Source organism: Miscanthus floridulus, chromosome 3, assembly GCF_019320115.1.
Source record: "Miscanthus floridulus cultivar M001 chromosome 3, ASM1932011v1, whole genome shotgun sequence".
NCBI classification, from domain to species: Eukaryota; Viridiplantae; Streptophyta; class Magnoliopsida; order Poales; family Poaceae; genus Miscanthus; species Miscanthus floridulus.
This window is the reverse complement of record NC_089582.1, coordinates 122,225,518-122,296,958: the sequence shown is the minus strand read 5'-3', so window position 1 is coordinate 122,296,958 and position 71,441 is coordinate 122,225,518. Positions and strand designations below refer to the sequence as shown.

General features: G+C 43.3%; 5 protein-coding genes and 1 non-coding gene across 7 annotated transcripts in view; 2 read left to right on the top strand and 4 right to left on the bottom strand.

Annotated features, from left to right (window-relative positions):
* The first annotated feature begins 26,487 nt into the window (after nucleotides 1–26,487).
* On the top strand, nucleotides 26,488–32,241 carry LOC136542274 (NADPH--cytochrome P450 reductase 3). The gene is made up of 18 exons (XM_066534625.1): nucleotides 26,488–27,131; nucleotides 27,264–27,323; nucleotides 27,423–27,499; nucleotides 27,607–27,664; nucleotides 27,757–27,840; nucleotides 27,932–27,968; nucleotides 28,435–28,504; nucleotides 28,719–28,913; nucleotides 29,000–29,092; nucleotides 29,208–29,436; nucleotides 29,521–29,604; nucleotides 29,702–29,853; nucleotides 29,933–30,029; nucleotides 30,232–30,381; nucleotides 30,483–30,560; nucleotides 30,837–30,959; nucleotides 31,048–31,161; nucleotides 31,766–32,241. The coding sequence occupies exons 1-18, from the start codon at nucleotides 26,787–26,789 to the stop codon at nucleotides 31,844–31,846; spliced, it is 2,127 nt and encodes a 708-aa protein (XP_066390722.1). The 5' UTR covers nucleotides 26,488–26,786; the 3' UTR covers nucleotides 31,847–32,241.
* A 13,306-nt stretch (nucleotides 32,242–45,547) lies between these two features.
* Nucleotides 45,548–48,142, bottom strand: LOC136542273 (BTB/POZ domain-containing protein At3g05675-like). 2 transcript variants are annotated; one of them, XM_066534623.1, is made up of 2 exons: nucleotides 48,047–48,142; nucleotides 45,548–47,893 (listed from the first exon to the last, which is right to left on the bottom strand). In XM_066534623.1, the coding sequence occupies exon 2, from the start codon at nucleotides 47,878–47,880 to the stop codon at nucleotides 46,570–46,572; it is 1,311 nt and encodes a 436-aa protein (XP_066390720.1). In that variant the 5' UTR covers nucleotides 47,881–47,893; nucleotides 48,047–48,142; the 3' UTR covers nucleotides 45,548–46,569. The 2 variants fall into 2 exon arrangements, with proteins under 2 accessions (XP_066390720.1, XP_066390721.1); XM_066534624.1 differs by having other exon boundaries at nucleotides 45,548–47,884.
* TRNAR-UCU (transfer RNA arginine (anticodon UCU)) lies at nucleotides 45,570–45,642 on the bottom strand. Its single transcript has one exon. It is a non-coding gene; the product is annotated as a tRNA-Arg (tRNA).
* Nucleotides 48,143–48,325: 183 nt separating the features above from the next.
* On the bottom strand, nucleotides 48,326–53,779 carry LOC136542272 (cyclic nucleotide-gated ion channel 17-like). The gene is made up of 7 exons (XM_066534622.1): nucleotides 53,434–53,779; nucleotides 51,956–52,460; nucleotides 50,960–51,172; nucleotides 50,259–50,563; nucleotides 50,047–50,158; nucleotides 49,414–49,650; nucleotides 48,326–49,215 (listed from the first exon to the last, which is right to left on the bottom strand). The coding sequence occupies exons 1-7, from the start codon at nucleotides 53,487–53,489 to the stop codon at nucleotides 48,505–48,507; spliced, it is 2,139 nt and encodes a 712-aa protein (XP_066390719.1). The 5' UTR covers nucleotides 53,490–53,779; the 3' UTR covers nucleotides 48,326–48,504.
* Nucleotides 53,780–53,822: 43 nt separating this feature from the next.
* On the top strand, nucleotides 53,823–63,489 carry LOC136544315 (uncharacterized). Its single transcript, XM_066536520.1, has 8 exons — nucleotides 53,823–54,261; nucleotides 60,928–61,000; nucleotides 61,072–61,238; nucleotides 61,328–62,012; nucleotides 62,090–62,298; nucleotides 62,397–62,691; nucleotides 62,894–62,977; nucleotides 63,055–63,489. Exons 1-3 carry the CDS (start codon nucleotides 53,823–53,825, stop codon nucleotides 61,220–61,222), a joined length of 663 nt encoding a protein of 220 aa, XP_066392617.1. The 3' UTR covers nucleotides 61,223–61,238; nucleotides 61,328–62,012; nucleotides 62,090–62,298; nucleotides 62,397–62,691; nucleotides 62,894–62,977; nucleotides 63,055–63,489.
* Nucleotides 63,490–71,344: 7,855 nt separating this feature from the next.
* LOC136542271 (trihelix transcription factor ENAP1-like) overlaps nucleotides 71,345–71,441 on the bottom strand; it is a 3,844-nt gene continuing 3,747 nt past the window's right edge. Inside the window, exon 2 of the mRNA XM_066534621.1 lies at nucleotides 71,345–71,441. This exon is cut by the window's right edge and continues 428 nt beyond it. The gene's annotated coding sequence lies outside the window, so the exon portion shown is untranslated.

The following is a 71,441-nucleotide window of genomic DNA, read 5'->3' as shown; positions in this document are numbered from 1 at the left end:
TCTGGCTGAGGTGACGACCATGATCCCAATGAACGGCGGCTGCCTTGGAATCCGACGAAGCGGAAGCGGATTTGCACCAGCGGAGGTCCTTAGTGTAAGTTGATTATGTTCTCCCTTCTAAAGTCAAATGTTTGTGTTCCCTTGTGTATGGTATTGAGGATGTTGGAGGTTAATTCGATGCAAATAATCAACTTAAATCCTAGAGTTGTTTGAGAAAGAAGAATAAGTTCTTTGAATATTTAAATAAAAAATATATTAGAGAGAAAATAATTTTCTTCAATAAAGACGACCTACATAAGTTTACCACGTTACAAAACTCTAAACGACAAAGATCTAGGAACTAAGCATCAAGGACACAACCTAGTGTGTGAAATAGCTAGCATAACCACCAGCAGGACTAAAGGTATACTTTTACTCTCGGTTGGTGGCTCCAACCGGGAGTAAAGGTCTACTCCCGAGCCGTGGCTGCGCCCGGGGTTGGAAAGTTACCTTTAGTCCTGGTTGGATCTATCAACCGGGACTAAATGTTCTCCCTTTATAAATCGGCCGTCTCCTCCTTCCTCCCCGAGCCCGAGCTCAGCACATTTTGAAGCTCACTGCAGTAGTGTTCTTGCTTCCTCCCTCCCTCCATTGTTCCTCCATCCATTCTTCGATTCCTCCGTCGATTCTTCAGTTGTAAAGGTTACCAATCTCATACTCTCATTTTTTATCATTTTCTTATGCCATTTTATTCACTATATTCTTTATTGTGGTTTTTTTTCATTTGTAAGCAATTTGAGCTCAAAATCACTTTAAGCTTGCATATTTACATGAAAGAAGGTTAAAGTATATATAAATATAAAGTTAGAAAATAGTTAGAAAATTATAGCAAGTCCTTACTAGTTGAACTTGCGGACCGTGTTCAGGTCGGCGAGGATGTTCTCTGCCGAGCGGTAACGGACGTCAAGGAGGAGCTTTGATTCTACGAGGGAGAGCGATAACGGTCGTGGAAGACCGTGTTCCCTTCCTCGTAGAATCGGAGCTCTTCCTTGACCAAGTACGGTGCCGTCCGGTGGAGAAATCCTCGCCGAGCTGATCACGTAAGCAAGGTCAACTAGTACGGATGGTTATTTATTCACATGTCCCGATATCGTCGTAGTAGTCTATCAATCACCGTACCTAAACGTAGTATATATAAATAAAAACTTAGAAAATAGTTAGAAAATTATAGAAAATCCGTACTAGTTGAACTTGCGGACCGTGTTCAGCTCGGCAAGCATGTTCTCTGTCGAGCGGTAACGGACATCAAGGAGGAGCTTTGATTCTACGAGGGAGAGCGACAACGGTCGTGGGAGACCGTGTTCCCTTCCTCATAGAATCGGAGCTCTTCCTTGACCAAGTACGGTGCTGTCCGGTGGAGAAATGCTCATATGTTGATTCTAGTTAATTAATGAGTGTTATGCGTTATATCCTATAAACATATGCAGCAATCACTGGATATTGATGGACATCGATCTGGTGAAAAGTCACTTGATAATCTATGACTCGATGAGAAAACCACAACAAGACTACCAAGATATGATAGATATTATCCAGAGGTAATTTCGGGATCTCTAGCAACTATATATACACACAAACATGATGATTAACTATATCTGATGACGTGGCAAATTTTTTATTGGGCAGTGTTTGGAAAACCTTTATTGAGAAGCAACACATGGAAAAATGCAAAGCGCCACTGAATGTAATTCCATTGAAAGTAAGTCCCCTGAATCGCATCATCTTTATTAATTAAACATATAGCTTTCACCGGATCACCAGATTGGATGACAAATCTTTTTCTCGTAAAGTGGTGTCTGAGGCAGGAACAGGGGAACAACTACTGTGGTTACTATGTTTGCAAGTTTATCAAGGTGCTCTCCCAAAGAACTCCTACAGAGAGACTCAAAGTACGTTAAAAATACACTATATATTCATTTAATTATTATTATTGATTGTGTTACTATGTCTTTATATATATATGTACATATATTAATTTATTTTCCTTTAATTCAAACCTGTAGACTCGATGGTTGGAGGAAAAGGTCATACGGCAAGACCAAATCAAAGCAATTCAAGAGTCTATAGCCGGATTTTTTAATGAGCAGGTCATCGATTCCAAGGGCGAGTTCTACTTCGACCCAACACTGCCATTGAAGAAGCTAGAGGATGAGAAGAAACTTGTTATGTCACAACAACTATAATGCAATCTTTTGTAATATATGCACATGAAATAATATAATGTAAAATACACATATGCATGCATGCATGTAAATATATATATGATGCATGCATATATATATATATATATATATATATATATATATATATATATATATATATATATATATATATATATATATATTTCTATGCTTGAATTGTGTGATTTAATACGTTCATTGTGCTTGAACCGAAACATACTATATGTGCGTATAAATGTATAATTAGCAGCGTACAATACGACTTCGAAAACCTATTTTGAAAAGAAAACAAAAAAATGAAAAGAAAAGAAAAAAGAAAAAAACCTTTAGTCCCGGTTCGTATTACCAACCGGGACTAAAGGTGCCGGCCATCGTGGCATGTCAGGAGGCACCTTTAGTCCCGGTTGGTGTTACCCACCGGGACTAAAGGTCCTCCTTTAGTCCCGGTTCCTGACCCGGGACTAAAGGACCCCCCCTTTAGTCCCGGATGCTTGCTCCCGGGTGGGGAACCGGGACTAGAGGGGGTTCCCCACCGGGAGTAAAGCTCGGTTCTCTACCAGTGGGTTGAACCTGGATGCACCCCAAAGTAGGAGTGAACACTTTTCCCAAAAAAATCAATCACTAAGGCCCCGTTTAGTTTCGATTTTTTTTGGCTTTTGGTTACTGTAGCACTTTCGTTTGTATTTGGCAAAAATTATCCAATTATGGACTATTTAGGCTTAAAAGATTCGTCCCACGATTTCTCGGCTAACTATGTAATTAGTTTTTTTTCGTCTACATTTAGTACTCCATGCATGTGTCGTAAGATTTGATGTAACGGGGAATCTTGAAAATTTTTGGTTTTTGGCTTGCATCTAAACGGGGCCTAAATCGGACCAAAGTGAGGGTTGACACTTTTTTGCAAGTCTGGTGCTCTATTTTAGGTCTGAACCGAACTGAACGACTGATACACCAATAGCTCGGAAGACTAAGGCACTAAGGCAGCCATCACACAGCCTAATTCGGCATCTCGGCTCAATTAGGCGTCTTGGTACACGTCAAGGCCACTTCATTTCCGTAAATCTACACCCCCCAGAACCTCACTTCATTCCACTAGTTGCCACGTGCCTTCCTCAAACCTTAACCCTATCCCAATGGTATGTCGGTGGCCACGTCGATGATCGGACAGTGCATATAGCGCATCCAACTGAGCCTCAACCTTTTTCTTTTTTTGGGGGGGGGGGGGGGGGGGGGGGGGGGGGGACTTATGATGACGCTTTTCAAGCACAGGGAGCACTGGCGGTGCAGCAGCAGGCACACCCGACCTCAAGATCGGCAAGTAGGCGGTGTGTTTGCACATCTAGCCGAGCCTCAAGCATTGGCATTGGGGATGACTCGACGACGATGATGTTCACTGCTGGAGCATCGGCGTAGTGGCAATATGGCACATCCGGCCTCAAGAGTCGGTGTCAACTAGGCGACGATACTTTACATGACGAGTGAGGGGACATTTGCCCTGTTTAGTATAGCTTATCTGATAAGCGCTTCCTAGATAAGCTGCACAAATAGAATAAAAGCAGCGGTCAAAATAAGCTGGTGTGATCCAGGAATAAGCGTGGCCATAATAAGCTGCTGAAAAGCGTGGCGTTTGGCTGTTGATTTCAGCTTATTTTGGCCATAAGCAGCTTATAAGCTGTACCAAACAGGCCCATTAGCAACGGTAGCAAGCACGTTCGGTGTAACCGAAAAACCGAACCGAGAAGCCAACACTGTATTGGTTGGTTTTTTGTTCTATCAAAAACCAATCGGCTTGTAAAAAGTGCAAAAACTGAAGAAATCAAATTGGTTTAACCGATTAATCGTCCAGCCCTACCAAAGTCCAAACGGACGCTTGCATCCCAGCTTGCGTCACCGATTGGAAGGAAGCATCGACCGACATCAGACGCCGAAGTGACGCACTCGGAGCCTTGGCTTGGTATGTTTCAAAAGTCACAGCTCGTAGCCCCTGCTCCCATGGCGTGGTGGAGACGGATACGCAGCTGCAGCTTGACGAGCACGAAAGCGTCTCTGGACGTCTTGCTCTTGCCCCCCATCCGTATCCGCTGGAATTGATTTGATGCAAGCTTAAGGCGTTCGTTTGTCAATTCCATTAATAATAAAATAAATAAAGGGAGGTGGCAAGGTCTAGCTCCGTGTCGATTTTGCCACACCATGCAAAATCCAAGTGGTAAGTACCTTATTCTCGAAAAGAAAAGAAAAGAAAAAGTGGCAAGTATTGTTTTCGTTTCAGAGAAAACGCAACATGTGCTGCGTCAAGTCAGACGCTGAGCGCCGGTTTTGCTATTTTTCGGCGAGTGTTCGAATCAAGAGCCTACTCTAGACCACTAGCTGCTCGTCGATCTTGGGAGGTCGACATCATGATTTGAGATTTGAGAGCGAGAGCTCGCGAGGGCGAAAGAAAACCGTGATCTTGAGAAACACCACTAGATGAAGTGGTGGGCCTCGAACCAATTTATAGGTTGTCAAATAAAAGAAAAACATAGAAATTTTTGGAGAATCTTAATCCTGTAGAAATTTTTTCTCTCTGTCACACCGGAATGATTATTAAATCTTACAAAAATTCTTTCACCGAGGATATGCTGGTCTTTTGCCAAGCTCTCCTTCGTCCTTGCCCCCTCTTTCTCCTCATTCCTAATAAAGTATAAGTGATACAAGGTCTTGTACCAAATTACAAGGTATTCTGGGTCCTCAACCCTCTGTCTCATATAGGCCTGTTCGGCTGATATTAAAGTCGGCTGATAAGTCGGTCTTAGCTGATTTATTGTGAGAGAAAAACACTGTAGATTCTAGCTGATAAGCCGGCTGATAAGTTTAAGCGAACAGATCCGTTTTTGGTAGAAAATATTGATAAATATTTTAAACTTGATATCATATACAAAGTCACCTGATAACTAAGAAAAGTAACAACTTAACTATTCTCTCCATCTTAATTAGGAGGGTGAGAGGTCCTAATATGGTTAGAGAGGGATGAATAGCCTATTTAAAAATCTACAAATCAACTAGAACAATTTGATTAGTATGACAAATAGCGAAATACAAATTTGCTCTAGCTCTATAATGATTGCAAGCCACCTATTCAATAATTCTAGTTGCAATAATTACTAGACACACAACTTGCAATGTTACTACCCACTAAGAACTCTCAATCTTGCTACTCTAAAGAGCTCCACTAGATGAACTTAAAATAACAAAGCAAACTCTCAATTCTAATTACACTAAAGAGCTTGTCACAACTAGTTTGCAAGAATATAAATGAGTGAGTAGGGTGATTATACCGCCGTGTAGAGAAGTGAACCAATCACAAGGTGAATATTAAACCAATCACCAGGAGAATACTAAAGGACAAGAGGCAGCAAATTTTTCTCCCGAGATTCACGTGCTTGCCGGCACGCTAGTCCCCGTTGTGTCGACCAACACTTGGTGGTTCGACGGCTAAGAGGTGTTGCACGAACCTCATCCATATAATTGGACACTGCAAGAACCTACCCATAAGTGAGGTAACTCAATGACACAAGCAATCCACTACAGTTACCTTTCGGCTCTCCGCCGGGGAAGGTACAAATCCCCTCACAATCACTGAAGATGACCACGAACAATTACCGACTCATGCCAATCCTCCTCCGCTGCACCAAGTCGTCTAGGTGGTGGCAACCATCAAGAGCAACAAGTGAATCCCGCAGCAAAACACGAACACCAAGTGCCTCTAGATGCAACCACTCAAGCAATGTACTTGGATTCTCTCCCAATCTCACAATGATGATGAAACAATGATGGAGATGAGTGGGAGGGCTTTGGCTAAGCTCACAAGGTTGCTATGTCAATGCAAATGGCCGAGAGAGTGAGCTTGAGCCGGCCATGGGGCTTAAATAGAAGCCCCCACGAAATAGAGCCGTTGTACCCCTTCGTTGGGCACAACACGGGGTGACCGGACGCTCCGGTCAATTCGACCGGACGCAGGACCCCAACGTCCGGTCGTCCGATGCTTGCCACGTGTCATCGGCTTCAAACGCCGATCGCCCGATCTCAACGGTCAAGTGATGACCGGACGCATCAGTTAGAAAGTGACCGGACGTAGGACCCCAGCGTCCGGTCGTTTCCAGTAAGGTTCCAAACGCGAAATTTCACGACCGGACGCGTCCGGTCATGCTCGACCAGACTCACCCGGCGTCCGATCACTCAACGTTTCCTCTGTGCGCCTCACGTCAGCGTACGTCAGTACTGACCGGACGCACCCTGTCAGTATCCGGTCACTCTTTGCGCCAGCGTCCGGTCACAAGACCAAGATGCGTGCTCACTGCTTCTACTGACCGGACTCTGAACCCAGCGTCCGGTCACTACACCACCAGCGTCCGGCCACTCTGTGAACCCCTGTCTTTTCTGTCTAGGACGTCGGTGGCATCGTCGGATTGTCCGCACTCTACGGGCAGACACTCCACCGGTGAAGTTTCTAACCCTTGCTCAAATGTGCCAACCACCAAGTGTATCACCTTGTGCACATGTGTTAGCATATTTTTAGAAGCATTTTCAAATGATGTTAGCACTCCACTAGATCCTAAATGCATATGCAATGAGTTAGAGCATCTAGTGATACTTTGATAACCGCATTTCAATATGAGTTTCACCCCTCTTAATAGTACGGCTATCTAACCTAAATATGATCACACTCGTTAAGTGTCTTGATCACCGAAACAAAATGGCTCATACTATTTATACCTTTGCCTTGAGCCTTTTATTTTTCTCTTTTTTTCTTTTCAAGTTCAAGCATTTGATCATCACCATGCCATTATCATTGTCACGATCTTCGCCATTGCTTCATCACTTGGAGTAGTGCTACCTATCCCATAATTACTTTAATAAACTAGGTTAGCACTTAGAGTTTTATCAATTAACCAAAACCAAACTAGAGCTTTCAATCTCCCCCTTTTTGGTAATTGATGACAACCCTTACACAAAGATATGAATTGAGATTTAATTGAATCCATGTTGCTTGCCCAAGCATATTTACCATGTGTAAAAGAATATGGACAAGTTTCATAAACTCCAAATGGTAGCAATTGCTCCCCCTACATATGTGCTAAGAGTTTGGATTATAACTTGCACATATGCTTAGATAGGAAATATAGGAGACAATTTCTACCGTATGATGCTAAGGTATAAGAGATGAACCTTTGAAGCATGATACCAATTGAAGTACACTAATATACCATCCTTAGCACCATTAGTAGCTATACATACACAAAAACTAGAATTCCCCATGAGATCAACATTACAAGCAAGGGGCTGGTTTCCATAAAATGAACATAAGTCTAGTTACTTTAGCCTATGCATGCTAGTTTTTTATTTCACAATTCAAGCATATAACTAGCATACACCACACAAGCATGGATATTGAAATTTAGAACTTGTGCCATGCAAGCAAATATATGAAATACGCATTTAAATGCAACATACAAGTTTATGAGCTTGCTCTCCCTACTTATGTGCATTTTTTATTTTTTCTCTTACAATGTCATTTCATTTGCAATGTTATTTTATTTGTTTGCTTCTCATATCTTACTATCTTTATGAATTTCTCTTCCCCTTTGTCAACAATTAGCACAAAAAGGTAAGGTCAAATTATAGATAGGTTAGGGTGAAACCATATGAAATGAGGATTATTTTTCCAATTTGGTTCAATCTAGATTACTTGCAAAAGATATTTAACTCGGTTTGATCCAAGGATAAGCTTCTTCACATCTCCAAATAAGGGTTATCTTGTACTATGTTGAGTTAAACACGTATAGCTTATTTTCTAGATCAAACACTAGGTTTACAAGTCCATAAACATGTCATATGTTATCACTAGATCATTTCAAGCATACAAGCAATAGTGGTACCATACAAGCATCAAATTCATTTGATTTTCATGAATGAGCCTATTCAAATGTGAAATATGTCTAGATGCACTAAACATGTCCTTAGCAAGGATGTATGCCATGCCAATCAATTTTTACCTTGGATTGCTCGAAAGAGAGGCATGTCATATAAGTGGGGGGGTGCATCAACACATATTAGAGAAGTCAAGTATGTTCAATTCATTCATTAGCTTGCAAAACCTCTTTTCATCAAGTGGCTTGGTGAAGATATCGGCAAGTTGATCTTCGGTGTCCACACTTTCAATGCAAATGTCCCCTTTTTGTTGTTAATCTCTTATGAAATGATGGCGGACATCAATATGCTTTGTTCTTGAATGTTGAACCGGGTTATTGGTGAGCTTTACGGCACTTTCATTGTCACATAGCAATGATACTTGCTTGAATTTGATTCCAAAGTCACTCAAAGTAGCCTTCACCAAAGTAATTAAGCACAACAACTACCGGCCGAAATGTACTCCGCTTCGGCGCTTGAAAGTGCTACACTATTTTGCTTCTTTGATGACCAAGACACAAGTGATCTTTCCAATAGTTGACATGTGCCCGATGTGCTCTTTCTCTCAACTTTGCATCCCGCATAATCAGAGTCCGAATATCCAATCAACTCAAATCTTGCTCCTTTAGAATACCACAATCCAACATTTTGTGTATGCTTCAAGTACCTCAATATTCTCTTTGTTACCTTCAAATGACTTTTCTCTTGGTGAAGCTTGAAATCTAGCACACATGCATACACTAAACATCACATCCGGCCTTGATGCGGTCACATAGAGTAGGCTTCCAATCATAGACCGATACATCTTTTGATCCACCATGTTGCCACTAGCATCACTATCCAAGCTTCCACTTGTTTCCATTGGTGTACTAATAGCTTTAGCATCATCCATTACAAACTTCTTTAACATGTCCTTGATATATTTGCCTTGACTCATAAATGTGCCATTCTTCATTTACTTGATTTGAAGACCAAGGAAGTAACTAAGCTCCCCAATCATGGATATTTCAAACTCACTAGCCATCATCTTACCAAACTCACAAAATTCTTGATTTGTTGACCCAAAGATGATATCATCAACATAGATTTGCATTACAAACAAGTTATTTCCAAGCTTCTTAGTAAAGAGAGTGGTGTCAACCTTTTCCAGCTTGAATCCCTTAGAGAGTAGGAAATCCCTCAATCTCTCATACCATGCTCTTGGTACTTGTTTCAATCCATACAAAGCCTTTCTTAACTTGTAAACATGGTTGGGTTTCTTTTCATCTTCAAAATCGAGAGGTTGCTCAACATACATAAGCTCATTGATGTACCCATTGAGAAATGCACTCTTCACATTCATTTGGTACAACTTGATGTTGTGGGCACAAGCATAGGCTAATAAGATCCTAATTGCTTCCAATCTTGCAACTAGGGTATATGTTTCTCCAAAGTCAAGACCTTCAACTTAAGTGTAACCTTGAGCCACTAATCTTGCTTTGTTCCTTATCACTATCCCATCTTGATCTTGCTTGTTTTGAAAGACCCACTTGGTTCCAATCACATTATGATCCTTAGGCCTCTCAACTAACTCCCATACTTAATTTCTTGTAAAGTTGTTTAGCTCTTCATGCATAGCATTGACCCAATCAACATCCTTCAAAGCTCCATCTATCTTCTTAGGTTCAATGGATTACACAAATGAGAAATGCTCACAAAATAAAGCTAATCTTGATCTAGTTTGCACACCTCTTAAAATATCACCAATGATAGTATCTAAGGGATGATCTCTTACAACATTTGTTGGTTGAAGCACTTGCACTTGATTGCTTGCATTTGATAGATCACTTGGTTGAGATGATGAACTAGTCATTTGTTGTTAATCTTGCACTTTGTCACCACTAGTTCTTGCTTGAACTTGATCATGAGAACCACTAGCTTGCATATTTAAGTTAGAGAGCATTTGATTCTTATCATCTTCCTCTTGAGAACCATTTGTTTTATCAAACTCCACATCATGAACCTCCTCAAGAGTACCACTAGCCAAATTCCAAACTCTATAAGCCTTGCTAGTAGTGGAGTAACCAAGCAAAAAACCTTCATCACATTTCTTTTTAAACTTGCTCAATCTAGTGCCTTTCTTCAATATGTAGCATTTACAACCAAAAACCCGAAAAGTATGCTATGTTGGGTTTTCTTCCATTCAAAAGCTCATAAGGTGTCTTCTCTATCATTGGGTGACAACAGAGTCGGTTGCTATAATAGCAAGCCGTGTTGATTGCTTCGGCCCAAAATGAATGACTCACATTGTACTCACTCAACATTGATCTTGCCATGTCAATCAAAGTTCTATTCTTTCTTCCAACTAAGTCATTTGATTGAGGAGTGTACTTGGCCAAGAATTGATGTCTAATTCCAAATTCATTACACAACTCATTAATTCTAGTGTTCTTAAATTTACTATCATTGTCATTTCTAACTTTCTTGATGGTTGTTTCAAACTCATTGTGAATGCCCTTGACAAATGATTTGAATATTGCAAACACATCACTCTTGTCAACAAGAAAGAATACCCATGTGTATCTAATGAAATTATCTACAATTACAAATCCATATTTGTTTCCACCAATGCTTGTGTATGTGGTTGGTCCAAACAAGTCTATGTGCATCAACTCAAATGCCTTAGATGTGCTTATCATGCTCTTCTTAGGATGTGTGTTACCAACTTATTTTCTGGCTTGACATGCACTACATAGCTTATCCTTCTCAAATGTGACATCTTTCAAGCCTCTAACTAAGTCATGCTTAATCAACTTGTTTAATTATTTTATTCTAATATGACCAAGCCTTCTATGCCATAACCAACCCATGCTAGACTTAGTGATCAAACATGTTGTCAATTGAGCTTCTCTAGCATTGAAATCAACCAAGTATAGATTTTCATATCTAAATCCTTTGAATATCAAGTTAGAGCCATCTACACTTATAATCTCTACATCATCCACACCAAATATGCACTTGAAACTAAGATCACACAATTGAGCTACTGATAAGAGGTTGAAGTTCAAGCTTTCTACTAGTAGCACATTGGAAATGCTCATATCATTAGATATTGCAATCTTACCAAGCCCTTTGACTTTGCCTTTGCCATTGTCACCAAATGTGATACTATCAATCCCATTGCTCTTGTTTTTATTGATTGAATTGAACATTCTTATATCACCGGTCATGTATTGTGTGCACCCACTATCAAGCACCCAACGCATTCCTCTGGCTTTGTAATTGACCTACAAAAGAAGATCAATTCTTTTTAGGTACCCAAACTTACTTGGGTCTTTAAAGGTTAGTTACCAAAGCCTTTGGTACCCAAATAGTCTTCTTCTTTGGGCCCACGATTGGTATACCAATAAACTTAGCCTTCACACTATTTGCACCCTTAAGAAGCATGTAACAAGAATCAAATTTAATTGAGGATACAATAGGTAGCTTGTTCATATTAATCTTGCAATATTGCTCTACATGCCCAACTTGCTTGTATCTATTGCAAAACCGACCATTGCCCTTCACAAAGTTGACTTTGGGAGTGACAAAGGTCGCCTTGCCTTTCTTGGGGGTATAGCCTAATCCCTCTTTATTGAGAGAAAACTTTTGGCTATCCAAGCACTTTAGCAAGCGAGCATCTCCACCATAGGCATTGCCTAAGGCACGAGTGAGCTCATTTACTTTCTTCTTGAGGGTCTCATTTTCCACCATAAATGAGACATCATAAGTGAGACCATCACTCAAAGGTGAAGCAGAAGTAGTAGTGCCACAAGAAGTGTTAGTGGGAGCAACTATAATGGGCTTATAAAAAGATTAATAAATAAGATCACATATTAGTCCCGCATCACATGATATAATCACTTGCTCCTTCTTGGCTTCCTCTTTGACTTGCTCGATGAGAGAGGAGTGAGCTTTCTCAAGCTTAGAGTGAGCTTTGCCAAGTTTCTCATGGGCTTCCATTAGCCTCTCATCAGTGGCATTAAGCTCATCAAGGGATTGCTCAAGAAATTTGACTTTTTTGTTTAATTCCTTGCACTCCTTTCTCTTCATCTCAAAGCAAGTATGCACTTGCTCACATATGTCCATGAGCTCCTCCTTAGAGTACTCATCATCATCACCATTACTCCTACAAGCATCACTTTCATATTCATCATCATCACTCACATCATATTTTACCTTGGTAGGTTTTGCCATGAGGCATGTCGAAGGAGTGTCGAAGATGGAGGGCTTGTTGTTGATGGCGATACTTGATAGTGCTTTCTTGATAGATTTCTTACCATCAACACTAGAGTCATCACTATCCAAAGAGCCATCACTATCCCAAGTGACCACATAGCCTCCACCCTTCTTCTTCTTTTGGAAGGTCATTCTCTTCTCCTTCTTTTCTTTCTTATCCTTCTTGTGCTTTTTCTTCTTATCCACATCATTGTTACTATTGTAGGGACAATTTGCTACAACGTGATCGGGACTCTTGCAATTGTAGCATCTTCTCATATATTCTTTGCTTTTGGTGTGATCACTTCTCTTTCTTGCACCATAGCCCTTCTTCTTCATGAATTTTCCCATCTTGCGTACAAAGAGGGCCATAGCTTCATCATCAATATCACTAAGATCATCATCATCACTTGATTCTTTCTTGGACTTGCCCTTGTTCTTGGATGATGATGAGCTAGCCTTGAATGGTATACTCTTCTTCTTCTTTTCTTCTTCTTCCTTCTTGTCATCCTTGTCATCCCCCTTTCTTTCCATACGGTATGTCTCTTGGGTCATGACATCACCTAGTACTTGGTTAGGGGTAATCTCCTTCAATCCTCCTCTTATGATAAGCAATCTCAATATCTCAAATCTTAGAGGTAAGCACATCAAGAACCGATGATAGACATCATCGTCCTTGATCTTCTCTCCCAAGGCCTTCAAGTCATTTACAATCACTTGCAACCGATGGAACATTTCCAGAATGCTCTCATCTTCCTTTATCTTGAAGCTTGTCAACTTATCCTTGAGAATATACAACTTAGCACTCTTCACCGCCGGTGTGCCCTCATATGTTTCCTTCAATCTCCTCCACACCTCATTTGCTCTTTTACAATCCTTGATTTGCTCAAACACCTTGAAATCAATGACATTGTATATGGTGTTGAGAGCCATTGTATTGCATTGCTTGTTGATCTTGTCTTGGTTGGTGAGGTCATCAGGATCAATGATAGCATAGTCATTCTCGGTCACCTCCCATACTTGATCATTGATTGAACCAAGATATATCATCATCTTTCTCTTCCAATAATCATAGCATGTGCCATCAAAGAACGGTGGTTTGCCTCCCATATGGTTGAACACAACTTGAGCCATAATTTGACACCGAGGTTGTTAAGCCTTCAATCAAACGGTGACCACGGCTCCAATACCACTTGAAAGGTCCTAATATGGCTAGAGGGGGGGGTGAATAGCCTATTTAAAAAATCAATAAATCAACTAGAGCAATTTGATTAGTATGACAAATAGCAAAATGCAAACTTGCTCTAACTCTACAAGGGTTGCAAGCCACCTATCAAATAATTCTAGTTGTAATGATTAATAGGAACACAACTTGCAATGTTACTACCCACTAAGAGCTCTCAATCTTGCTACTCTAAAGAGCTCCACTAGATGAACTTAAAATAACAAAGCAAGCTCTCAATTCTAATTACACTAAAGAGCTTGTCACAACTAGTTTGCAAGAATATAAATGAGTGAGTAGGGTGATTATACCGCCATGTAGAGGAGCGAACCAATCACAAGATGAATATTAAATCAATCATTGGGAGAATACTAAAGGGCAAGAGACAACCGATTTTTCTCCCGAGGTTCACGTGCTTGCCGGCACGCTAGTCCCCGTTGTATCGACCAACACTTGGTGGTTCGGCGGCTAAGAGGTGTTGCACGAACCTCGTCCACACAATTGGACACTACAGGAACCTACCCACAAGTGAGGTAACTCAATGACACGAGCAATCCACTAGAGTTACCTTTCGGCTCTCCGCCGGGGAAGATACAAATCCCCTCACAATCACCAGAGATAGCCATGAACAATCACCGACTCGTACCAATCCTCCTCCGCTGCACCAAGCCATCTAGGTGGTGACAACCACCAAGAGCAACAAGTGAATCCCGTAGCAAAACACGAACACCAAATGCCTCTACATGCAATCACTCAAGCAATGCACTTGGATTCTCTCCCAATCTCACAATAATGATGAAATAATGATGGAGATAGTGGGAGGGCTTTGGCTAAGCTCACAAGGTTGCTATGTCAATACAAATGGTCAAGAGAGTGAGCTTGAGTCGGCCATGAGGCTTAAATAGAAGCCCCCATGAAATAAAGCCATTGTACCCATTCACTGGGCACAACACGGGGTGACCGGACGCTCCGATCAGTTCGACTGGACGCAGGACCCCAGCGTTCGGTCGCCCGATGCTTGCCACGTGTCATCGGCTTCAAACGCCGATCGCCCGATCTCAACGGTCAAGTGATGACCGGACACGTCAGTTTGAAAGTGACCGGACGCAGGACCCCAGCGTCCGATCATTTCCAGTAAGGTTCCAAACACAAAAATTCACGATCGGACGCGTCCGGACATGCTCGACCGGACTCACCCGGCGTCCGGTCACTCAATGTTTCCTCTGTGCGCCTCACGTCAGCGTACGTCAGCACTGACCCGACGCACCCTACCAGCATCTGGTCACTCTTCGCGCCAGTGTCCGGTCACAAGACTAAGACGTGTGCTCACTGCTGCTACTGACCGAACTCTGAACCCAGCGTCCGGTCACTACACCACCAGCGTCCAGTCACTCTGTGAACCCCTGTCTTTTCTGTCTAGGGCGCTGGTGAAGTTTCTAACCCATGCTCAAATGTGCCAACCACCAAGTGTATCACCTTGTGCATATGTGTTAGCATATTTTTCATAAGCAATTTTTAAAGGTGTTAGCACTCTACTAGATCCTAAATACATATGCAATGAATTAGAGCATCTAGTGACACTTTGATAACCGTATTTCAATATGAGTTTTACCCCTCTTAATAGTACGGCTATCTAACCTAAATGTGATCACACTCGTGAAAGGGTCGAGATGGCGACTAGAGGGGGGGTGAATAGTCTTTTCTAAAACTTAATCGTGTCGGCTAACCGATACAAATGCGGAATTTAAACTAACGGTCTAGCCAAGACTACACCCCACTATATATGTTTACTAGCACCTTGCAAAGATAACAATTAAGCAATAAAGGTGTCGGGCTAGCTAGAGCTCTCCTAAACAATTCTAGGAGCAAGGTTACACAAACCTATGCCACTAGTACTTTAAGTGACAAGGGAGCTCCTACACATGCTAGTAAGCAAAAGCACAAAGCTAACTAAGCTCACTAGCAATGCTCAATAACAAGGCAACCAATGCCTAATTAGAGAGCGCAAATACTTAGTTACACAAACTAAGCAATGTGACTAACAAGGTTACTAAAACCAAATTAGCCACGCAAGGGAGCTACTTCTATGCTACACAAGCAAGAAGGTAATTAGCAAGCTACACAAGCTATCTAATTACAAGAGCAACTACACAAGCTTAATATGTATAAAAGTAATTGCAAGCTTGTGTAATGGGGATGCAAACCAACGGGAAGAACACGGTTGACACGATGATTTTTCTCCCGAGGTTCACGTGTTTGCCAACACGCTAGTCCCCGTTGTGTCGACCGCTCACTTGGTGGTTCGGCGGCTAATTAGCATCACCCGCTAAGCCCGCACGTCGGGCGCCGCAAGAACCCACCCCTTGAGTGAGGGTAGCTCAATGACACGCTTTACTAGAGTTGCTCTTCGCGGCTCCCGCGGGGCGAGCACAATGCCCCTCACAAGCACTTCTCCGGAGCGCCGCACAAGCTTCTTGCGCGCTTCGACGGAGACCACCACCAAGCCGTCTAGGAGGTGGCAACCTCCAAGAGTAACAAGCACCACCGGCTTGCAACTCGATCACCTAGTGCCACTCGATGCAACCTCATGATGCAATCGCACTAGAATCGCTCACTCACACAATCGAATGATCACTATCAAGTATATGTGTGATGGAGGGCTCCCAAGCACTCACAAGCATGGACACTAAGTCCCTTGAGGTGCTCCACTCCAGCCATGGCCGAGGGCCACTTCTATTTATAGCCCCAAGGGCTAAACTAGCCGTTACCCCTTCACTGGGCAACGATCGGGACGACCGGACGCTCCGGTCATGTTGACCGGACGCTGGACCTCAGCGTCCGGTCGCCCACAGACGACCACGTGTCCCGGTTCCAATGGTCACTTGACCTGACCGGACGCTCCAGCTTCAACTGACCGGACGCTGGACCCTCAGCGTCCGGTCGTTTCCAGTAAGCTCCCGAGCATGACCGGACGTGTCCGGTCGAATGTGATCGGACGCAGCCAGCGTCCGGTCACACTCCAGCGACTGCTACACTTCACGTCAGCGCGACCGGACGCAGCCTGCCAGCGTCCGGTGCATTCAGATCCAGCGTCCGGTCAGTTGACCAACGCCAGCATCTTCTCCATTCTCTTCACCCTTGCTCAAGTGTGCTAACCAAAAGAATTTGCATCCGGCGCAATAGAAAATAGACATTCCATTTTCCCGAAAGCGCCGAATCCCGCCGAGCTTGTGAGGCGGGATTCGGCGCTTTCGGGAAAATGGAATGTCTATTTTCTATTGCGCCGGATGTTCGGCGGGAGGGAGAGAGGGACCCAAACCCATCTCACCCCTACAAACACCACCGCCTTTGTAAATGTGCCAACACCATCAAGTGTACACCACCATGTGTATGTGTGTTAGCATTTTCACAATCATTTCCCAAAGGATGTTAGCCACTCAACTTGCCACGCCACTCGATCCTAGCGACAATGCAAAGTTAGATCACTCGAGTGGCACTAGATGACCGATATGCAAACAAGTTTGCCCCTCTTGATAGTACGGCCATCTATCCTAAACCCGGTCATAAACTTCTCTACACACCTATGACCGGTGAAATGAAATGCCCTAGGTTATACCTTTGCCTTGCGCATTCCATTCCATCTCCTCCAATGTCGATGCAACATATGCACCAACACGATCAACAATGATATGATCCACTTCATATCATCACATGATCATATTGGTTCATCGATCTTGACTCTACTTGCTCTTCACCGTTGCCATCGTCCATCGGCGCCAAGTCTTGCTCAAGCTTCACCGCCACGCGGTCCATCACTCCAAAGCCTTCGACTTGCCCTTCACGCTTGCAACCGGTCCATTAAGCCAAGTCTTGTCTTGATCTTCTCCACCTTGATCACATGACTCAATGTCATGTCTCATGTGTATTTAAGCTCCTTCATCATCACATGTGTGAGCTTTGCAACATCTCCAAGCCATTTTCACCTTCATGGCATATGTTGCTCACACACATGTACCTGTGGACTAATCACCTGTGTATCTCACATAAACACAATTAGTCCACCTAAGTTGTCACTCAATTACCAAAACCAAACAAGGACCTTTCAATCTCCCCCTTTTTGGTAATTGATGACAACTCTACAAAGATATATAAATTAAGCTCTTTTGGATTCATGTTGCTTGCCCAAGCAATTTTACCATGTCAAAATGATTTTGGACAAGTACCATAAACCCGAGATGGTAGTATTAGCTCCCCCTACATATGTGCTAGAGTATTTAATTTGAGGCTTGCACATATGCATAGATTGAAATTGTGGGAGAGTAAATACTACAAAATGATGCTAAGGTGTATAGAATAAACCTTTGAAGCGTGTACCAATCGGAGTTGTACCTTTAAGTTCATCCTTAGCACCATGGTTAGCTAGATATCACTTGATAATAAAACACTAGATACCTTGTGAGATCAACATTAAAAGCAAGGTACTAGCATTACTTGAAAAGCATACCAAGTGTCTAGCTATCATCCTATGCATGCTAGTTATCAAATCATCATCCAAGTTCTACAACTAGCATACACCACACAAGCATGCATATTGAATTTTTAAAAGCTTTATGCAATGCAAGCAAGCACATGATTATGCACATATCAAATGCAATCAATCAAAGTTCATGAGCTTGCTCCCCCTACTTATGTGCTTCTCTTGTCCAAGAATTTTGATCCTTCTCTTTTCTCCAATGTTGCTCCCTCTTTGTCCATGTCCATGTCCAACCTCCTAAGCTTTTGTATCTCATCTCTCCCATTGTACAATCTCTCCCCAAGCTTCATATCTTTGTACAACTTCTCCCCCTTTGTCATCAATTTCCATAAAAGGTGTGCTTCTTATTGATGCAAAGGTATGCACTTTGGGGTAGATGGTTGAGACTTTCATTTTTGATGGACATTACTTGATTGTTAGAATGACACTACATGTAGATACCATTTTGAACTTGTAGCTTGTATTACATGTATCTTATCATTCTATGCATGGGTCATCCATTTTATGCACTTAAGCTCTTGTAGGTGAGGGAAGAATCTTCTAGTATGGAACCACTTGTTTGATTTATCAATAAAGACCATTTCTTGAACATTTGCTATCTTCATGAGTACCACTTATAGGATATCACTTGTGAGTTGATACATATAAACTAGATATCCATTTGCATTGTTGTCTTGTGCTTGTACTCTTATCATTATCATGAGCTTCTTATGTGACTTGAACTAAATTGATTTGCTTAAGCTTTCAAGTCCGGTTTGAACCAATGACAAGCTTCTTCACACCTCTTGCAAGGGTTATCTTGCCAATATTGTACTTGTCACTTGTTTAGCAATCCAAATTAAGTCAAGTACTTGGGCTCACTAGCTCATGAACAAATTCATGTAATAACCACTAGATCAAGTAATCATTCAAACAATAGTGGTATGCCATGAATTTAAAACATTTCATTTGTAATGCATGATCCTATGAAGCATGTACTATATGCACTAACCGCATACTAGTAAGGGATGAAATGATCATGCACATTACAATAATACCTTTGCTATGTTGGAGTAGAGGATAGTCACATAGATTCCAATTCATTACTCCAATAGCAATGTGAAGTCCAATTATAAGCTTGGTGAAGACCAATAGATACCAATTTGAGTTCCATTCTTCACCCATATGAAATGAATTCCACTTATGATCAAGTGTACTTTCTTGTTGTGGTTGACTTGCTTTATCTTTTGATCTTTGCTTGCATAAGAGCATCAATTTGAGAATACCACTTGAAATATCATGACTAGCTCTCTTCTGGGTGTTGCTTGCTTTTCTTGATCAATCCTTTTGATTGCTTCAACTAAGCATCTCAAATGTTTCTCGGATCACTATTTCCATGTTAGCCTTCCAAGTACCACACTTGGTTTACCTACACATAGGCGGCAAGCCCCTACACTAGGGAGAAGTGACCTCTCTCCAAGAACCATTCTTGATACTCACTTGAAATAACTTGACTAGTTGATCCAAGTGATGGACTTAACTTGATGAGTAACCTTGATTCCTTCTTTAAGTCCTTTTCTTTCTTCTTGTTTAAGTTCTTTTCTTTCTACCAAATGATTTCCAATAGTTACTAGAACTTAACCTTCAACTTCATCTTGAGTTTGATCTTGATCTTCTAATTTGAGTACCAAAAGTGTGCAAAGTACACTCCTCAATCAAATGGCCTTGTACTCATATCTTGTCATGCTTATAGATCATTTCAAAACCAAACTTAGGTACCTCAAACACTTGTAAACATGTTTCCAACTTGAGGACCTTTCAATCAAAGTGACTCTAGATCAATCCAATACTTGTCACTTTTATGGCAGATTCTGTACTCTCCAAAGAACTAAGCATATTTCTCAAAGTACAAATCCAAATACCACGAAATTTGGTGGAGATGTTCTTTACTTAGTTATCTAGCAGCCATAAAAATTTTAGCTTCATTTGATCTCATATGGACTGCCAAATTTTAATTCTTCCACCACTGCTACATGCTGAAAACTGCTGTACTATAGCTGACAAGAACCACTCCAAAACCGAAGCATTTCTTATCCAATTTTCATGAAATTTTTACAGCATCTTATACCATAAGTCTAGAGCATGTACACCAATTTTCATGCCAATCCAATAAGATTTGATCACTCAAACATGGCTATGATCACAGCTAGCTCAGATTTTGAATATAGGACAGATTTCAAGCAATTGAGCTATACTTCATCACATATGAATCAAACTTGAAACTAACTTGTTTGAATACTTCCATAAGACATATATCCATTCAAATCACTTACTAAATGTCATCTCATGAATTTATCCAACACAAATCAATCCAATTTGATTACTAAGCAATTATCCATTCAAACATCTTATAGCAAGCAACATTGCATATTTATCTAATTCAATCAACTCATATGCACCCAAATGAAATGATCAACAAGAGATATACCTTTGGTTAGCTCATGATCATCCAATTAGCAAGCTTTCAACTCAAATATTTGCAAGCCATCAAATATATCCAATGAATTACCTACAACTTGAAATTTACACTTGTATGTTGTAGCACATTTGGACTTCATTCAATTTGTCATGGCATTGGGATAATGATCATCACTTAGCAATACTTGGCTCAACTACATGATCAACAAGATGAATATCATTTGAACCAAGCCTCCAATGCCGATGGTACCTACAATCAATCATCCACTTTTTGATGGTACCCAAACAACTTTGGGTCCTCTCAAGTTAGGAGCAACATACTTAGGCAATGCCTTAGTATGAATAGCGGGATGCTTTGCAATTACAACCAATGAGGTACCATTGCCATCCTTTCTAAGCATATCATGATTATCAATTGAAATAGGCTTAGAAATTTTACCTAGGGGACATGAATGTGCCATGTGTCCCCTTTCCCGGCATGAGTAGCACTTTCTCTTTGCTTGAGCCTTCTCTTCTTTGCTCATGTGGTGCTTCTCATTGCCTTGCCTCTCATGGATTGCTTGAGCCTTCTTCTCAAGCTTGTTAGGACACTTAGAGGCAAAGTGTCCCGTACTTCCACACTTGAAGCACTTGATGTGAGCATAGACTTTCTTCTCAACTTCATTCTTGCTCATCATCTTGGCATCTTGAGTTTGCATTGGATGCCTTGCCTTTCCACCCCTTCTTGTTTTCTTCTTCTTGATCATCAGATCATCACCATCATGTTGGTTGATCTTGATTTGCTCTTGGGGTGTCTTCTTTTGCTCAACTTGTGGCTTTGGTTGAGGCTTTACTTGTTGCTTCACCAATTCCTTGGTTGGGCACATTGAGGTGAGATGACCCCAAGTGCCGCACTTGAAGCACTTGACATGCTTTAGCCTCTCTTCTTCTTTCTTCAACTTGAGCTTCTCGATGTTAGGGCAACCATTTGCAAAGTGTCCCGCTTCATGACACCGGAAGCACATGGTATGAGAGAGCTTTCTTTGTTGTAGCTTCTTCATCTTTCTTTCTCTCTTCATTTCGCCCTTTGTCATCTTCTTCTTGAAGCCAAGGCCACACTTGTCACCATAGTTTCTTTGAGTTTTCAACATATGCTCAAAGGTGACTTTTGAGTTGTAGCACCTCTCTAACTTGTTGCTCAATTTCTTCACTTCATTTTTGAGCTCATTGTTCTCCTTCAAAAGGTTAGTCTCACAAGACATAGAAGTAGAACAAGCATCTATATGTGAAGAGCATGGCATATCTAATAAATCATCACAAGAGGTGGATACATGCTTCTTGACTACATCACAAGGGTTAGCAACAACATGTGATTGATCATTTGACCCATGTGATGAGCTCTCATTATTTTTAAGTTTCTTTGTAAATATTTTAATGAGAGAAGCTTGTTTTTCTAATAATTCATCATGAGATGCAAGTAGTGTCTCATGATTCAATTTAAGCTCATCAAGTGAAGATTTATATGCATCAAGTAATTTCTTATGATCTTCACAAGAGTTCTTTAGAAATGAGTTCTCATTTTCTAATTTTAATATTTTAGCTTTCTCATTTTCTAAAGACATGGTCATGCTAGCAAGTCTACTAACAAGCTCATCATATGAATCAATATGATCAACCACATCATCATTTGATACCTTGGTGTCACCTTGTGACATGAGACAATATGGTGTAGTGGATGGGCTTGTAGTAGCATCATCATGGCACGAGCATGAACCATCATCACCATCAAGTGTGCATGGGGTAGCATCTTCACTTGCAACACTTGTGGCATCATCATCAACCTTGTCAAGTGAACTTGTAGTGGATTGATCATCATCATTCTCACTTGACAATGAGGTGGAGCAATCTTCCACAATCACCAAATTGTGGTTATGCTCAACACACTCATGTGCCTCCTCCTTGGGCTCATCATCATCATCGGAGACCGTCCCATACTTCTCATTGAGATAACTCCAAATCTCATGGGCGGTCTTCATGTCCATGATCTCTCCAAATATGCAATCATGCAAAGGTCTATACATGATGTTAGTAGCATGGATGTCGAGATCTAGGCATTTCTCTTGTGCTTGAGTTAGATTATCTTCATCTAACACATGAGAAAAGCCTACATCTACCATCCACCACATTTGAGGGCAAATAAACTTAAAATTGCATATCATCCAATTTTTCCATCGTGTAAAGTGTGTGCCATCAAAAATGTGTGGACAATCAACATCTAGCCCATAAGCCGCCATCCTCTCGGGTCGGTGAAGACCACAAATGAGAGACCGGGCTCTGATACCACTTGAAAGGGTCGAGATGGCGACTAGAGGGGGGGTGAATAGTCTTTTCTAAAACTTAATCGTGTCGGCTAACCGATACAAATGCGGAATTTAAACTAACGGTCTAGCCAAGACTACACCCCACTATATATGTTTACTAGCACCTTGCAAAGATAACAATTAAGCAATAAAGGTGTCGGGCTAGCTAGAGCTCTCCTAAACAATTCTAGGAGCAAGGTTACACAAACCTATGCCACTAGTACTTTAAGTGACAAGGGAGCTCCTACACATGCTAGTAAGCAAAAGCACAAAGCTAACTAAGCTCACTAGCAATGCTCAATAACAAGGCAATCAATGCCTAATTAGAGAGCGCAAATACTTAGTTACACAAACTAAGCAATGTGACTAACAAGGTTACTAAAACCAAATTAGCCACGCAAGGGAGCTACTTCTATGCTACACAAGCAAGAAGGTAATTAGCAAGCTACACAAGCTATCTAATTACAAGAGCAACTACACAAGCTTAATATGTATAAAAGTAATTGCAAGCTTGTGTAATGGGGATGCAAACCAACGGGAAGAACACGGTTGACACGATGATTTTTCTCCCGAGGTTCACGTGTTTGCCAACACGCTAGTCCCCGTTGTGTCGACCGCTCACTTGGTGGTTCGGCGGCTAATTAGCATCACCCGCTAAGCCCGCACGTCGGGCGCCGCAAGAACCCACCCCTTGAGTGAGGGTAGCTCAATGACACGCTTTACTAGAGTTGCTCTTCGCGGCTCCCGCGGGGCGAGCACAATGCCCCTCACAAGCACTTCTCCGGAGCGCCGCACAAGCTTCTTGCGCGCTTCGACGGAGACCACCACCAAGCCGTCTAGGAGGTGGCAACCTCCAAGAGTAACAAGCACCACCGGCTTGCAACTCGATCACCTAGTGCCACTCGATGCAACCTCATGATGCAATCGCACTAGAATCGCTCACTCACACAATCGAATGATCACTATCAAGTATATGTGTGATGGAGGGCTCCCAAGCACTCACAAGCATGGACACTAAGTCCCTTGAGGTGCTCCACTCCAGCCATGGCCGAGGGCCACTTCTATTTATAGCCCCAAGGGCTAAACTAGCCGTTACCCCTTCACTGGGCAACGATCGGGACGACCGGACGCTCCGGTCATGTTGACCGGACGCTGGACCTCAGCGTCCGGTCGCCCACAGACGACCACGTGTCTCGGTTCCAATGGTCACTTGACCTGACCGGACGCTCCAGCTTCAACTGACCGGACGCTAGACCCTCAGCGTCCGGTCGTTTCCAGTAAGCTCCCGAGCATGACCGGACGTGTCCGGTCGAATGTGATCGGACGCAGCCAGCGTCCGGTCACACTCCAGCGACTGCTACACTTCACGTCAGCGCGACCGGACGCAGCCTGCCAGCGTCCGGTGCATTCAGATCCAGCGTCCGGTCAGTTGACCGACGCCAGCATCTTCTCCATTCTCTTCACCCTTGCTCAAGTGTGCTAACCACAAGAATTTGCATCCGGCGCAATAGAAAATAGACATTCCATTTTCCCGAAAGCGCCGAATCCCGCCGAGCTTGTGAGGCGGGATTCGGCGCTTTCGGGAAAATGGAATGTCTATTTTCTATTGCGCCGGATGTTCGGCGGGAGGGAGAGAGGGACCCAAACCCATCTCACCCCTACAAACACCACCGCCTTTGTAAATGTGCCAACACCATCAAGTGTACACCACCATGTGTATGTGTGTTAGCATTTTCACAATCATTTCCCAAAGGATGTTAGCCACTCAACTTGCCACGCCACTCGATCCTAGCGACAATGCAAAGTTAGATCACTCGAGTGGCACTAGATGACCGATATGCAAACAAGTTTGCCCCTCTTGATAGTACGGCCATCTATCCTAAACCCGGTCATAAACTTCTCTACACACCTATGACCGGTGAAATGAAATGCCCTAGGTTATACCTTTGCCTTGCGCATTCCATTCCATCTCCTCCAATGTCGATGCAACACATGCACCAACACGATCAACAATGATATGATCCACTTCATATCATCACATGATCATATTGGTTCATCGATCTTGACTCTACTTGCTCTTCACCGTTGCCATCGTCCATCGGCGCCAAGTCTTGCTCAAGCTTCACCGCCACGCGGTCCATCACTCCAAAGCCTTCGACTTGCCCTTCACGCTTGCAACCGGTCCATCAAGCCAAGTCTTGTCTTGATCTTCTCCACCTTAATCACATGACTCAATGTCATGTCTCATGTGTATTTAAGCTCCTTCATCATCACATGTGTGAGCTTTGCAACATCTCCAAGCCATTTTCACCTTCATGGCATATGTTGCTCACACACATGTACCTGTGGACTAATCACCTGTGTATCTCACATAAACACAATTAGTCCACCTAAGTTGTCACTCAATTACCAAAACCAAACAAGGACCTTTCAACTCGCTAAGTGTCTTGATCACCGAAACAAAATAGCTCATACTATTTATACCTTTGCCTTGAGCCTTTTGTTTTTCTCTTTCTTATTTTCAAGTTCAAGCATTTGATTATCACCATGCCATCACCATTGTCATGATCTTCCTTCATCACTTGGAGTAGTGCTACCTATCTCATAATCACTTTGATAAACTATATTAGCACTTAAGGTTTCATCAATTAACTAAAACTAAACTAGAGCTTTTAGAGAGACAATGTGGTCTTTAATTAAGCTTTTTTATTTTGTGTGATATGTAAATCACTTTGATAGAACGGACGATATAAAACCATATATGAATTTCAGACCTCATAAAAACTCTGTTCTGTGTTCTCTCTCTTAGAATTCCCGTGTTTTTCAATGTTAGCTTCAAAGACTGCTATGGAAACTTTTCTATATATTGTGTCTAACTCTAATCCTATATTTTTCCCATTTACTCCTATATCTATGTTCTAATTATATACTCCTATTTAATAAGACTACTAAGGCTTTGTTTGGTTTCTACAGACGCTCCTAAAATTTCCGTCACATCGAATGTTTAGACACATGCATGAAGTATTAAATATAGATTAATTATAAAACTAATTACACAACTTGCGACTAATTTGCGAGACGAATCTTTTAAGCCTAATTAGTCTATGTTTTGACAACGTGGTGCTACAGTAAACATGTGCTGATGATAGATTAATTAGGCTTAAAAATCATCTCACAAATTAGCCTCTATCTATGTAATTAGTTTTGTAATTAATGTATATTTAATACTCTTTATTGATATCTAAACATTCCATGTGATATAAAGTTTAGGAGCACCTATAGAACCAACACACCCCCTAACGGTGCGTTGTATGGAGGTGTGTACTGTGTGACGGTCACAAACTCATACCGAACACATACGCCATACTGGACGTGTCACCGTCCGGCACCGTGCAGACACAGAGGCCGCTGTGGTCGGCCCCCGTACCGAGACCGCGAGCGCACAGCGCCAGAAACACACGATTCGGGTACAGATACAGAGGCCGCTGGCTTAACGGCAGCCACAAAGCGAGCCGAGCCAACCCCGCGCCCGGTCCCATCGCCATTGCATTGCCCCGACGGCCCGACCCGAAGGCCTACTCGCTCGCTGCTCGCCAAACCCGGCTCCGTCCCGACTCCGTCTGCTTGGCGCCCGGCTCGCTCACTCGTCCCGCCGCCCGGACTCGCCGCCTCAGCCTGCAGCCACCGCCGCCGCCGCGGCGGCACGCCCGCGCCGCATAAAACTTCCCGTGCCTCGCCGCCGGTGCCGCAACCCCCTCGCGCTCACGCGCGCGGGCATCTCCGCCTCGATCCCATCGGAACCAGACACGACACGCCCTGCCCATCAAGCGGCGATGGACTCGGCGGCGGCGCTGAAGCCCTCGGCGCTGGACCTGCTGGCGGCACTGTTGACGGGGCGGGACCCCGAGGGCGGGGCGCACTGGGCGTCCTCTCTCGCCGAGAACCGCCCCCTCCTGCTGCTGCTCACCACCTCGCTCGCCGTGCTCGTCGGCTGCGGCGTTGCCCTGCTCGTCCGCCGCTCCTCCGCGCCCCGCGCGGCCGCGGCCGCGGCCGCAGCACAGGCGCCGCCGCGCTCGCTCGCCGCGAAGCCCAAGGACGAGTCGGACCCCGACGACGGCAGGCAGAAGGTCACCGTCTTCTTCGGCACGCAGACCGGCACCGCCGAGGGCTTCGCCAAGGTTCCTACTGAAACTCTGCTTGCTCTGTTTATGGTTCCTTCTACAGACTACAGCCAGAGCTCGGCGCTTTGCTCTTGTTTGCTCCGCTTGATAAGATCGGATTTGACGGCACTTTTGGGCGTGGATATGTAGGCACTCGCCGAAGAGGCCAAGGCGAGGTACGACAATGCCGTCTTCAAGGTGGTCGATCTGGTATGTTGCCGAGGCTTCATCCTTATGCTGCCGCTCAAAATTTCTTGCTTCTGTCAGCTCGTCTCTTACAATTCATACATGTACTCCCTTGGGGTTCAGGAAGATTACGCCGCCGAGGATGAGGAATACGAGGAGAAGCTCAAGAAGGAGAGCATCGCATTGTTCTTCCTGGCAACGTAAGAATTGGGGCTGTACGTGATTAAGTTAGTTAATCAAGCCTGGGGAAAGTATGAATTTCGTTTTCGGTGAATTGCCAACGTGTGTCTTGTTGCTGACGTTGCAGCTATGGTGATGGAGAGCCAACTGACAATGCGGCGAGGTTTTATAAATGGTTCTCAGAGGTTAGAATACAAATGTACTTTTTTGGATGCACTTGTGCATGAGTCTTTGGTACTACTTATTGATTGCATCTTTTTTTTTGGTTTGGCTGCAGGGGAATGAGAAAGGCGAGTGGTTGAATAATCTTCGGTTTGGGGTTTTTGGCCTCGGAAATAGACAGTACGAGCACTTTAACAAGGTTTGTTGGTGTGTCTACATTGATTGGATGCATGTATGAACTCTGATTTGTACTTATGCTATTCTTGTTGCCAATTCGTTATGAACTGAAGGTTGGAAAGGTGGTTGATCAACTCCTCGCGGAACAAGGTAACAAAAATCTCTGGCCACATCAATGATTCTTGCATACTACAGTATGTATGTATGTATGTCTGTGCTCCCTGAAAGTTCTGCATGTCACTCTAGTCATAGGTGGAATTTCTTTTAGAATGCATATCAAGCGTAAACGATGTCGTGGGTGACCATGTGCATTGTAAACACATTGCATTTTTATTCGTGTTGTTTTGCAATACTGCTTAATACATGCTTAAAGAGTTGAATATCTGTTTTTTTATGGCTGCCTGAGTGGAACGTTTACCCTTTGTATATAAAGGCCAAATCAACCCTTATTTTTCAAAAATCACCGACCAGCTGTTTCACAATGTAAATAATATTCTTCAGTGAGATACATTGGATCTTTTGCATTATGTATTGTGGATTACATGCCTTTTCCAGTTAACTTGTGTTCTTGAACATTCGAGGGTAATTAATTCCTGTCCTTTTAAATCTCATCTAGGTGGCAAACGTATCGTTCCTGTTGGTCTTGGAGATGATGATCAATGCATTGAGGATGACTTTAACGCATGGTATGAATCCCAATGAACTTAATTGTGGTCTCAATTTTTGAACTGAGGCGTGGATTTCATTTTTCCTGATTATTCATCTGGTTTATCTTGCGTGTAGTGCTTCTGCTTGCAGACATATCCCAACTTTTATCTCAATATATAGTAGACTATGGTCTGTTTGCTTTGACACTTGTACACTGAAGCTAACGCCTTCTGTTGGCTCCTCTGATTAAAGGAAGGAACTTCTGTGGCCAGAATTGGATAAGTTACTCCGTCAGGAAGATGATTCTTCAAGTGCACCAACTTCTTACAAAGCTGCTATTCCAGAATATAGAGTTGTGTTTGTCAAAGCAGAGGATGCCATGCACATTAACAAGTCTTTTACTCTCAGTAATGGCCATGCTGTCTATGATATTCAACATCCTTGCAGGTATGGATTTTTTTTCTCAATCTCATATGCCTAGAAATTTGCTGTGCCTGTCGTATGAGCTGATGCAGATCATGCTTTTCTTGCAGAGCAAATGTGGCTGTGAGGCGAGAGCTTCATACACCAGCTTCTGACCGATCCTGCATTCATTTAGAGTTTGATATTACTGGAACTGGCCTAAAGTAAGTATATTCGATTAATTCGACCTGGTAATTCTGAAAATAGTAGTAGACAATAGACATGCATTATTGTTAAATTGGACTTCAGATTGCTGATGAGTCCTCTTTACCTATCTAGATATGAGACAGGAGATCATGTTGGTGTCTATGCTGAAAACTGCATCGAAACTGTCGAAGAGGCAGAAAAGCTGCTAGGTTATTCACCAGATACTTTATTTTCTATTTATGCTGACCAAGAGGATGGTACCCCACTTTGTGGGGGTTCTTTGCCACCTCCTTTCCCGTCCCCTTGCACAGTGAGGACTGCGCTTACCAGATATGCAGATCTGTTGAATTCGCCTAAGAAGGTGAACTTATGTTTATTTCTTTTCATCCATTTTTTAATGACATTTTCATTCACATTAATGTTATTTCTGCAATGGCTGTTGTAGAGTGCTTTGCTGGCGCTGGCGGCTCATGCATCTGATTCCAAAGAGTCTGAGCGGCTTAGACATCTCGCATCTCCTGCTGGAAAGGTTTGTTGGTAAAATAGATTAATATAGTTTCTGATGTTGATGTTGTTGATGTTGTATTTCACAGTCTGACAGTGTCTCACATTAATTTCATTGGCAGAAGGCGTATTCACAATGGATAGTCACAAGCCAAAGAAGTCTCTTGGAAGTTATGTCAGAGTTCCCATCAGCAAAGCCCCCACTCGGTGTTTTCTTTGCAGCTATTTGTCCTCGCCTGCAGCTGAGATACTACTCAATATCTTCCTCACCGAGGTACCCATGACTCTAAATAATACCTCATTTAAAATTTCAAATTGATCGGTCAGTTAGGACTGAAATTATATTGCTACAGAATAGCACCAACAAGGATTCATGTGACATGTGCACTAGTATATGGGCCAACCCCTACTGGAAGAATTCACAAAGGAGTTTGTTCTACTTGGATGAAGGTACAATGTTGCCTACTGTTTCATATTTAGAAGCCATTTTGTTCTTCTCTTTCTTCTGAGACGAATCTTGAAATGGAGATGTACTAATTTATAACAAATATAATTACGTAAATGTATTCCGGTAAATCTAATGCTTTCAAGTTACTTGTATCACTCATCATGTCATCCAGTAAACGTTTTAGTATGCTTATCCTACTTACAGCATTCCACTCCCTTGGAAGAGAGCCAGGAATGTAGCTGGGCTCCAATTTTTGTTAGGCAATCAAACTTCAAACTGCCTGCTGATCCTACTGTGCCCATTATAATGATTGGCCCTGGGACTGGTCTGGCACCTTTCAGGGGCTTCTTACAGGTTTGTTTTTTTGGTTTTAAGTTGACATTGTTCATTGTTCTTCCAACTTTGCCCCCTTTATGATTTTTCGTGTGCATGGCTGCTATATTTTGCACTGGCAGGAACGACTAGGTTTAAAAGAGGCAGGGGTAGAACTAGGCCATGCTATCCTCTTCTTTGGGTGCAGAAATCGGAAGATGGTATGGCTTATGTTTCAACATTTTCCATCTTCATCTACAGTTAGCATGCAGAACTCCATTACTGCTTAAATCTTTCAGTTTTTCACTTATGCTTCTTACATAGAAAATACTTATCTGCTATGCGATTATTTCTCTTTCAAAGCTCCTGATGTATCAAGAAAAATTCCCAAGTTGCTGTTTATGTACAGAAATGCATTAAATAAACGATCTTACATGTTGGATGTACTTCCTAGCTTCTTTAAAATTTTACTAATTATTAGTGTTTTGTTTGTTCAGGACTTCATATATGAGGATGAGCTTAATAATTTTGTTGATAGTGGTGTCCTTTCTGAGTTGATTGTAGCCTTTTCTCGTGAGGATCCTACAAAAGAGTATGTTCAGCACAAAATGGCACAGAAGGTAAACTGGTTATCATTGCTCAATCATGTTTTGTTTAAAAAACATTATATTTCCCCTTTTTTCCACCATTCTTATGTAATCTTCCCAGGCTTCCGAGCTTTGGAGCATCATTTCTCAGGGAGGTTATATTTATGTTTGTGGTGATGCAAAAGGCATGGCCAGAGATGTCCATCGCACACTACATACCATCGTCCAGGAGCAGGTACAACAAGTTTCCCTAAGTTTGCCATCGCGTCACTGTCCCTTGTTGCTTTCTAGACTTAGTTAGTTGCGTTACCAAGGGCCAAACTGCTAAAGTAGTGGATGGCTAGACTGCTCTACCTGTTACCCAGGCTTTTGAATCCACAACCAATCATCGATCTTGCAAAGCTTGGCTGACTACTATCAGCAACATCAGAGCCTTGCCGCTTTAGGTCTACCGTGTAACTTTTCTTGCCTTTTTCGAGTAAATAAACTCTCTACAATTTTTTTGCGTCCATCTAATACAATTTTTATTGTATTCCGTATTCTGCTTGTTCACGTGTCTTTGTTGAATGTAACCTCATAAAAACGGTAGTCAAATCATGTTGTAGAAAACTGTAATTTCACGCCATTTTGGCTAGTGTCGACCCAGTTACCGACTAAAGATTATTCAGTTCAGTGTTCCTAGCCTTGTTCAGTTTAGGGTTAACTGCTGGTGCTGTTGACTAATATATGGCCTGAACATGTGCTTGCTTGACTTTTGTTGCACGATGCCTTGATAAATCTTTGCTAGTGTTTACAACAGGTACAGATCGTTATTCCGATTCACTGAATGTGTTTTGCAGGGGTCTATGGACAACTCGAAGACAGAAAGCTACGTGAAGAGCATGCAGATGGAAGGGAGATACTTGAGAGATGTTTGGTGACGTGTATATATATCAACAAAATGTGAACCCCGTGCGTACTGCGAGCTTCCCCGCAAATACAAAAGAGCGTGCTCAGCAGCAAGCTAGCGAAGCACCTAAATCAACATCAGAAGAAAAAAAATCAGAGGCTCCGGCTGGGATCTGATTAGTAGGAAATTTGCATGATCTGTTCTATGGGATACTAGCGATATGGTTCTTTTTTTATTATTATAAGAAACAGAAGTTTTTCCCCGCTTTATTTCAAAGTGAGGCACAGCCAGTCACCGCTGCTGCCAGCAGCGATGCTTATGTATAGGACTCTGCAGCCTGCAGCGAGCTATTATTTGTTCTGGAAATCATTGCTGTGATTTCTGACGCTAAAGCCTATAATAAATAAAACAGCCATTGGCCAATCACCTCCACTTGTTGCCTTGAACGTCGCAGTTAACCTGTCGATCCGGACACTTTTGCTTCGAGTTCCCCCCTGCTGTCCTGCAAGACGTACCTCAAAATGAAGAGGAGAAAAAACTTGGATGTACTGTTGTTGACCCCAAGTTTTAGGTGTGGAATTTCATGGAACGAGTTCGGGTGGATACGAGAAATTGCGCGGTGCGTTATGCAAGTCTGCGATTCCTGAACGGATGACTAAACATTGACCTGGCAAACATGAAGTCTTGAGCTAATAGCTTGTTTGTTGGATACGTGATGTCTTGAGCTAATAGCTTGTTTGGATGCATATCAATCTGTCCCGTAGATAGGGCTTTGTCTGACTGCACTCATATATATTAGAGTGAAAAATTAACTAGTTTTTATTTTAATTTACTCTAAACAAGTCTTAAATTGGAATGGATCGATGTGCATCCAAACGAGTTAGGATGGATGCGCCCTCGGCCAAACTCACAGTCACAGGATCCATGCCTCTATGCAGCCTGTTCGGGAGGCCGTATCGAATTGTGGATTATTTACTGCCGGCTGGTTTGGTGTGAGAGAAAAACACTGTTCCCGGCTGGAAATTTACGATCGTTTACGAGCAAGCGAACAGGCTTGATCGTCAGGCCATGTTTAGATTGCAAAAAATTTCAACCCGATGAATAGTAGCACTTTCGTCTTATTTGATAAATATTGTCCAATCGTGGATCAACTAAGCTCAAAAGATTCATCTCATGATTTCCAACTAAACTGTGCAATTAGTTATTTTTTTTACCTACATTTAATACTCCATGCAAGCGGCTAAAAATTGATGTGATGGAGAGAGAGTGAAAAAACTTGGAATTTGGAGGTGATCTAAACAAGGCCTCAGTCTATTCGTTTCGGTTAAATTGGCTTATAAGCCATAACTGAAAGTACTGCTGACTGGTTTAGTATGAGAGAAAAATACTAATCAAGTGGTAATTATAAATCAGAGCGAATAAGCCCAAATAAACGTGCTGCCTATCTCTTGTAGCAGCGCCTGTGCCAAATTCCGAACAGGTGAACATGCCTGTACTAGTAGCTACCATGTGCCCTTGTACTAGTAGCCCGTACGGAGTAGACAGCAAGACAGATACGCGGCGGATAGGGGACGCACTGCACGCTCGCTCCGGTGTTTCGCCGACGTAAAGCCAGGGGACAAGAGGAAAGGGCAGCACTGCTCACTGCTCAGCTCAGTATCGGACACGCCAACACAGCAACGGTACTGCCCCCGATGCATGCATTGAGGCATCGCCTCTAAATTCCAAAGTTTTTTCGCTCTCTTTTCATCACATCAATTTTTAAACACATACATAGAATATTAAATATAGGTAAAAAAAATAACTAATTGCACAGTTTGGTTGTAAATCACGAGACGAATTTTTTGAGCCTAGTTAGTCCATGATCAGACAAAGTTTGTCAAATACAAACGAAACGTGCTACAATGTCCATATTGCAAAAATTTGCAATCTAAGCCCTTGTTTAGTTCGCGAAATTTGGAATTTGGGGCTACTGTAGCACCTTCGTTTTTATTTGGTAAATAGTGTCCAAACATTGACTAATTAGGCTTAAAACGTTCGTCTCGCAATTTCCCACCAAACTGTGCAATTAGTTTTTCTTTTCGTCTACATTTAATGCTCCATGCACGGGCCGCAAACATTCAATGTGGCAGATACTGTAGCAACTTTTTGAACTTTGAGGTCCAACTAAACCAGGGCTAAACAAGGCCTGAGGCTGAAAAGAATCGCACCACGCTAGTGTGAATCGAATGGACAAGCTAGTTGGCTTGTCGAGTTCCGCTCTTTCAATAATCAATTCAGCCTTTGTTTAGTTTCACCTTAACTTCCAAAAAGTTGCTACAGTACCTGTCACATCGAATGTTTACGGCCCATGCATGGAGCATTAAATGTAGACGAAAAGAAAAACTAATTACACAGTTTGATGGAAAATTGCGAGACAAACGTTTTGAGCCTAATTAGTCTATGTTTGAACACTATTTATCAAATAAAAACGAATGTGCTACAGTAGCCCCAAAATACAAATTCCTGGAACTAAACAAGGGCTCAGCAGCCTGCACGTGGCTGTATCTTCTCTGCTGCAGTGCGTCCTGCACCTGCTCCTACTCCTGTAGGGGCTTCAGAAGGATTTTGCAGGGGCAGGGCCCTGCTTGTGCTTGATTGTCTTACATTCATCCATTTTGAATCTCTTAAGAAGATCATTTGTATATTTTTCTTGAGAGATGAAAATCTCTTCTCTTATTTGCTTGACTTGAAAACCAAGAAAGAATGTAAGCTCTTCAATTATTGACATCTCAAACTCTTTTAACATCAATTCACCAAACTCTTTGCAAGAATCTTCAATTGATGATCTAAAGATGATATTATCAACATACACTTGACAAATGAAGATATGTCTATCACCCTTGGCCATAAGGCATATGTGTGTAGAGAATAATAGCGATGGTGTTGATGAAGATGATGAAGAGTCAATCACAATGGCAGCCACCTTCTCATTATCACTATCATCATCGGATGAGCAACTTGATGAATCAATATCCGTAAGCCAATCACCAACGATGTATGCCTTTCCACTTTTCTTCTTCTTGTGGAATTCTTTCTTCTTGCCATCCTTCTTCTTGTATGGCTTATTTTTCTTCTCATCTTCTTCTTCATTACTTGAGTCATCTTTCTTGCCCTTGTACTTATTATTGTACTTGTCTTTCTTAGGCTCTGTGCATTGGTGTGCTAGATGACTCAGTTCTCCATAATTATAGCAATCCATCTTCGAGATTGGCTTCCTTCTAGAGCTAGTGAAGAACTTCTTTTTCTTGTCATCAAACTTGATGCCACTCTTGTTAAGCTTCTTTAGCATCTTGGCGGTTCTTCTCACCATGAGAGCAAGACTTGCATCATCAATTTCATCATCACTTGAGCTCTCATACTCAAGCTTTGCTTTGCCCTTCTCTTGGCTAGCTTTGAATGCTAAATCCTTGTCTTTCTTCTTAGTATAGGATGAACCATCTTGTGGTATGATATGCATGTACATTTTGTGAGTATTGATCTTTCCCAAGATTTGTGTCGGTGTAGTGGTGAAAAGATCACCTTGATGAAGCACGGTCACAATATGCATATATTTATCAATGGGGAGGACACTCAAAATCTTTCTTATAACATCGGATGGTTGTATTTGAGTAAATCCAAGCCCATTGACTTCCTCTATAAGAATATTCAAGCGTGAGTATATTTCATTAGCACTCTCTTTAGGAAGCATTTCAAATGAATTTAGCTTTTTCATGACAAGATGATAGCGTTCCTCATGCTCGCTCTTTGTTCCCTCATGGAGTGCATAAATATCCAACCATAGTGCATGGACGTCTTTGTGGTTCCTCACCTAGCTGAACACATCTTTGCAAAGGCCTCCAAAGATGGTGTTTCGAGCCTTTGTATTCCATTTCTCGTAATTCACCTCATCGCCTTGTAGGTGTGTGGTATCCTGAGGTTTTGGGAAGCCTTGTGAGGCGGCTCTAAGTATCCCAACATCTAAAGCTTCTAAATACGCCTCCATGCGGATTTTCCAAAAATCCTCCTCCTCAAAGATAGGACGAGGTCCATCCCCGTGAGACATCTTTCTCTAGACGGTTAAGTCTAAATATGTGAGCATGAGGCTCCGATACCAATTAAAAGGATCAAGATGCCCAAGAGGTTACCATGACCTAACTTAATTGCCTCTGCAAAATACGCATTAGTCATAGAAATTATGTATTATCATTAATCACCGAAACCCAACTAGGGGCCTAGATGCTTTCAGCTCTTTAGTTAGCTTTTGAGAGCACATTAACTTAGTGTAGTGATATAGCCATTGTGTGGATAGAGACTATATAAACTAGAATTATGGTAGGTGGCTTATATTTTTAGTAGGCTAGTGCAACACTCGTTTCGCCTCATATTTGTCTAATCGGGTTACTAAGTGTTGTTGTAGAAATTTTTAATAGGCTATTCACCCCTCTTTAGCCATTAAAACCTTTCAGTGTCTCGTGTTGTCAGCCATGCCGCCGCGCTTGGCCGATCGAGCCACCTGGACATGGCCGATACCGGCCGCAGCGAGCCGCTGGCCCCGTGCCCTGCCTCACGCTACCGTCTTGGGTGCCGACGTGGCCACGCTGCGCTGCCGTCGCATCCGCACTACCGTCACTACTCACGTCGCGACGCTACCGCTGCCATCGCATCATTGTCGTGTCCACTCTGATCTGTTGCACCTCTGCGCTGTTGTCGATCATGTGTGTGTTGCCTCTGCCGCACACACGTGGTCGAGCCGCCGTTGCCATGCCATTTATGGCACTATGGCGCGTGGGCCACACCGGTCAGACGCACGCACATGTGGTCCATAGCGCCAGCATGTGGGCCTTCCATTCTCACCGCTTGCGTCCCACTAAGGCAAGGATGAGCTGAGCCCACCTATCGTGCCATCTCTCTCTTTCCCTCTTCTCCCTCTATTTTCCACTGTCGTTGCGTCGCGTCACGGTGAAGCTAGAGAGCGAGCTCCTCTCATCAATTCCTTATGCTCACGTCTCCGCCTTCATGTCCCATCTCCAGTCGACTCACCCTGCCTTGACTCGCATCACACCAAGCTCTAAATTTGGAGCTTTGCCCACCGCCGTGCCGTTAAGGCCCATCACCGCCCGCGCCGTGGTCAGCCTCCACCACTTCACCTCTCATCAATTCCTCTAAACCACTAGCTCACCTTGGCTCCCTCTTCGTCATGTGCACGCTAGTCGCAGCTCTAGTGTTGCCTCCTCACCACTGCCATGGCCATGCCTTTGTGGTCCGCCGTTCACCTCGCAGCGCACACGTGGCCAGCCTCGCTCAGGTCGTCTCTGGCTGAGCTGGCATCTCGGTAAGATCACCGGTGAGTTGTTGTTGCTCACCTGTTACCCCTACTGCCTTGTTGCTGCAGCTCACTTGAACATCGTTCCCATTGCCGCAAGGTGCCCGCCATCGTAGAGAGGTCCTTCTACGGCATCCTGGCTCGTGCAACCGCCGCCCATCGTCTTGTATCGAACCCTAGGTGAGCGTCGGCCTCGTAGATAGGTTATCGTGGGTCCCGTGTGGTCGACGCAAGCATTAGTGCCACCGCTCGCCGTGATGGCACGTGCGGGGGAGGCCGAGGACCTTGCCGTTGTAAAGAGGAGGAAGTTTTGAGGGTTTTGTTGCAAAGTCGATGTCTATAGAAATAGTAACATGGACTACGGGTTGTTTTGCTCATAGTAGAGGGGCATTTTTGTTAATGTGCCAGCGCGCGTGGGACTTTCTCGCCGTGGGCCGCCTCCGCGCATGGGCCTCGCCTCGCCTATGGGCCACCGCTCGCTCATGCGCACGCGTTGCGCCGCGTGGGCCGCGTTGGGCTGAATTGAGTTTATCTTTTTCGTGGAGAATAGAAATAGCTTTTCATTTTAATTCTGAGCTAAACTTTGATAAATCATATAAAATCATATATGTATCCAAAAATTGTGAAACTAATTTTGTTAAGTTCCTAAAATTGTGCTCTATCTGTTAGTGTATTTAGTTCATATATATACTTATCGATTCCAGGAGCTATTAAATTATTTGAGAGTGCTTAATATTATTATGTTAAATATTGTAGGAATTTTTGTGGCAAAATGATGATAACTTTAGCTTTGAAAATTTTATAGTAGCTTCATGGTATTATTATGTGCTCATTGTAATTTTTGTAGCTTTAGAATAGACTTAACATAAGGGTAGTTAAATGCTCTTTGTTTCAAATATCCATTAAATCATTAGTAGAAATAGAGATATATCCTTTGTTTGTAAAGCTAGGTGTTTGTTAGTTGAACCCAACACTCTACTTGATGAAGATGATAGTTAGCTTAGTATCTTAGTCATTAGAGCTAGCTTAGTAGTTTACCATGTGTATTCTTATTTTAAGAGTTGCTGTTGTTAAAATGCTAAGTGTTGCATCATCATCGCATGCATGTAGAGAACGAGTTGGCGGAGATCATGACCATCTAAGATCACAAGTTTGAGGAGGTGATCGAGGAGTATGAGGAGGAGATCCTAGTGCAGGAGGAGGTTCCAGAGCCACCACCGACTGACTGAGCTGACACCCCGCCTGCCTAAGGCAAGTCTCGGTGCATAACTCTTATTTTAAATAATCACTGTATATATATATATGTGATGTGCATTTATGTTATAGGCTTATTGTTGAAACTACATGCATAGATATACCTACCTATGAGTCCTACTAGCTTAAGCCATGTAGCTGCTATACTTTGTTTTCTTGTAGCGTGAGTAACCTGTCGTTACTCGCAATAGCCAATAGGTGATTATTAATATTACTCTCATGATAAAATGGTGAAAGAAAATAGAGACCGGACAGGGATATGATACGGGTATTGGTGGGTGTAAGATATTGTGTCCCGCGGCAAATGGGACATAGCTTGGTTATACTATTTTCTCTGTCCGTGTCGGTTAAGGACCGACCGTTCCATTGGATTCTAGTCAGGTCACAGACCTATTATCCTGAGCACATACTTGCTTATGGGAGTGGGAAGGCTCGTTGTTCTCTTGTCGTGGGTTCTAGCTCTTTCCGGACTGACTGATTAGAGGCAGAGATTGTGGAGGTCTAAGCACCACATTAAGTCTAGGACTCAGGTGTGGGGGCTTGGAGTCTAAGTTTGGATGGGGACCTAGACCCCTTGATAGGAGAGTGGTGGGTTGGTCCTGCTTGTGCCTAAGGTACAAGCGGGGCGTGTGTTCTGGGGTACCCAGTTGGGCTACATTGATTCGCGAATCACCGTATAATACGGTACGACTTGTCTATGATCTAGCACCGTAGTAAGAACTGAAAGATGAAAGATAGTGAAATAGATCTAATTGCTCAACTCTTGCTTGAAAGTAGAACATGTGCTTACATAGAATGGTTAGCTAATGCACTAATCATGACTACTAATAAAATATACATAAGGATTCACTACTAGTAATGCTTTTTGCAAAAAGAAAACCCAACAAATCATAAAGCCTATCATATCCTTTGGAGTCGGGAAAGTATTTCCACTAGTCGAGTAAGTCTTGCGAGTACATTGTGTACTCAGGGTTTATTTATCCCTGTTGCAGGTACAGCTTGAGGAATGGTTATTGTGTGGAGAATTCTTCTGGTGGGCACAGACGAATCCTTGTATCTTATCGTTAGATGTTTAATTTAATTTTGCTGTTAAATTCTACACTCTAAACTTGGTATGGTAATAATGTATTTCTAAGAACTCTTGTTGTATGAAATAGACTAAATATTGTAAACTCGTTCTCATTATTGGATCCTGGAGGAAAAACGTGGATTGTTCGAGTTCTCCCTTCGGGTGTGCTCGATGAAACCGTCTGATGTAGCCAGCTTTCGGGGGTGCTTAGTGTCTGGTGGAAGACGGGCGCCTCTGGAAGCGTGCTATTTCGAGCAGTTCTGCCACAAAATATTTATTTTCAACACAAGTATTTGGTTGCAGAACAAAAGCATCATGCTCATTCACTAGTTGTGGCATAGGTATAATAAAAGCATTGTCACACAACTCTTCTTAATCACTAGCATTATTAGAACAATTATTTTGTGACAAAGGCAATTCAGATTTAGTGTCCACTAAATATTGCTCTATTATAGCATGAGTGGTGGACAAATTCAGCACATCATCACTAATTTCAACAATATCATATTTTGTAGCGAGTATAAAAGAACCTTTCAATTCGGATACTTGCTTATTTTCATATTTAACATCTAATTCTTTCTTTCTATTAGCGGCTTTATCTCCATTAGTTTGTACAATTTTCAGCATGGTTTAAAGTTTTACTAGATTTCAAAGTGTGTGTAGGAGGTGGTGGTGGTGAAGATGCTGTTGTAGGGGCGGAAGCAGCCACTCGCCTTCTTATTGCAGTCTCAACCTTCGCAAATGCTTGCTCCACCCTTGCTAAAACCTGGTTGAGGTTGTCGTCAATGTTGGTCTGGTTCCTTTGCTGATATCCCTGTAATTATTTTTCTGCTAGCATAGCAAGCTGGAACAAATGGTTGACAGTGGTTCAAGATAAACAACAATTTGGTCGGAGAGCGACACATCGATCTGGCTTCAGATCACAAAGACCTGAACCCTGCAACCTTAGCACCACGTCTCTTCTGGTTATCAACCGTGTTATAAACTGGTTAACCTCGCTAAGAAGGCTAATCCCGATAACAATGACCGTTCAAAGACAAAGCAATGAAGGTAGCTAGCGAGACTTTTATCTATTTTCCTTTCTGAAAAGGTGATTTGCCATGGCAGTGATGATAAATACAGACTAATGGCGATCCACCATCACCAAGAAAATAAAAAGCAGTAAACGATTGACCGGTCGAGAGCTGAGCTGGTCGTCTATCTTCTCGTTGAGTCTTGAATGGTTAGCAAGAAAGTAGTCTCACATGAAGCCCTTGTAGATCCCAGTTAGGAAACTAGATGGTAGCACCGCACCAATGCAAGCTACCAATTTCTTTAATTTGTGCAACAAATTAATAAGCAACATTTAGTAGCTCTCATTCAGTTGTTGCAGTACGGATCAATCATAGTGTAAATATAGCGTCGTCCATGCCGGTGATAAACGAGGGAATCTCTCGAAATAGTTATTTTTGTAGTAGCCTAATGCCTCACTAACAAATTGATATGCGGAAAAAATCACTTCAAGCTCGGAATGAACAGTAAGCTGTGCTCGTCTCATCAGTATAGTCTGTATAAGCCGTTTGTGAAACGATTTTCACTGTTGGCATACTTCCTTTGTCCTCTAGTTTTAACCAAATTTATTAAAAATACACAAACATCTATAACACCAAATTCTTCGAGAAATATGGCTTGACAGTACATTGGGTAAAATATTTGTCAAAAATTGAGAAGTTTAACTCAGGATAAAGATAGGTAAACTATAATTTGTAACGAAGGCAGCAGTACATAACTACATATTAAACTAATAATAACCTAAATATATATATGCATGCATGTACGCAGCAGATAACTGCCCCTAATGACTAGCACTGAAAGAAGCAAAGCTAGCTTAATCAATGCACATTGGAGTGCATGTGTATAGCTAATAAGCTTGGTAGCTATAGGTGCTTAGACTATATACATGAGGATGGCGACAACGGCGTGGGCTAGTCCCCAGCTGGACAATCACAATCCTAGCTTAATCCTAATGCATGCGACTGACACAAACACAGGGAAATCTCAAGAGTCCTGGCCTTACCTGCCAAAGTCATCTCTCATCGTTCCGAAGCTAGCAAGAGTCCAAAATCGCAGCTGCTGATTGGTCGTCGACAGACTTGTTTGGCAGCAGGTCCGGCGGCCCTGGTGTTGAGTCGCTTGTTAATTGTTATCATGGTCATCTAGCTGAGATCACATCTACAGTACCATCAAGCATAGAAAGCTACTGCCTCCGTCCCAAAAGAATGTAATTATAGCATAGTGTCACGTTTTAATACCTTAAGTTTGATCAATTATAGATAAAAAAGTATCCATGTATATGTACCATCAGATTAATTATGAAATATATTTTTATAATAAATTAATTTAAAGACATAATTATGAATATTATTTACTAAAAACTTAGTCAAACATAAATTATTTTTACAATTTATAGTTGTATTTTTTTCAGGACGGAAGTAGTACTACTTCAACTGATGACAGTGCAGGAAAAGTCAGTCAATTAAAGGCGGCGCTTCGCCTTCATTGGCTTGGAAGCTGTAACGTAAGCAGGCATCAGATCGCTGAGCTAGCGCTCTCTCTCTCTCTCTCTTTGCAGGCAGTTTCCAGGCACGGCACCGGCCGTGTGGTGGCAGTATCACAGGCTCAGGCAAACATCTTGTCATGCGCTGCCAAGTGCCAAGCCTCACCGCCCTTGGTGGCTCAGGAGAAATCTCAGGGAGCACATCGTGTTGGAGCCAGATGAGGCAATCGGACGAGCGCGTGAAAGTAATAGTGGGACACGCACTGATGAAGTGATAGATGAGATTGCCGTGCCTGGCTCTCTGCTAAACTTCAGCTACTAGCTTGCATCTCGGGGTCTAGCTATGTACATCCATGTATGCATGGGTAGTGTGGAGGTGTCACTCCCTGGGACATGCTCAAAAAATTGACTAGCCCTTGTTTAGTTCGCGAGATTTGGATTTTGGGGCTACTGTAGCACATTCGTTTTTATTTGGCAAATAGTGTCCAAACATTGACTAATTAGGCTTAAAACGTTCGTCTCGCAATTTCCCACCAAACTGTGCAATTAGTTTTTCTTTTCGTCTACATTTAATGCTCCATGCACGAGCCGCAAACATTCGATGTGATAGGTACTGTAGCAACTTTTTGAATTTTGGGGTCCAACTAAACAAGGGCTAATCATCATTGCTGCTGGCCGCCCTCTGATCCCTTTATCGTAGTGTACTATCACTTCTATCCACCCTACCTTCAAGGGATCAGTTGGACATGATTAAGAGGTGGATTCAAGGTCTATAGATTTAACAAAGTCAGGTTTAGGGGCGTTACGTTTATCTTATTAGTTGTTGTAATTTTTTATCCATGTGTTAAGTTTGAAGTCTACTAGAGCCTGAGCATCTATGTAAAACTTTGTTGATCTCCTAGGGCAGCGCTAAGACGAGTTGTAACGCACAAATCTTTTGCGTGATCGCGGAAAAAAAAAAGTGTACTAGAGCCTGCTTTAACTTTTATCATTTTTTCCTTTGTATTTTATCAGATAACATATTATAGGTCATAAAGTACACTCGTAGTTACTACAATGGCATAAACACAGTCATTGTAGCCTATACCATAGAACTCAAGATGCTAAACTTATTTTCTCCACCGAAGCATTATATATGTAGCAGTATTGTTATATAAGAAGACATAGTGCTTAGGATTAAATTACTAGCATATGTCGCAATGTTTCGGTTAAAATGTTTAACTTTATATAAAATAACAACTTAACAAAATTTGTTGCCCGGAGTATTAATATAATTTTAAGTGAATTGTTAGTGCAATTAGTATGTGATTTGTAAGCAAATATTTTTCAACGATTGATACACTGTAATCACTAGTATGGCACACATCATCTTTATGGTTTACATTGTTGATTTATTGGTACCTAGGCATGGATTTGAGGGATCTATTGCTTTATGTTTTACGGCAGATTAGGTAATTTAGATTCAAATTAAATGACTACTTTATTTATCTTTCTTAATGCCAGGTTTGGGTACTTCAAAAAATTGATGGCTACTTTGTATTATCTTTTACACAATGGTTAAGGTGGGTGGTTTACATGCAACTTAGGTGGTATTTTAAATTACCTTTCATAAATGAAGAGACGGCTAATTCAAATGGCTTAGATGCATAATTTTTCAAAAACATGATAGACCCAATGGATATTATTGACGATGATGATTATAGTCTGCCAAATTAAAGGCTAATATTTCTGATTTCTTGTTTAGAAGTTTTAGAAAAAAATTTAGTGTGTCTCATTATTGATCAACATGGAGACTCCCGTTAGAGACCTCTTTAAGATTAACAAATTCTTCTTCTAGGTTGGTATTATAACACTATATATGTCTAAAGAACTGACACCAATAACCAAATATCCTAGTTTTGCCCCTGCCTCGAGCATCAAGAGACACTCCCTCAATTCCAAATTCTATTATAAGATGTTTGCCTTTTTTGTATCTTTTACTATGTGTATTTAGACGTACTGTATATTTTTTCTGATTGACATATTATATATCCAAGTACATGACAAAAGCTATAAAAGACCTCTTATAATTTGAAATGGAGGGAGCACTATCAACTGACTTCTTTGTATCCTTACCAAGCGTATTGACACGTCACAACCAAATGATGATCATGAATTGTTACGGCTAATTAAGCTGTCACTGTTTCTTTGTACATAAGTTCTCATCTTGCACATTGCATGGTCAGCCGAGATCACTCACGCAGCTTTATTTGGGAGGGTATTATAGGGTTATTTGGTTCCACGCTGGTTGGTGTTTGGTTTGCTGTGTCAATTTTTTTCATAGTTGTGGCGGGCAATTTCTTCGCCTTTCTTCGGTGACGCCACAACTGGCGTGGGAGGCGTTGTCCGGGGAGCAAACAGCCCATATGTTACCGGTGTCCGCTTGTCAAACATCTGGTATATATAGACACCGAGACTTGACGTGGAAGTGAATGGAATTAATTATGATGACGACAATAAACGAGCAAACGATTCACCATCTCTTGACACTTGAAACAGTGACAATGTACGTCTAGAAAAGTCAAAGCTAGCAAGCTATTGATCAATGCACATACGCTAAGGTGGATCTGCATGGCGACAAATAATAATAGCGTGTGTTAGCGGGACACGTAAAGCTGCCTGCCTGCTCTAATCTTGCTCTCCTGATTGTGATTGTATTGTCATTGCTGAACAATCACAATCGTAGCTAATCCTAGCTCGGCATGCATGTGACTAACGCAAACTAAACACAAGAGAAGTGCAACCCGACTTCAGAGCCGCAAGAGTCCAACCCGATCAACCCGCAACCGTGTTTTTTTTTCGTCGTCGTAATCAATTGCTTGCATTTTATCCTGCAGTTAATTATTTATATATTGTTTTTATAGTCAAAGTTTTGTTAAAAATAATAAAGTATATACAAGATATGTTAATATTTATAATACGTGATAAGTACTACATTATTAATTTAATTTAATAGTAGAATACATTTTCATAATAAACATACTAGTAGAGATATATTTTTTTGAGAAACTAGAGATATAAATGTTGATAATACTTTCTATAAAATCTATAATTTTAGAGCGTGATTGAGATTGCTTACAATCAAATTTTAGGTAAAATAATCAAGAATTTCACCCGAACACTTGTTATGTGTTTGAGATTGCTTACAATCAAATTTTAGGTAAAATAATCAAGAATTTCACCCGAACACTTGTTATGTTTTTAGATTGTCTAGGAGTCAAGAATCGAACTTTCACTGCCCCTCGTGTTTTCTATACCATGGCCTCCTCCTCACGTTTCTTATGCCACAAGGTGTTTTTATCTCATTAATATGATGAGTGAATTTTGTCAAATTTTGGTTATTTGGGACCGAATCCTAGAACCTTGCAAAAGACACGAGTCTGTTGAGCTAGAGGCTACTTTTGTGAACGTTTTTCCTTGTTTCCCCTTTTTCATGGCTACTAGGGACGAAAAACAACCAGGGGACGGCCAAAAAACTAAAAGAACAAAAAAAGAGTAAAAATTTACAATATCACGCCCAGTGGGACTCGAACCCACAATCGCCTGATTAGAAGTCAGACGCCTTATCCATTAGGCCATGGGCGCCGTTGCTGATGGAAAAGATCTTTAATAGCTACTTAGAATGAAATCAGCCTTCTTGAATGATAAGCACCATGCTATAAAACTCTGTTTCCAGCGTGGGCAAACAGCTCATAACCCTCACGAACAAAGGCAACACAAATGGATGCATGCCAACTGCTCATGATTAGCATTCGGTAAGTAAATGGATCACAATCCGACTCCTTGCTCAAAAACAATGTTAACTGATCACACCAACCCATTACAAACTTCTTTTCCACAAGCAAGAAATGACACCCTATTAATCACAGACTGTTACATTGCCCATCAACATCTGGCTGCCCTCCTGCCTCCCCCATTTCCGCCACTTGATGTTATCAGGATTCATGTCATGGATACAGATATTGGCAAGAGCCCTTTTCTGCACTGCCCATGCGGCTCTGCCTCCAGCATTTATGCTGGTGATCACAAACCTGATGATTAAAGTACCAAAACTTCCCCAGCGGAAGGAACATAACATACCGGTAAAACTTCCCCATGCAGAATTGTTCAATTCAGGTATCTCTGGTCTGTTTTGGTTACTTGTCAATTGCAGTATAGCTTCAAGAACACATAGATCATGACTAGTATATGTTGATCAGGATGTTATGTCGGCTACTATATATCTGTAATTGTGTATACTGTTCTGCACTCCCATCAGCTATGCTCTATGTAAGGAGGACCCCTAGCAAAACTTAACAAACAACAAAACTGATCGGTGGAGTTGGAACCAAAATGATGGAACTCCATAATGAATGTTCTCACCGACAGGCAGGCACTTGATCCTATCTTTCCCAAGTCGAAGAGTCCACCCCAACTCCAACCTTACCAGCTTAGCCTGTTGCTCATCATGGCAGGAAGACAAACAAAAGGCACATGTTCCCAGACTCAAGAGTGCTTGAACATAGTCAGGAATCAAGATACCTGGCCAATGTCGCTCAAGAAAGAGAGCCTTCTTTTAGCAACCTTTGATCTATAACACCAGGCTTCAAATGCCTCTGTCAAGTCAGGATATCTAACATGTTTCGACTGAAGCCACTCTGATAAAATCTCAGCTTGACTATTTGACGGCAGTGTCAGCAAAATTGAAACAATTGCAGACTCCAGGCCCTGCCAGACCTCATTGTCCAGGTTTTCCTTTGGTGTCTCATCTTCGCCATCATCATCATCCGGATAGGCCTGATCAACCAAAGATTTTGTCATCCTTGCAAATCGAATCCATAAATTCACCATATGACGGCGCTTCTCAGCTGGAAGGACGACATTGCCAAATGCAACAGCCTCCAGGACTTTTGCAGACACCTCTACCACCTTCAGCCTGGTCTTCAGACAGTCATACCCAGTGCATATTGCGTCAACAGTTTCTACCACATCAGAGGACACTCCAACCCAGTAGACAACAATGCACTTCATCATCTCGAGCTTGCTCAAGACCTGACAGACCCAAGAGATATCACAAACGAAAGATTGTAACTGCTGCTGAAGCTCGCGGTGCTCACCATCAAGAGGCGCCTCCTTTTGTTTCGTCAGGAGAGAACTCATGAAATCACTGAACTGACTTAGTAAACCTGTGGCACAATCCTTCACTTGAGACTTCACAGTGTCGTTGTCAAGGGCTACCAATGGGGCGTCGTCATCTTCGGTGAGCATGTACTCCAGCTGCTCCTGAGCTGCAGACTTGAGCTCCCGCGCAGGCCCAGCCGCCGACGAGAGCGTCGCGTGCCGGAACGCCGAAAGGAATATGCTCGTCACCGGAGCCGGATCGATTGGCCGGAGACGAGCAAGGATGCACTCGTACTGCGGGCCGAGGCCGGGGACGGTCCTCAGAATCTCCTCCTCGTCGGCCTCGTCCCAGGGGGCGGACTCGATGTAGTCCGCGCAGGCGGCGGCGATCTGCCCGCATCCAAGGTGCACGGCGGCCTGGATCACACCCAGCGCGCCGCGGACGCCGAAATGGGAGCAGGGCTCGGTGGCGTATAGGAACCGGAGCGCGGTGACATGGGAGCTCAGGTCCAGCTCCTGGCAGTAGACCTCGACGCAGTAGCGCGAGCCGAGGATCTGGCACGTCGGCCAGGCGTCGGAGAGGCGGTCGGCGAAGTAGGTGCTGCCGGCGACGAGCACCGCGGAGTGGCAGTAGAGCCACTCGTCGCGGCCCTCCGGCGTCCGTAACCGCACTACCACGTCGCTGGTTGCTTGGTCGCCGATCTTGGGCCGCCCCGCCCTCATGCCACTGCTAGTGCTAGATTGGGGAGTGAAACGACTATCAGCAACAGCGTAGCTCATCAATCGGACGGAACATAACTTTGTCAAGAGAGACGCAAAAGAATTAGGAATCGAAGGAAGATGAGACGAATTCGTAGCGGATTCTAAGCTTATTTCCAATCTCACTTACCGCCGCGGTAAGGCAAGCTAGGAACACGCCGACGGAGAGGCGGCTCGCGGGCTCGCGGCGGATAGGGAAGGCCGGGAGGCGAGCAGGACGGAGGCCAGAGACCAGAGAAGCGAAGGCAAATATCACACGAGTTTTAGGATCACGAATCTCGATGCACACTGGACGGTGCCTGAGCTAAACCTATTGTCACTCATCTGTAGTGCTGTCACTGCTGTACTCTACTGGTGTTTAACAAGTCACTTTGGCATCTCTGAAACAACATATGACGCTTCAAAATACTCAAGTTTATGCACTGACAAAGGTTAAGCCTATACAGGGTAGATTCTGAACTTCAGGATTACATGGTACATCTTTTCTATCACAATTCACAACACCTAAAATTGCTGTGCAGAAAAATTACAGTAGTATACTACGATCGTAATTGTACAACATGCATTTACAGCTCCAGAGCATAAGGTTCAATCAAAATGGTCTGCGGAGAAATCAGGCTCATCAGGCTTCTGCAACCTGCAAATAGCAATGTCCTCGGTGCGGAACCTTCTGGAAGCAGAGGCAAGCTTATGCATATGGGCAATGGCACCTTCAGCAATCGTCCTTGTGCCGCCGCTTGAGGTGCCCTCCTGTCTGGGTTTATCACCAGTTGGGTGATCCTCTGACCACCATGAGTATGACTCCCATCGGCTGAGGCTCTCAGCCAGCTTCCTTCTCTGGTGCTGCCGCCATGCAGCTTGGATGAAGCAGGCAGCCCAGGTCCTCCAGTGATGGGAGTAGAACCGGAATGTGTGCTGGAGCTTCTTGCTGTGAAGCCTTCTGAACTGGTTTGCGACAAACTTCAGGTCTTCAGCTCGCAGAGCAAAGGCTTCCACCTCTGTGAGGCTCCGTACAGTCCTTGTTGAAAGTGGGAAGTGGACGTTGGTCTTTGGAAGTAGGGCCCAAGTGAGCAGCTCTTCACCTGCGAAATCACCAGGGCGCAGGATGATAGAGTTGAAGAAGTTGCTACGGCCACCATTTGTTGTTGAGCTCTCTAGTTTCCCGCGTATGATAAAAAGCATCTCATTCACAGGATCACCCTCGCGGGAGATGTATGTATTTTCAGGACACAGGAAAGACACCAGCCGCTCACAGATGGCATCAAGAAGTTGGTCATCCATCTCAGAGAAAAAGGGTACCTGCATTGCAGAATGGAATGAAAAGCTGCCAGAGAATGTGTATGAAGTTTCAACTAGCAGTAGAAGCAATGGTAAAAAGCAACAGAGCGTCAACTTGTTTATTTCCATCCAAATACAGTAAATAATCCATCAAGAAACTTTCAAAAACTAAAAACTCTACTAATTCAACTGTGAGACGGGAGTATAACCACAACTTACACGTCTAACAAGGTCCAAACAAAGATGACGCTGCACATCCCGACGTATGTCAGCAGGCAAAGCTTGCAAGATGGACTCTTCTTCTACTCCTCTTGTAGCAAGCCATTTAACTTGAACAAACCGCCGGACACGTTCTTGAAGATGAGATGGGAGTTGATGGTGTCTCATCCACTCATCCATGTCCCTTTGCCTCAGCCTCCACTCTTCAAGCCTTTTACTGATAGACTGCAGGTATGTCTAAAAGAAGAATAGGAAGTGATCTCTGAATCAGACTTCAAGTGGGTTACCAGTGCAGAAAATGGCTTACTGAACACAGAAACAGTAATATCCTTATTTTTATCAGAAATCTCAAACCATGAAACGGAAGTTCATACTTCATATACTTGATGCATCAGTTAAGCAAAAAAGACAGAAAGTTACAATAGCCTAACACATAATGCACAATAGAACTGATAACAAGGTAATTTTGCCAAACTAGATCAGCTTTAAAATTGCTTCCAAATTTATCACATAATGCAATTACTAATGCTGTGTTAATCCTAGGATTGACTTGGTAATACGAGCATAAAAAGTATGAACTATCAACCCCAAAACTTCCTATTGTAGTTCAGAAGTGAGAATTTATGGCACTACCTGCATCTTGCCAATCAACTGAGCAAAGAGTATGAGACTGATAGCGCCAATTGCTATAGCAAATAAGTTCTCTGTGATAAATGCACTTGTCACGAGAGGATTCCCGCTTGAACTGAAAAGGTGTCAACAGACACAAAACAACATTAAAATCAGTAATTGTATTAGACATACAAAAGAAGCCAAAGTAACAGAGTATAGCAGTGGATCACAACCTAAGCTGCAGCAAACCCCACCATAGACAAAAGAAGTACTTCTCAAGGAATGGAGATGAGACGGCGCCTTTACTCAGTGCACTAGAAAACATCCCATACTTAAATGATAAATTAGGATTATTGGCATCACAGTTGACAAATATACTTGTGTTATTTGCCCACACAGAATAATCATTAGAACCATTATTCTCACAACTTATAAATCTCAAGTTGCAATGTTTATCATTGTACTCAGCAACACACTGCTGATCCCAGCATGTAATCTGCCGTTCGATGGAGAGAAGATAATATATTGCACCAGTAATCTGCAGCAATGCACACAGGACATATCATAAGTAACATAATTTTAGTATCGCGCAAAAACAAAAGTGTAACCACAAGATCCAAGATGATAGTGATAGAATTGTTTCTCACAATTGAGCTCACATGCATGTCAAATTGAAACAGTTTTGTTTCTTTGTGCAGAATGCAAGACTGAATTCTAATGCATTCCAGGATAATGGATATATTTGTTGAATCGGGAAAAAAGAAGGACGAGAAAACTGATATTTAGTTCCATATGAAGACAAGACAAGACTCCACTTTCAATAGCAAATAAAACCATGTGTATCCCTTAGAACAAACATAAGCTGAAATAAAGCTTAATTCAAATTAACATCCCCAGGAATTTCATAAATAAAATTGAAAGTGGATAACCATACATGGCTTGCAAGCATGTAGAGCAGAAGATTGTATGCTGCTCCCCCCCAAGCTGACTTTGCAACTACTCCAACAGCTTTGATAATCTGATTGCTTAAAGGGATGATGAGATACATTCTTATGACATACTGAATCACAATTACGAGAGCAAATGTAGTGTTTCGGATGTTATAATCTGAGCTTTTTATCGCAGGCATAATTAACCACACAGTAACCTGCAAAACAAAGTCACCCCAGAAAGATTAAGTCTTAACTACAGAAGTTTTGCACTAACAAACCAAGTCATCATATTCAGTATTTGTGATAATCATCGCTAAAAAATTTCAGCTACACAGGCAATGTTAATCTACAAGCATTCAGCTAAGCTAGCAGGTTACAACTATAACAACAACACCAAACCCTTTTAGTCCCAACCAAGTTGGGGTAGGCTAGAGTTGAAGCCCAACATGAGCCACAAATGAAAAGGGAAAAATCAAGAGAACAGGATATAAAGACATATATAATGCATCAATAATAGTGCTAGTATTAGCTGATTACAATAAATTTCATTGAATGCTTTCTTATGATCTAAAGTGGATGTCAATTAGATTCAGATGATATATGGCATGAATACATCTGAGTAGAAAGGTAGTTGGGTCCACCTTACTGAAGTCACAATGTGGTTGTCGCAATTGTATGTTTACTAACGACAATTTTCTAGGATAGGAAATAGCAACATCACCAGGAAGGGTCAGATCACTTACTTTGATGACCTTATATTAAGGGAAATAATGACTTGGGCTCAACCCAAAGGCATACCACGAGAATCTTACCACCACATAGACGCTAATCGCCTAATCAATCAATTTAGTGCAAAATAATATGCATATGGCATTGCTATTGAACATATACCGCAGGTGATTGTAGTACCACTAGAAATGGTAAAATAAGAAAATGCAATATAAAAAATTAAATTATGCAACAAGGGCTGCAGCCACTAATCTTCGCGAGGTCTTTACCTGTGGAAGTGGCACAGCTGCAAGTATGTCTACAAAGAAATCAGTTCTCATATATCTTCGTTGAATCTTCTTAATATCCACAACAAGCTCTCCCTTTCCGAGGACTCTGGACTTTGGATCCACATATGCAGTATGAAACTTGATTGCTATGTTCAACATGTAAAATAAGTCAGCAAGTGATCGTAGGACAGTGATTCTTATGCTCAGTCCCTGGTCCTTGGCAACACATGAAGATCCATTGCCATTTTGTCTAATCAATGGAAGGTAATAGAAAAAAGGATCTATGAAAAGAGCAAACAAACATGCCACAAGGTACACCCTGTTCCATCCCAGTACAATATTACTCCCAGGGTCTAGAATACGCTGGTGCCACGGTTTGTTGCCTTCATTTAACACCTTAAGCTTCTCAGGATTCTTCAGATCCATTCTATTTGCACCAAATCTGTTGGCCCGTGCAGTTTGATATAATGGCTTAGATTGATTTTGTCTCTCATCAGGAAAGATCCTAAAGATAAACAGAAACTTAGAAAAAATAGCAAAAGCGCAAATATTATTGATACATCAAAACCAATGATTTTGGGTCAAAATAGTGTGATTTAGAACCAAAGTAACAATAGAAGAAGAATAACATAGGATTCCACAGACCATCTTCACCAGCAGATTCCACAGTTCATCATGCTACCTTCCCTTTAAGGGCTAGAAATTACCACAATCCTTAAAAAGTATAATAGTCACTAATACAGAGAAAAGGGAAAAGATCTAGACCACTTATATTTTTGAGATGTCTCTAATTCTTAATTGTAAGATAAGACAGAGATATATAATAGTCACGATTGTTGGACAAAAACAAATATTTTTTCAAAGCACGCAAGTTACAACTGTTTAGCAAATAGAACTGTATTATTCAATTTGCCCACGCAATTGCATGGGAATCAGGCTAGTTGAAAGGAAAAAATTAAGCTTGACCGTGAAGCTGAATATAAATGAGGGATAAATATTAGGCTTAGCAAATGCTCTCAATTTCTACAGTCATTTTCACAAATTATCACAAGACTCTGTCATACACACCAAAAACCAGCTAATCCGATTAGAACCAACACGTTCTTCTGGACTTGACGAGTTAATCTCCAACGAAGCTCTCTCAGTCTCAATACTAGAGTCATCCCTCCCCTCTCTTCAGCAAAAGGAACTTGAATCCAGGCTTCAACGGGACCAAAGCTTCAAATTGGTCCTCTCCAATTCCTCGAGGTAGTGAAGAACGTACCGCGCAAGCTACACCACCACCTTTTATGTCCTCCCTTCCAGAATCCATTCCGAATACCCCCTCCATCCTCGCTCCCCAATACAGCAAACCCAAAGTCAATCCCAGTTCAGCAAATTCTAACAGCTACTCATCGACTCTCAGCAGGCAATCCAAAAGGTCAGAACTTAAATACATCGCAGGGGAAAAGGAGGCCGTATGGAATCAAGACGCGTACCTGTTGTTAGGCCTCCTCTGCATCTCCACCTCATCCTGGACCCTGGACCCAAACATGCCGGCCGCCTCGGTTCTCCCAACCTCCGCCCGTCCCGTCCAAATCTCGCACCCAACTGGAGCGAGGCCAATCAGGGGGATCAGAGAGGGGGAGCGCACCTCTTCCGGTTACAGATCACCACCAAGGAAAACTCGAGTTGCTCCGTCTGACGATTCCAAAGAACTGAAGAACTCGAGTGGAAGAACGGACAGGGAAAAAAAAAGAATTTGGTGTTTCTTCCCTACCACAGGGTGCAACCCCTACTTCTTCAACTTTATGTTTTTATCCTCACGATTTTGTATGGAAGCTGCCGTTTATCCTGTTTTGTAACGGTGTTTAGTAGGATGAATTAAATGCCAAGAAAAAAAAAAGATATCCATAAACAAAAAGACAAAACTACCCTCACCTTCCTATCCCCACAACCGCAGGTCCATCTGTTCACTTTCCCAAAATTAGACGAGTCCAACCCTAGCTGGACCCAGGCCGCCAGGCGGTGGGCGTCGGCGGCAGTCGGAGGCCGGCAGCGCGGGCGGTTTGCGGCTTGGCTGGCGCAGGCGGCTGGCGGCGTAGGCCTGGGCGGGCGGCGCCTCCTGCAGCTGTTCGTCGGCGGCGCGGACGAGGTCCGGCAGCTGAACGAGGCCGGCCAGCTCCGACACCTCCTCGACAGCGCGGCCGGGCAGGACCTGGCCTTCGTCTGCAACGCCTGCGGCGGCGTCCGGTTCGTCCCGAGCAACAGCTGTGGCGGCGGCCGCAAGGTGTTCGTCGAGGATGAGCGCCGCGTCGTCCGCTGCGGTGAGTGCACGAACGGATTGGTACGCAGCGCTAACTGCTGTTCTTGATCGCCAACGGGGACGGGCGGCAATCTTACGCTGTTCCATTCGCGCTGCTAATCCAAGTGGTAGAGGCTGTAGATATTATCTGGAAAAAAAAGAAAGAAGAGGGGGCCTTTCGGTTTCCTGGCGTGCGTCCGATCCGATCATTTTGAGGATTGGATTTGCTACTCGGTAGAGAAGAACAGCTTGTTCTTGACTCCTTGCTGGAAAATTGGCTTGTTTGTATATGCATCTCATGTACGAAGTATCAAAGATTGACACTGCTATTAGTTCAAACTAATGCCATGTATCAAAGATTGACACTGCTATTAGTTCAAACCAACGCGATATTAAATTCTGTTTATATGGATTGTTAGCTGAAGTGTTGTCGATTTTTTTAAAAATTGTTGAGATTTGCACTAATTGAATTGTATGACTCTGTATCAAAATTGTCAAATTGCTGATTTGAAAATAGGGGTAAAAACATAAATATCAAAATAAACAGGGATAAAAATGCATGGGCAAAGTTATCCCTTTGTCTAAAAGTTAACACCGTTAGAGGGACTTCACAGAGTAGGGGTAAAGTCTCCCTTCGTTTTAAAATCGCAGGTGTAAAATCACAAAGTTAAAAAAAATGAGAGGAAAATCACCATTTCGATTCAAAACAAGGGTAGAAATGCTTAAGCAAAAAAAGAGCCTTTTATCTGTTTGTCACTATGAAAGATGCTCCAGACCTATAGGCCACTAAAAAGTTCAAACGCACCCGGATGCCATGACACTTTACTTTTTTTTTTGTCCTCAATGCCATTCCGTCCACCTTCCATCTGATTTTCACCATTTGGTAGCCCTGACCTGTGGGCCCATCCGGTCACAAAGTCTATAATACCCTTCTCTCACAACCTTATCCTCCCACTTCTTTGTCTCTGTCCGGTGGACCCAAGCTGTAAGTGACCCGGCCACCTTCTTCCTCCAAAAGAACGCGGCCGGGGAGAGCTCGTCCGTGCACTATCGTAGTTGTCGGGGGCGGAACTAGCCCGTGCCGTCGCTGTGGCCGGGGCAGAGCTCTCCCGCGCACGCCCGTGGTGGTCGGGGCGGAGCTCGCCCGCGTGGGGGTGGGGCGGGCCACTCGCGACGGCGCCCACGCTGCTGGCGTCGAGGACGGCACGCGCGTCCATGGCGTGGGGCAGGGCGCACGTAGCGGTGGTCGCGACGCGGGCACCGAGGACGGACGCGGGGCAGGATGGGGTGCTCGTGGCGTTGCCCGTGCAGCTGCGGGGCAGCGCGGGGCGCTCATGGCGTCCGCGCATTCGCGGCATGGAGCAGGGCGCACGCGGCGGCGGCCACGACGCCGGCGCCGGGGATGGCCCGTGCGACCGCGAGGCAGGGCAGGGCGCTTGTGGCGATGCTCGTGCGGCCACGGGGCAAGGCGGGGCACTCGTGGCGTCTGCGCGTTCGAGCTAGCCTGCGCGGCGACACCCGTTGAGGCAGCTGGTAGCGACGGAGCACCGGGTTGGCGACAGGAGGCAGGAGCGCCGGGGTAGAGTCGGGCGGCGCCACGGCGGGTGCCGAACATGGGGATGGCGAAGGCGACGCGATGGAGAAGCTCCACCGCTCGATGGTGTGCGTCTCCATGCTCCCCTGCGTGGAGGCGGAGAATCCGACGAACGCGACGTCCTTGACGTGCTCCCCGAGGTCGAGCGGCGCGGACAACACGGGCCTGGGCGGCCGCTTGGGCGCGTAGGACATGAACACCTCCAAGACGCTGCCTTTCCCGTCGCCGGAATTGGAGGGACGGTAGTCGATCCAAGCGTTAACGGTCCTCTCGCAAGTGAGGTCGACGCCGCCGGTGGCGTCGTCCCCGTGGTTGGCGGACGCGACGGAGACCATGGAGCCGAGATCCAAGCCGATGTGGTTCCGGTTGGGGTCGCCGAACTGAACGTCTATGAGTGTGTCGAACTCTACAGTGGCGGCGTCGGTGGCTCGGGACGGGGTGGCGCAGCTCTACGTGGCTTGTCGTCCTTGCTGGCTTCTGCGACAACGCCATGCGCGCAACGCCGCGCGAGCGGCCGGAGCGAGCAGCACAACTCTGCCTCGCTAGTTGATGACCTCACCGTGAAGTCATGCTTACACCTTATACAACCATTTTCCTTTAGAAAAATAAATTTGAAAATACTTTAGAAATACACATATACTGGCAATGAACCTGCACCGTTCCTCTCTGGATTTGCGGCCAAGATTAAAAGATCGCATACACTTATGCTAGCAGACCTGAGGGTAGTTTAGACATTTTTCAGCACAGTTCGATACCGTTAGAGCTAAAAGTGGACGGAATGGCGTGGAGAACAAAAAAAAGTAAAGTGTCATAGCATATGGATGCATTTAAATTTTTTAGTGGCCTATAGACGTGGAGCGTCTTTCGTAATGACATACAGGTGAAAGGCTAAAAAATCTTTATGCGGTTCTTTTTAGCCAGAGGGGACAGGGAAGAGGTGGTGGTGACGGAATTTTTTACTATTTGGCCCTTTTTCGAAAGTTTCTCTCAAATAGACCCCTGGCGGAAAGAATTCCAGAAATGGACCCTTGGCTCAGCGCCAGAGTGAGTGGCGCCGAGCTCGGCGCCACTCACTCTGGCGCCGAGGTCCTTGGCACGGGCAAACGGCCTGTAAGGGGCTCGGCGCCATTCACTCTGGCGCCGAGCTCGGCCTAAATATCTGCCGCTCGGCCTTCTTCCCCATTCCTGCCCTAGCCAGCCCGCGCCGCCGCCGTCGCGCCCACGCCCGCGCCACGCCGCGTCCGAGCCGCCACTCGCGCCCAACGGCGCCCGCGCCCGCCCACGCCCGCCCGCGCGCGCGCGCCCGCGCCGCGCCGCCCGCCCGTGCCCGCCGCGCCCACGCGCCCGCGCCCGAGCGAGCGCCGCCGAGCGCGCCGCGCTGCCCGCGCCGCGCGAGCCCGCGCCGCGCCGGGCCCGTCCGAGCCGCGCAGCCGCCTGCCCGAGCGCTGCTCCGGCGGCCGAGCCCGCGCGCGCCCTGCCTCCGCTCCCTCGCCCGAGCCCGCACCGCGCCGCCGTGCCCTCGCGCTGTTGCCGTTGGTTGGCTGCAGCGCCGAGCCGCCACGCCCTCCACCGCCGTCCTAGCCTTTGTCTCCACCGCGGCCTCGGCCTCGCCCCGCCTTGCCCCCTCCACCGCCGGCCTCGCCCCACCTTGCCGACGTCCACCGCCGCCCTCGCCTTGCCCCGCCTCCCGTGGCCGTCGAGCCGATCTCGCAGCGCGGAGCGCCGGCCACCCCGCGATCGCCGCGCGCCACCTCTGTCGTTGGCCACGCCACCGCAGTCCTGGATATTCGCCTTGACCTACGCCCATCGTCCGTTGACCCAGAAAGGTAAAAAATATGAATATGCAATGTACCTATTTAGTTGGTGTATGTTATTGACTAGTTATACTGTGATGACTTTGTTAGTTGATTTAGTTAGATATATATGTAGATAGATAGAAACATAGATACATTGGTAAATAGATATAGTTAGATAGCTACTTAGATATATAGTTATATTTGTAGTTAACTACATATGATCTTGCTATTTAGTGAGTACACTATAAATATATACGTAGTTATTATCATGATTACTTAGTTTGTAGTTACAAAGTACTTGTTAGGTACTATCTATCGTCTAATTTGGACTAAATGACATGTGTTTCGTTACATTTTTTAAATAGATGGACAACCTAGTGACCATATATCATGGAGGCACGGTTGAAAGCGATCGTTATGGATATGTTGAGTTTCTTGACATACAAAGCGTGTCTGTGCTATTCAATGATAGGCCTTTATTTAGTGATATGGTTGCAAGGGCTCGGGAGGAGCTGCATTGCTTTGGAGATGATGACATTGCAGTTGATGGTGTACTGCACCTAGGTTGTCCTCCGAACATCTTCAGGCGAATGATCTCAATTGGTTGTGCGGATCAGTGGGACAACTATGTGAGATCGGCTATGAAGAGCCAGCTGCAATGTTTGGACGTAGTTGTTCGTCGGGTGTTAGTTGATCCAATCCCTCATGGGTTTACCCCAGCAATGGATCATCCGGCACACATTGACCCTCCCGTTCTGGAACCTTACCTGCATGTGCAGATTGCGCCTACGGTTCCTGATGCTCAATCTGCCCTAAATGCGTTATTTGGAGATGGTTGTCATACTCATATTTTCGTGGTAGATCCTTCTTATGAGATCCCTTTGACACAGAATCATCCGAGTAAGTGTCTTAACCGCATGGTTTTTGGGAGCTTATCCCGTTCCTTACATCTATTTCTTTCATTCTTTCCTCATTTCTGTAATGACGTTGCAGGAGACATTCCTAAGAATATCGATGTACCCCATGTTGCTACGCAAGTGCACTTTTCAGATGGATTTCGTGGCTCCAATAATGTTGAAATTATGAATGATTCGGAGCCATATGAGATGGCTAGGGCTCTTGATTCTGATGATGATCGTCCCGTTGGAGAGCTGACGGAGAGTGATGTTGAGATGATGAGACGTATCTTTCCCGATCGTCGTGATCCTAGAGTTCATGAGTTTAGTGATCTTGCTCATTCTGATCTGGCGTTTGCAGAAGGACATGATGATGAGCTCCTAGAAGCTCCTAAGGCCGGTCCTAACATGGTAATTGAGGAGAGAGGGTGTTCAATGACCTCCCTGCTTTGAAGAGGTGGTTGCAGGCTTTTGTAGTGATACGAAAGAGGCCTTACAGGGTATTGCATTCATATGTGGAGCGCCGTTACACAGTTGTGTGTGACAAGGAACACTGCCCATGGAGGGTTTGTGTAAGGAAGCAACAGGTGACCGAAAAATGAAAGATCACAAAAGTAGTTGGTCTACACAATTGTGCTAACCATGAGCTGACACTGAGGCATCGACAGTTGACATCTATCCTCATTGCCAAGCGGTTGATGGGAATTTTGCAGGGAGAACCTGACATGAAGGTGAGAACAATTATCAGGACCGTTGAGGCGTTGTATGGAGGATATGTGATAACTTATGGTAAAGCATGGAGGGCTAAGCAGCGAGCGTGGAAGATGATATATGGGGACTGGGAGGATGGGTATGAGCAGTTGCCAGTTCTTTTCAATGCAATCAAAGCGGTGAATCCAGGCATGCATTATGAGTACATCCCAAAACCTAATGCATGGAAGGATGGGAGGCAGATATTTTTCCGTGCCTTCTGGTGCTTTCCTTAGTGTGTCGAGGCCTTTAGGCACTGTCGTCCCGTCTTCTCCATTGATGATACGTTCTTGATTGGCAAATATCAGGGCACACTTCTTATAGCCATACCCTGTGACGCGAACAACAAGTTGATTCCTTTGGCATTTGCTTTGGTTGAGAAGGAGAACAATGACAGTTGGGGATGGTTCTTGAGGCTAGTCCGGATACATGTGGTTGGCCCTGGCAGGGAGGTTGGCGTCATATCTGATAGGCATCAGGGCATACTTAATGCCATGCAAGAGCAGTTAGAGGGGTATGCACCTTTGCACCATCGTTGGTGTACTCAACACCTTACCGAGAATCTACTACGGAAGGACAGTGTCAAGAAAAACTTTGATCTGTTACAGGAGGCTGCTCGACAGCTTGAGGACAAGTACTTTAGGGAAAAGTTGGAGCAGGTCAGAACCGCATCAAATGCAGAAGGTAGACAATGGCTCACAGGTTTGATGAGGGATTTGGAGAAATGGACGAGAGCTCATGACGACGGTGGCTAGAGGTACGAGTTTCAGTGCAGCAACATGGCAGAGTCATTCAATAAGTTGCTATTGGGGATACATGGTATGCCCGTAAATGCAATTGTTCAATTCACCTTATATAAGCTTGTTGCCTGGTTCAACGATAGACACGCCCATGCATTGCAGTTGAGGAGTGATGGAGAGATATGGGCTCCGAAACCAAAGGCACACCTAGAGAAGGTAAGAGAAAGGGCTGACACACATGAGGTTGCATGCTTTGACCACGCCACAGGGACTTATCAGGTCGAGCATAAGGGCGGTACAACGTCCGACAGCGAGGTCCAAGAGTCGAGGATACATGTGGTTGTCCTCCAAGATTTCAAATGCACTTGTGGTAAACCAAGGCAATACCATTTTATATGTTCGCATTTGGTGGCAGCAGCTAGGCATCGCAACTATAATATCGAGAGGAGGATACCTCACGAGTTCAGTGTCAACATGCTTGTGAACACATGGAGCCCTCGCTTTGTGCCTTTCTGGGACCCTAGAGAGTGGCCTCCTTATGATGGGCTAAAGTACATTGCGGATCCAGCTTACCGTTGGAACAAGCATGGATCAAGGCAGAGGACGAGGCATAGGATGGTTATGGATCAGATACCCGGAAGAACTAGGCATGGGAGAGGAACTCCATTTGTTACTGATCCCGAGCAGTATGAGTGCGGCAAGTGCGGTAGACTTGGCCACAACTCACGAAGTTGCCATTGACAGATTAGTGAGGTAGGACTATTGGTTTATAGTATTATTTTATATTTTGTCGTATCATATATTTAATTATGCATGTCTCAATTTATGCTTGTATTTGTGTCAATTACCTATACATTTATAAGTTCATGTTTCATTGTATATTGCAATTCTAATTTATTCACTTTTTTGTAGGATGGAGCAATTCCACCTGCTCGACCCGACGTACGAGGAGACCCACAGAGGACGTCTCGTTGCGCTGGGGCAGGTAATAATCTATAAGTTTTATTCGTACATGTGTTCGTGAAGTAACATGTGACTATGTTATATTCGACGCAGGACCTTTCGCACCTTCGTTCTAGGATCCACAGTGGATTCTTGGACATTCGGTACAACGATAGGTACACTCCTTTCCTGCAAAGAGCTGGTCTGGATGTCATCTCCTTTCAGGTTCGTCGTGGGTTGCCCAAGTTCAACTCAGCGGCGATAATTGCGTTGGTAGACAGGTATTAAAGTGAATCATTGCCTCCATTCATGGACATTTGTTAATGCGATTGACTTTTTGACAAGTAATCTTGCTTGGTCTTAAATATAGGTGGCGGCCGGAGACTCACAGCTTCCACCTACCTTTTGGGGAGATGACAGTCTCGCTTTAGGACTATCAGAAGATGCTAGACCTAAGAATTTATGGAAACCCAGTCACCGGGCAGTGCAGGTCAAAGGGATAGAGAGCACGAGTGGAGGCCTTCCTTAGGCGTGAGCTTGGCGAGCAAGGGGCTTGCACTTTTGGAGTTCCCATCTCATGGCTACGTACAGAGTTCGCACAGTGCCCCGAGGAGGCAGATGAGGAGACGGTTGGGTACTACTGCCGAGCGTGGATCCTACACCTTTTTGCTTGCGTTCTCTTTCCCGACGCGACGGGTGACAATGCGTCCTAGATGTGGATCCACTGCCTCAGTATCTGGGACCAGGCGGGTCAGTACAGCTAGGGCTCTGTAGTCTTGTGTTTTCTATATCGGCAGCTGTGCGAGGGGTGTCATCGGTCTACGGCGAACCTGTCACTTGGTGGATGCGTGTACCTGTTACAGCTGTGGATGTGGGCTTGTTTTCCAGTTGGTTGTCCAGAGGTACTGGCTCATCGTGAGTGGTTCCAAGGTCAGCCTCTAAGTCGCCAGACGACGTGGGCGTACCTTTGGGACCAGGTTAGGGTTTCGCACACGAGGATAGACCGGGCGTACATTCAGTACACGAACGAGCTAGATTCGCTGACGGCGTCTAGTGTAAGTAAATTTTATTTTCCATGCAGCTATTAAAAGGATTAGTATACCATCTAACATCTTATTTGAACATGATGCAGGTAGAGTGGGAGCCGTATGGTGGAGAGGACGCTCTACTTTTTCAGCTGAGCACCGTATGTGGGGCCGATGACTACTTATATAGGATGAGGTGTCCTCTAATCTGCTTCTATGCTATCAAGTACCACCTGCTAGATAGGGTTGCACGCCAATTTGGAGTGAGACAGCTTTGGCCTATGCCTCTGTTCTCGACTGGCGTTGACTTACACAAGTAAGTGTTTTAATATTTCAAATGAGTCATGATGATGGTCCATTTCTTATAATATGGTGCCACGTACGGGGATTAATGTAACGATGACATACGTGCAGGTTGGATCGTCAGAGGAACAAGAAGATTTTTGACTAGGAGAGGCACCACCAGTCCTACATTGAGGAATGGGAGGAGATGCATGACAACCTGGACGACAACAACGAGTCGCACACGAACCGTGAGTTCAGGCGGTACCAAGCTTGGTACCAGCGTTTGATAAGGTGCAGGCTCAGACTACAGTGGACCGAAGCTAACTACGCCGACATCGAGTCCTCCGACGATGAGGACACGACGTACGACCGGTCCACTTATGCAGGAAGGCAGGTGGAGGCAGGACCGATCTTGGACAGAGTGGTAAGCCAATCAACTTATTTTGTTACGTTTAATTACATAACAATACATTAGGTGTTCTTGGACCGACGTTAGGAGTTATCTATTGTAGTTATTACAACCTTCGAGCTGTATAACCCTTGTAATAAGTTACATTCTTGTACAAAAGAAAACAAAACTAAATGATATATGTTCAGAAGTCTTATTATTGAAAACATTGTTGCAGGGCAATACACTAAGAAGCTTAGTTGAAGAGATCGAGCGCGTGAGGCCTAGAGTCAATGATGACTACATACTTGGCTTACTAGATGTAAGATTACAAATATTCTTTCAAACAAATCATTAATACGTTATATTCTTTCACTTACACATAGTTTTGTACAACAGAGGCTGTCACGTCGTCTACGCCGTGCGGCTGGTTGTTGTGGTTGCAGGACAAACACGACGCATGACGTGTACGATCCTTCCGCAGGAAGAGGAGCCTTGGGTTTCTCTAGTCAAGCAGCTACAGGGGACGAGGAGGAGGACGAGGAGGCCGACGACGACGATGACATGGACAAGAGGCACGATGAGCTTGGGCCCTCTCAGCTCCATGACGCTCCATCGACTCATCCTACACCACCTCTAGGCACTAGGCGACGCCGTCCACGTGACTCTTACACTCCAAGCACCAGCACTCTAGGTCACAAGGGTAGGGGCAAGAGTAGAAGATAGTGAGGGATGTGGTAGATGTTACTATGAACTATTGTATTTACTTATCTTTAATTATTCAGGACTGTACGGACATTGTGGACTATTTGTACTTTGCATGACATATTATGTTAGTTGTGATATTCGTTGTGGTTGCATTATGCTTGTTGGATGATTAAATGTTTAGAATATATATTGATGTCTCTGTTTGTAACCGTGGATGCTTCTAAAACAAGACTGTATCCTACGAATTTTTTGCGTGAATCTTTAATCATACTATACTTGTACAAAGGCACAAATGTAGTACACAGATTAACTATAAATTTATTACATTTATAATCTAGGAATATTTGTACATACGCTGTGTAAAAGAATCTATGCTTTTCAGAGAATAAACATAGACTTTTCAGATACACGGACATCATTGAATTATCACATCACTGATATAGACCTCTTAGCTGCAAGGACAACATGCAAGGAGGCACAACTAAACTCTATCTCCACCATCCATCTTATGACTGTTTGATCCAAGGGCTGAGGTAAAGCGGCACACGGATCGCTGACATGGCACATTGACAGGCCTCCATTCCTCCTCTCGACCTATAAATAATCATTCACTCCCTCTCATTCACACAAACAATAAGGAAGAAGAACACTCCTTAGCATTTGCTTTTGTTATAGTACCAATGTCTAGAGGGTCGTCCAGAGGGAGAGGAAAGGGGAAGAAAACTACCTAGGGGTGGGAGGGTCCTCTTGGTCCCGATTTCTTTGAGGAAGCTCTTTATGAGAGGTTCTTAGTTGAGAGCAAAAGTGATTTCACCAAAGAGGCACCACTGACAGGATATGATGAAAGGAAAGAAGAGTGGCCAAAATGCATGCATGGTGAGGACTGCCTAGTGCAGATGTTCACCGAGGGAATAGATGGAGGTCGTCGTTTCTTCAAATGCCCACAAGCATGGGTAATTTCTATTACTATTTGTTTCTTCAATATGTTTATCTTCTATATCACTTACACGACATACTTTTTGTAGTCTTCCTTGACCGAAGAAAACTATGGGTTCAGTAGGTGGGTCGATCCTCGACCTATTTATCCGCATGTGGAGTACATCTACTACCTATAAGACCGTATCTTCGATCTAGAAAGGGAAGTTAGCAGCGGTTACAAGGACGACGAATAGGACGACAACAACAATGGTGCCGATTCATAGAAGGCACTCTGCAATGATCCATATTGCACCTGCCCTAACCACAAGAACAAGGGGTCTCCCCCATCACCCCCGCCACCACCACCACCAACAAAGGGAGGCTACTATGGAGAAGGTGCAACACAATTTGCTATGTGGCCACACTACTAGGATGACTTTATGTTTTTCTTGTGGAGAATCCCAGGTTTAATTGTCTAAGGCATGTTAGGTTTAATTACCAAAGACATAGTTTAATTACCTAAAGTATGTTAGGTTTAGTCAAAGAAAACTATGTACCCAGGTTCGGTACCTGTAGTCACATGCCATTTAATGTGTTTTGTGTGTTGATTTCTATAATGTCGTATGTCGTTAACTGTTTTTTTGCAGCACATGTTCAAATGGAAATAAGTCTGTATCATTAAGCGGAATATTAAGACCATTGATAATGAAAACAACCACATAATGAAAAGTTCGATACTATGTCACATTACACAACATATTAATAGTATAACTAAGTGCCGACAGTAGACAAAGGAGCAAATGCACTTCCAAATCCTTAATCTGAAACGTACTGAGTAAGCAACTCATCATCCGAGTACCAGTCCTCTACTATAACCCTATTGCTGCGGCTAGGCTCAACTGTGTTGCTCTGACCTGTCTGTCGCTTGTAGTAAGCGGCCTTCGCTTCGTCTGCGGCCGTTGCGGCCTGAGTGAAGAACGCGTCGTCATCCTCCTCTGCCTGTAAGCCGGCCTCTGCTAGAGCGATGAGCTCGCTCAGTCTGCCAGTGTCATCGTCAGCCTCCTGCGCCTGAATGCCCGCCTCTGCTAGAGAGATGAGCTCACTCAGTTTGCCTGTGTCGTCCTCAGCCTCTTGCGCCTGTATGCCCGCCTCTGCTAAAGCAATGAGCTCACTCAGTCTGTCAGTGTCGTCCTCATCCTCGTCTCCATCATCACACAGCATAATCGGTGATTGAACGGTGCGACCAGCTCGTGATCTATGGGCATCTAACTTCTTCTCCTCATATCTTGCACGAGCCACCTCTGCAGCATGTTCCCCGCTGCAACCAATCCCTTGATGTATAAAATACAATCAGTTAGCAACTCGATAATATTACATTTAAAATCAGGTAACGAAAAAAAGTTTTCAAGCACTCACTGGCACATAATGTAGCAACATGCTCGTCCAAGACCTGCATCTATACTCTTGTCTCCTCCCTTGCCTCATTCCTTGCCCTCTCCTCCTCTAACGTCATCCGCCTCTTCAATCCCCATTTGTTAAGCCCAACATCGATCGGGTTACAAATACCGCGCTGTCTAGCAAACTCACATATCTTTTCTTTATGATGTTTAACGAATAGGTTGACGTAGTCAGGTCCATATCCCCTTTTCCGTGCAATTACTTGCCTCTTCTTCAGTTCATCCAAGAACTTAGCTTGACCATCATAACATTCCCAACTGCATTTCCTAGTGCTCTGTTCAAAACAAATATTATATCATATATGTATTAGGAAAACAAACAAAATATGATTTCATGTTTACCAGAAATATAACAAACCTCATCATACTCAATCATATGGCCGCAATAATGACCTATTCCAAGCTCCGAAGGGACTAGGCCATAGTTGGATTTTACACCACATTCGCACATGACAGGAGGTGCTTTGTAGATTACCCGTTCTTTCTTCTTTTCCTTAACCCTTCGCGGTTCTTCCGGTCATTGGTTCTTAGGACCATACAACCACTCCTTGAAACGACACTTCGCCATTGAATACACCTAAATAATGAGACATTAGTACATAAACACATCTAGCTCAAGATTTTAACATATACACTTTGCACTTACTTCATGCTTATTTGGACACACAAACTCCAACGTATTCTTAGGGTTTATCACAGCTCGATCTCTGCAATCACACAGAGGAGGTTCCTCGAGTCGTCTAACTACGGCTAGGTGCTTCTCCTTAGCCGTCATTGCCGGAGGGTTAGGGGGGGTGGAACCCACCGCTTGAAGTGCTCACGTGGATGTCTCCCTCTAAACCAATCGTCGAAAAAGAGGTACCTAGGATCAAACTTTTCTGCACCATCGATCCACTGAAAGAAAAAGCACCTCTCATGGTCCTACACAATGAGATTCCAATAATATATTAGTACCATACTTAAACAAATAAAGAAAAAGGATAGTATAAATAATTTCTTACATTAAACCGACTACATGTGTAGAAGCAACGCGCGGCTGTGTCCGGATGTTTCGATTGAAAAACATAGGCCGGGAAACCACAATCACAGTTAGGGACAGGAAGGTCAAGGGGAACGGGGGCATCTTTGCTAGACGCGTCGGGGTATAATTCTTGAGGACGACCCCGTTTTCGCCAAAACTTCTCCCGAAATATTTCTTGCATCTAACAAATAGGATGTAATTTAGCAAACATAAATAAAAACATCACAACAAAATATCAATGAGAACCATAACTATAATCCAATCAATTTCGTTATAAGAACCAAAAGCAGTTAAAATTATACCCTAAACCTAGGGTTTCTCATTTCATCCACAACAATAAACCCATAACATAACTACATGCGGCTTGGTTTGCTAGCATTTTCCACGCCTTGAAATGAACCTACGGTTGTATAATACATATATTGAGGGATACAATGAAACCCTAAGTGATGACAATTCTTAGGTTCAAAAATCCTACTAATATGTTCCGAATCTATGCGAGAAAAACAAGGAGGTGAGCGAGTATACCTTGCTCTCGAAGATCTACGGATCAAATCAAGGTTTTCAAGGTCCAATATGTCGATTCGTGAGGTTAGATGAAGTGGCGAGAAAAAAACCCGAGGAGAAAGAAGAGGAAGAACGCTTGGGGAAGAAGGCTGGGCTGGGGTTAAATGCAGGTAGCTCGGCGCCAGAGTGGATGGCGCCGAGCCCCTTACAAGGCGTTTGCCCGTGCCTAGGACCTCGGCGCCAGTCACCGTGGCGCCGAGCTCGGCGCCACTCACTCTGGCGCCGAGCCAAGGGTCCATTTCTAGAATTCTTTCCGCCAGGGGTCTATTTGAGAGAAACTTTTGAAAAAAGGGCCAAATAGTAAAAAATTCGGTGGTGGTGACTACCTGTTCTCGTACATCGGCACTGACTTGTGGGTGCAGATTCTCAGCGGCCGGTTATTACCCACTAAGAGCAACCACAGTAATGTAATTGGACCAAGTAGTTCACACACACACACACATACACACACACACACACACACACACACATATATATATATATATATATATATATATATATATATATATATATATATATATATATAGAACTACTATCCTGTAGCTGGCTACAGAATAACTTATTCTGTAGCCACTTTGAGTTACGATAATTACTATGTTAATTTACAAGATTATAGTAACTCCTTACTAAGTGGTTTAATATAACGTTATGGTAAATATCCCTATGTGTTATAGTAATCCAACTATCGTAAATATGTATTGACATTATGGTAAATTAGTATATAAAATTACATAAAATGGAGGTGGCTACAGAATAACTTATTTTGTAGCCGGCTACTGAATAGCCTCTCCCTATATATATATATATATATATATATATATATATATATACATGATCAGTCCATACAAGGGACCAAGTAGCTGCAGGGAGAAGCTGACTATTGTGTTTCTACAGTGTTTCAGCCAACAAGTAGTCTGTAGGGTGGATCCTATTAGAGATAAAAAGTTCTCCATCTCTACAATCCTGTGTAATATCAAGAAAGAGAAAGAGAGAAGTAAGAAAATTAACATTTTTTATTCTCTATCAGTAGTCTATAATATTATGGATACCTTGCTATGGACTACTTTACATAATTGTCTCACAGTGGTTCAGCTAGGTGGTAGATATTACTTTAATCGCTATGAACTGCTTTTGAGCAACACTGTGGTTGCTCTAAGGGCATGTTTGAAATGGGAAAAAAATGTCATGTTTCTATGTTTTTTTTTGTGAAATTGAACCCATCTCTGAAATTTTGTAGGATTTCTATAAAATTCATGCGTTCGGTCCTAAGTTCTAGCATGTTTGTTCCTCGCCATGGTCGGAGACAGAGCCCGAAATTGCTGCTCCGCAAGGGGCATTCTATAAGTTTTCTTAAGCTACGTTTGGTTTACTTTATAAAAATGTTTCTGCAGTAAAAAAGCAGAATGACGACTAAACGAATGGAACTAGAAGTTGTTCTTTCATAGACATATTCTTTCACATAGTATAATGTTTGCAACGCTTTGAAGCCGTTTTTAGCTTTCAGCTTTTTTACTTTTCTGAATGGATGGAAATGCAGAAACGTTTTATAGTTGTTTTAAAAGAGATAACGAGAAAAGGTAAGTTCCATAGTTATTTTAACCAAATAACTTTCAATAATATATTAGTACCATACTTAAACAAATAAAGAAAAAGGATAGTACAAATAATTTCTTACATTAAACCGACTACATGTGTAGAAGCAACGCGCGGCTGTGTCCGGATGTTTCGATTGGAAAACATGGGCCGGGAAACCACAATCACAGTTAGGGACAGGAAGGTCAGGGGAAACGGGGGCATCTTTGCTAGACGCGTCGGGGTATAATTCTTGAGGACGACCCCGTTTTCGCCAAAACTCCTCCCGAAATATTTCTTGCATCTAACAAATAGGATGTAATTTAGCAAACATAAATAAAAACATCACAACAAAATATCAATGAGAACCATAACTACAATCCAATCAATTTCGTTATAAGAACCAAAAGCAGTTAAAATTATACCCTAAACCTAGGGTTTCTCATTTCATCCACAACAATAAACCCATAACATAACTATATGCGGCTTGGTTTGCTAGCATTTTCCACGCCTTGAAATGAACCTACGGTTGTATAATACATATATTGAGGGATACAATGAAACCATAAGTGATGACGATTCTTAGGTTCAAAAATTCTACTAATATGTTCCGAATCTATGCGAGAAAAACAAGAAGGTGAGCGAGTATACCTTGCTCTCGAAGATCTACGGATCAAATCAAGGTTTTCAAGGTCCAATATGTCGATTCATGAGGTTGGATGAAGTGGCGAGAAAAAAACCCGAGGAGAAAGAAGAGGAAGAACGCTCGGGGAAGAAGGCTGGGCTGGGGTTAAATGCAGGTAGCTCGGCGCCAGAGTGGATGGCGCCGAGCCCCTTACAGGGCGTTTGCCCGTGCCTAGGACCTCGGTGCCAGTCACCGTGGCGCCGAGCTCGGCGCCACTCACTCTGGCGCCGAGCCAAGGGTCCATTTCTGGAATTCTTTCCGCCAGGGGTCTATTTGAGAGAAACTTTCGAAAAAAGGGCCAAATAGTAAAAAATTCGGTGGTGGTGACTACCTGTTCTCGTACATCGGCACTGACATGTGGGTGCAGATTCTCAGCGGCCGGTTATTACCCACTAAGAGCAACCACAGTAATGTAATTGGACCAAGTAGTTCACACACACACACACACACACACACACACACACACACACACATATATATATATATATATATATATATATATATATATATATATATATATATATATATATATATATATATATATATATATAACCTACATGATCAGTCCATACAAGGGACCAAGTAGCTGCAGCGAGAAGCTGACTATTGTGTTTCTACAGTGTTTCAGCCAACAAGTAGTCTGTAGGGTGGATCCTATTAGAGATAAAAAGTTCTCCATCTCTATAATCCTGTGTAATATCAAGAAAGAGAAAGAGAGAAGTAAGAAAATTAACATTTTTTATTCTCTATCAGTAGTCTATAATATTATGGGTACCTTGCTATGGACTACTTTACATAATTGTCTCACAGTGGTTCAGCTAGGTGGTAGATATTACTTTAATCGCTATGAACTGCTTTTGAGCAACACTGTGGTTGCTCTAAGGGCATGTTTGAAATGGGAAAAAATGTCATGTTTCTATGTTTTTTTTTTGTGAAATTGAATCCATCTCTGAAATTTTGTAGGATTTCTATAAAATTCATGCGTTCGCTCCTAAGTTCTACCATGTTTGTTCCTCGCCATGGTCGGAGACAGAGCCCGAAATTGCTGCTCCGCAAGGGGCATTCTATAAGTTTTCTTAAGCTACGTTTGGTTTACTTTATAAAAATGTTTCTGCAGTAAAAAAGCAGAATGACGACTAAACGAATGGAACTAGAAGTTGTTCTTTCATAGACATATTCTTTCACATAGTATAATGTTTGCAACGCTTTGAAGCCGTTTTTAGCTTTCAGCTTTTTACTTTTCTGAATGGATGGAAATGCAGAAACGTTTTATAGTTGTTTTAAAAGAGATAACGAGAAAAGGTAAGTTCCATAGTTATTTTAACCAAATAACTTAGAGCATCTCAAATAGTTCCTAAAAAATAATTGGTAAATCAATTATTTTTCTATGTGGCTAAACAAAAGTTAGGAACATTCAAAATCTCGCTTCTAAAATATAAAATATAATTTTACAGCAGGAATCATGGACTGTTTCTAAATCACCCCCAACTACTTTTACACTTTATTTCTTCCTTATACATTTACATTGAGAACCATATCTTACCCCTTGTTCTTTATCAAGTCCTTCCACCACCCGATTGGCCGATGGATACGCACGCGTTATTTGCGCACGATTGAATCAGGTTTCGTGTGGATAAATTGGGAGTTGTTGGAGAGTTGGGTTTTTTTTTCAATCTTGCCAAAAAAACAGGATTGGAATAGGGTTTTGGAAACTGATGAAAATGCTCTTATAATTTTTTTTTTGGCAGCTCACAGCTATACTAAATAATAACCCCGTAATAACCATTAGAAAAAATCACTACGTCCTCATCGTGTATAAACGACCGGACCGAGTACTTTTCTTGTTCATTTAGCTGAC

Coding starts and splice junctions, on each gene's coding strand:
- LOC136542274 (XM_066534625.1), top strand. CDS start 26,787: ATGGACTCGGCGGCGGCGCTGAAGCCCTCGGCGCTGGACCTGCTGGCG. Junction 28,505..28,718: donor GAGGATGACTTTAACGCATG/GTATGAATCCCA, acceptor CTCTGATTAAAG/GAAGGAACTTCTGTGGCCAG. Junction 29,854..29,932: donor TCAATATCTTCCTCACCGAG/GTACCCATGACT, acceptor ATATTGCTACAG/AATAGCACCAACAAGGATTC.
- LOC136542272 (XM_066534622.1), bottom strand. CDS start 53,489: ATGTTTGGGTCCAGGGTCCAGGATGAGGTGGAGATGCAGAGGAGGCCT. Junction 51,173..51,955: donor CAGCTGTGCCACTTCCACAG/GTAAAGACCTCG, acceptor TTTGTTTTGCAG/GTTACTGTGTGGTTAATTAT. Junction 49,651..50,046: donor AGTTGATTGGCAAGATGCAG/GTAGTGCCATAA, acceptor TTCTTCTTTTAG/ACATACCTGCAGTCTATCAG.
- LOC136542273 (XM_066534623.1), bottom strand. CDS start 47,880: ATGAGGGCGGGGCGGCCCAAGATCGGCGACCAAGCAACCAGCGACGTG.
- LOC136544315 (XM_066536520.1), top strand. CDS start 53,823: ATGCCAAGAAAAAAAAAAGATATCCATAAACAAAAAGACAAAACTACC. Junction 54,262..60,927: donor GCGCCGCGTCGTCCGCTGCG/GTGAGTGCACGA, acceptor ACTTTTTTGTAG/GATGGAGCAATTCCACCTGC. Junction 61,001..61,071: donor GTCTCGTTGCGCTGGGGCAG/GTAATAATCTAT, acceptor TATTCGACGCAG/GACCTTTCGCACCTTCGTTC.